General features: G+C 36.4%; 1 protein-coding gene across 1 annotated transcript; it reads right to left on the bottom strand.

Annotated features, from left to right (window-relative positions):
- Positions 1 to 17,419: 17,419 nt before the first annotated feature.
- On the bottom strand, positions 17,420 to 55,671 carry LOC149570348 (F-box protein SKIP8-like). The gene is made up of 3 exons (XM_089822990.1): positions 55,039 to 55,671; positions 18,478 to 18,674; positions 17,420 to 18,285 (listed from the first exon to the last, which is right to left on the bottom strand). The coding sequence occupies exons 1-3, from the start codon at positions 55,483 to 55,485 to the stop codon at positions 18,027 to 18,029; spliced, it is 903 nt and encodes a 300-aa protein (XP_089679116.1). The 5' UTR covers positions 55,486 to 55,671; the 3' UTR covers positions 17,420 to 18,026.
- Positions 55,672 to 72,089: the final 16,418 nt, after the last annotated feature.

The following is a 72,089-nucleotide window of genomic DNA, read 5'->3' as shown; positions in this document are numbered from 1 at the left end:
GGTCGCCAAGGAAGGAAGTATGCGAAATGATATTGCAGACGTTCTGCGGAAGTATGAGCAGAAACAGAAAGCAAACAAGGAAGCTACGACTAAAAAACAGAAAAATTTTTACTCTTTTTTTTTTTTTTTTTCTGAACAGTCGACTTAGAAAAATTCACTCACAGACAGAACAACTGAAATGAATTATTGCAATAACAAGAGATATTAGAAGTGAGAGGAACCTGAAGGCCACGACAGAAAAAAAAATTTGATGTAATTTCCACCCAGCGAGCCCAAGAGAGTGCTCTGATACCAGATGAGAAGAACCTCCTTATAGCAATATCGTGAGAATGCTCGAAATAACAGAATACAAAGTGATAGCAGAACTCAGAATAAATCTACTGATCGCAGGCCACTTCGAGGGGGTAACCTCCTTTGAGCAAGCTCAATACAATAAATTCGTCCGTGCCCATCAAGGGCCTCAACCTATTCTTATATACTGGGTACGATCTAGAAAAGTAATACTACCTATGCATGTGGGATAATAAAATAAACTCACGGGACGACTTACAAAGCATATGCGTCCAACAACTCTACTGTAACAAAATAAACAGAAGGAACACACAGGTTCCTAACAAGTTTAACCTATATATGTCCTAACTCACTCCTTATATAGTTATGTTTAAAAGCTTGTGACAATACTCGTGGCCATGCTACCTATTGAGTGAGTTTTATTGTTTTTATATTGTGTCAAGATCTCTTTGTTTATATACATACATACATGCATATACACATATATACATACATAGATATCACAAGGGCACAGCAACGAGATGCAGAGATCATAAGGGCACAACAACAAAATGCAGCAATCACAAGGGTATGGCAATAAAATCCTAGATCACCATTGATCTTCATAATCCACAAGATCTCTCTCTCTCTCTCTCTCTCTCTCTCTCTCTCTCTCTCTCTCTATATATATATATATATATATATATATACACATACATACATTCATGCATCTGCATATGCAATTTTATCACCTTGGAAAACTATATTTGATCTTGTTAGCTGGGAACAGCTAATTGTTCATTTTATTGTACCTAACCTAATGACAGTTCTACATGAATTTGTAATCAACCCAGCTAATCAGCAACTAGACCAATTTAACTAGGTTATGGCTTGTTTCTTGCCAAAAATATCTACTATGGTATGTTTTTCTAAAATTTCTTGCCCATTTTTCCTAGTCTACATTATTTTTGAGTAGCATCTTGAGCTAAGTCAGCTAGCATGGGTTGAGTGATTTTTATTGTTTTATTATTTGGATTCTAGAATATGGGCTTTGTTTTATCATTGGCTTTGTTCAAGTCCTAATTTTCATGAAGTAACAAAGTGGTTTTTCGGGTGGAAAGGACTATATAATGATGAAACTTGAATGTTGAAATGCTGAAATGAAAGCTATCAAGGATCAAATACCTATGGAAAAGTTACAACACAATGTGAAGTTGATTTTAGAATTTTTAAATTCAAAAAAATGACATAAATCATTCCCCATTTGATTTGATTGTGGAGAGTTGCGTGTGAAAGAGGGTGGATAGCTCCGAACAAGGGTGGAGAGCTTTGAACATTGGTGGAGATTTCACTGTCGTGCCCTTGTGATCGCTTCATTTTGTTGTCGTGCCCTTATGATCTCTACATTTCATTTTCATGTCCTTGGTGGAGATTAATGAATATCTAGATTTTCGTTGGCGTGCCCTTGTGATCTCTACATTTCGTTGTTGTGTCACTATGATCTTCGTGTCCTTGCTCTAGGATTTTGTTGTCATGTCATACCCTTGTGATTTTTGTGTCCTTTACAGCACTACAACATTTGGGGTCAAATTGTGACGACGGTGTTATTTGTGATGTTTGGGCCCAAATGTAATAGTGCTTGCCCTATGATTTTCTTCAAGGGAAAAAGAGGTACCTATGTAAATGTTATTTTCTTTTCCTTCTAAACATGTATCTCTTTATATTTTCCCCAAAAAGTGATTAGAGAAGCTTCTCTTTATGTATATGTATGTGTATAAATACATACATATACACAAATCTATGCGTGTCTATGTATGCATGTATATATATATATATATATATATATAGAGAGAGAGAGAGAGAGAGAAGCTTCTCTTTATGTATATGTATGTGTATATATACATACACACACACGTGTCTATCTATGTATGTATGTATGTATATAAACACATACATACAATCATACATATATAGACACACATATGTGTGTGTATGTATATATACACATATATATACATATGTATATATATGTATATACATATGTATATATATGTATATACATATGTATATATATGTATATACATACATACAAACATACATATATAGAGATCACAAGGGCACGACAATGAGATGTAGAGATACATACATACATACATATACACATACATACATACATCTTCATGTGCAATTTTATCACCTTGGAAAATTGTTTTTGATCTTTACTCGATCACCAAGAGATAATATAATTTGTAAGTACAGATTTATGCATACTTAGTTTGGTATGAATAGTTTCAATTGAATTCATTTGAGAAGAGTAAGTCTACTCATGATGATAATGGCTCCATGTATTGGATCTTTAGAAGAGAGAGACTTACAGAAGATTAGATTTTGTTTATGGATATGGAATGATTCATTTGTGATGCCAATATATCCTCCTCCATATTGAATTTCTATATCATCAATTTTCTAGATACAAATCACTGGACTTAGTCTTCTGAAATGGTGGGACTAAGATATAAACCTCAAACAAGGGTTGCATGCTATGGTGGGGTAGGAGGAAGATGGTTGTGTGAATGGTTGATCAGACAAATTGCAGAAAATTGGGGTGTCAATTTTTATGTTGTTCAGTAGAGATGTAATAAGCACTTTTTAAAAGATCTCTAAATATACATGTTCAAAAGGAGATATAATGAGATACATATCTAGAAGGAAAAGAATCCAACATTTACATACCTTTGAAGAAAATCATAGAGCTAGGGCATGTTAACAAAATCACAAAGCAAGGGCACAACATGGCAATGAAATCGCAAAGCAAGGGCATGGCACTGAAATCACAGAGAAAGGGTATGATAACAAAACATAGAGATCACAAGGGCATGGTAACCAAATCCCAGAGCAAGGGTACGAAAATGAAACATAGAGATATATCACAGGAACGAAATGCACCAAGCACATATGCATAATCACAAGACTCGTTCCCTTGTAGAAGCCATAACCCAGTTAAATATATGTATATATCAACCCAACTAATCAAGATTTAGACCCATTTAACTGGTTATGGCTTGTTTCTTTCCAAAAATATATGCTATGATATGTTTTTGTAAAATTTCTTGCGAACTCTACCTATTTTTCCTAGTCTGCATTATTTTTGTGGAGGATCTTGAGGTAAGTCATTTAGCATAGGTTGAGTGAGGTTTTTTTTTGGAATTTGGAATATGTATGCAGTTGGATCATTTTTTTTGTTTTGTAGCTAAGATGTAATAAGCACCTTAAAAAAGATCTCTAAATATGCATGTTCAGAAGGAGATATAAAGAGATACATGTTTAGAAGGAAAAGGAACCAACATTTACATACCCTTGAAGAAAATCGTAGAGCTAGGGCATGGCAACAAAATTGCAAAGCAATGGCACAACACGGTAACAAAATCATAGAGCAAGGGCACAACATGGCAACAAAGTCGCAAAGCAAGGGCACAACACCAAAATTGTAGAGCAAGGGCACAGAAACAAAACGTGGAGGTCACAAGGGCACGACAACCAAATCATAGAGCAAAGGCACGATAACGAAATGCAAAGATCACAGCAACAAAATGCAAAGATCATAGCAACAAAATCGTAGAGCAAGGGCATGGCAATGAAATGTAGAGATATATCAAAGGAATGAAATGCACCAAGCACAAGGGTGTGACGACATTCAAATCTCTCCACCCTCATTCAAAGCTCTCCACCTTCTTTCACATGTAGCTCTCCACAACCAAAACAAATGGGGAATGATTTATGTCTTCTTCTTTTTTAAAAATACATATGTGGGCATCGCAATTATGATGCTCACGTCGGTATAGAGACAATGTCGAGAAAAACTGCAAAAAAAAAACACCACAAATTAAATTTTTGTCGTAAATTGTTGTTTCAATTTGACCCCAAATGTTGTAGTGCCAAGTGTCAAGGAGATAGACAAAGTAACTGATGCAATGAAGGCTTATAAAGCTAAGACAATTACTCCTAAGAAGGCATGATGTTGTGACATTCTTCCAAACATCTAGCATTCCCTCTTCTCTCTTTTTGTAACCATTTATGGTATTCTGTCAGTTAGCTTAGTCTTTGTAACGGACAATGATTCAACCATGTCCTGTTTTTAGTTTAGTTCATTCAAAGATGTTATGCATTGCAAATATCTAATGTAATTGGCCATTTTGAGAAGGCATATATATATATATATATATATATATATATATATATATATATATATATATATATATATATATATATATATATATATATATATATATATATATATATATATATATATATATATATATATATATTTTTTTTTTTTTTTTTTTTTTTTTTTTTTTTTTTTTTTGTGAAGTTAATAGAGATCAACAAAATTATTTGTGGGCAAACCCCTACGGCTAGGACTATTGTGTGTGACTCTGAGTCTACTTTTAATTTTGTTGTTCATTTAGTTGTTGTATGATATTTGGAATGAATCTGTTGTGTTGAAAATTAAATGATTGCAAGTAAATAAGGTTTTATTTCTTTCTTTCAGTGGATTGTAAACTTTACTCTCTTCAACATAAGTATTATTTTGTTCTTTGTGTTATACATTGTAGTTCATATGTGTAGTTTAGTTCATTGTATGAGAGGACCGGAATTTGGTTAATGAAGTAGTTGAAAAGGGGACAATCTGGGTATTGTCTAATATCAATTAATTTAGCAAATCCAGAATTGCTCATTTTGTCATTCCTTATACTCTCTTCTTGTCATAGCTAGTCTTGCATGTTTCCATCCTTACATTTAAGTTAGGTTAGACTGCATTCATGAGTTGGTTCCTTTTTCTAAAATTGCCTGGGTTGTTTGAATTGTTGAACAATATGGTTATTGACCTCTTCTGCTCTTTATTTAAGAGCATACCCCCGAAAACTTAAAAACAAAATTCATTGCAAATTTTGCACCTAAAGGGAGTTGTACGTTTCAATTCAGGGGTATTTGATAAATTACCACATTGACTCATTCTATTTTTAACTTCTTTTTTTCTCCACTAGCCATTGGGCATTTAAGAGTCAAGGTATAAACCAAAGAATTAAGGGAGACAAACCGTTAACTAGAAAAAGTGTATTTAGAAATATAGTGAGATCACAATCTTATGAAATTATTTATTTAAATGAAGCATATTTATTCTATCTTTTTCTTCTATGTATCTCTCTTACTCATAAATTATTATTTTAAGGTTAGGTTTAACATTAATATTTCTTATGTACTATAGGTGAAGTTAATTGTACTCTTACATTTTAATTATATGGGCATTTCCTCTTATTATTCACTTCATTAGGAACTATTAGCTTTGGAACCCACTAGGCCCTAGCTTGACAAAGGATGCCTGAATCATGTAGGCAAAAATTTATATGGGGATGCACATATAAGGAGTTCCATCATACTCTAAAAATGAAACATGAATAGTTGCATGACTTTAGATAGATTCTTGAATTTTTTTTCATTTTTTCCATGTATTACCTCCAATTATTCTCTTCTGGAACTATTTTCTTGAAAATCCCTTTGGCCCTAGCTTGAAAAATTATGCACAATTCATGTAGGGTGGTCAAATAAAGCCCTATATGAGAAAAGGCTCATTAAGAAAGAGAATGTGTAGATGGATGAAGAGATAAAACAAGAAAGATATGTGAGGCAGTTTATTGATAGATAGATAGACATATAGGTAAAGGAAATGAGATATGAGATATTGATAAAGAGAGGTAAATGATAAAAATAAGGGTAAGTTAAGATAGAGATAGAGATTAAAACAGATATATAAGTCTATGGGGAGAGAGAGAGAGAGAGTTGAAAATAGATGAAGAAAGGTAGAAGGATAGGTTAAGATAGAGAGGATAGGTTAAGATAGAGAGATATAACAATCAAAAAGGGGAAATGAAGATATAGAGATGTGGGGTGAGATGGAGAGGAAGCAATAGATATGATAAGATTCAACCAATTTTGAATGATTGATTTCAAAAAGCTTGTTTTTCCATTTTACATAGAAAATTATAGTTCGATAAGGAGATCTGGGGAAAGGGGGGAGAAAAGTAAGATTTATAATAGAAAGACGGATAATGAGAGATAGAAAGGTGTAAATATTAATAGAGATAAAAATAAGAGAGAGGAAGAGAGAAATAAATAGGGTGTGTGTGTTTTTGTTTGAGCGAGAGAGATGTGAAGGGAGCGAAAGAGGAAGATAAGATAAGAGGAGAGATGAGAGGGAAAAGATGAAGAGGTAGAATAATAGTTATATATGAAGTGATAGATAAATAGACAGATGGCTAGATATATATCTAGATAGAACATATCAAATATAAATATAGAAATTAGAATATATGTAGAGGTTTAAGATAAAGAGAGGGGATAATATATATATAGTGAGAGAGAACTAGAAGTGAGTGTCTATGTATGTGAGTAAACAAGATATAAAGGTTGGGGTAAGTCAATTTTGGATTGGGGTTTTATTGTTTGCATGGCAGGGCCTTGGATTTTTTCTCCATTGGTGAGAACAGATGGTTCTTCTCCAACTATGCATGCAATGCGATCTGAATCGTTTTATTCAGGGGAGAGCTCCAAGCTGAAAAAAGTTAATGGTTGTTTTTCGCGTAGACATGATCACCCTGTTCTGGTTATTCCTCCAACGGTTGTAATGGAGGACATTGATTATTGGACCAAGCATGCTTTGATATGCAAATTTCTTGGAATCCGGATTTCCCTATCCGCTCTTGAGGCATGGATCCGCCGCTCATGGCAGGTGGAAGGCGATATGGAGATTATGTTGGCAGGGAATAGTTATTTTTTTCTTGTATTCTCTTGCATGTCTGATCGTGATCGTGTTTTTGAAGGAGGCCCTTATTTCTACAATCATGTGGGGTTATTTGTCAAACCTTGGCATTCAAGTTTTAATTCTGCTGAGGATCTCCCTTCAACAGTGCCAGTTTGGGTTCGCTTGCCTCGTCTTCCCTTGGAATTTTGGTGTGAAGACATCCTTCGACAAATTGCTGCTTTGTTGGGGAAGCCGGCTGCGATCGCACATCAATCCCTCGATAAAAAGGTTATTTCTTATGCTAGAATTTGTGTTGAAATTAATTTGAATAACCCATTACCAGATTCTTTGGAAATTTGTCTGGGAGATTCTTCTTGGGTGCAGTAGTTAGATTATGAATCCCTCCCTTTCCGTTGCCGGATTTGTCATGAGTATGGTCATTTACAGCGTCAATGCTCCCATAACTCGAGTTTCAAGGGAGTGGATGGTTCTATAGCTGGCAATGCTGGTGGTTTGGCAAATACTATAGGGAAAGGACACTCTCAAATGGCTAATACTACCAAGGGGATGAATCCGCAAGATGCTACAGGTAAGGGTAAGGCTCAAATGCAGGATAAGGATGGATTTACCCCTGTTCGCCCTCGAGCTAAGGGACATGGTCAAAAGAGGCCTTTGAAAGAAAGATTATCTGATTCAGGTTTTAACCAATTTGAGGTGCTGGATAGTATGGTTCTAGAGGAGGGTATTCCTCCTCCTATCTCTTCTGATCTAGTTTTCCCAGATGAGAGATCTGTTCCTAATGATGCTTATAGGGCATCCCAAGTTGTAGTATATCAGAACTGTGAGGTCCCTGTAGCTCCTGTGACAGAGGCTCTGGTGACTCCTGCAGTGTTGGAGGATAATGATGTTGTTTTGGCTGACTTGGTTAAGGATGTGCTACCCTCAGGTAAGGGCAAGGGATCTCCTCTCCCCTTGGGGTTGCTGCCTCAACCCTTTAAGCGGGCTTCTTCTACTCCCCCTCTAAGGAGTGGGTACAAAACAGACCAAGAGAAGATTAAACTCACAGGAGATATATTGATTGAGTCTGGTTCAGTGAAACCTTTGGATTCTCATTTTCCCAATTCTACCCAATGATGATTATTCTCTCATGGAATGTAAGGGGGTTGAATAGCATCCCTAGACAAAAGGCTATTCATAACTTGGTGGTTGATCATAGTCCTGACGTTTTTTGTATCCAAGAGACTAAGCTCTCTGTGGAGTCTATGGTCCAACATGCCTCTAGTATTTGGTCTCGTGGCCAATGCCAGTGTGTTGGGGCAACAGGTGGTGCTGGTGGTTTAGCTATATTTTGGGATCCTCAAAAAATTTCTCCTCTTGGTTGGATGTCTTCTCGCTCAGCTCTCTCTATGGTAGCTTCTACTCTAGACTCAGGAGAGGTAATCATGGTTACTAATGTGTATGCACCTGTTGATCTTTTGGGAAAGGAGGAACTTTGGGAACATATTCAATATGTTAGAAATTGTCATCCTTATCATCCTTGGGTGTTAGCAGGGGACTTCAATTCAGTTTTACGTCTGGAGGAGAAGCATGGTGGTTTGGCTAGATTGGGGCCTTCTTCTGCTCTTCTTCGGCAACACATATCTCTTTTGCATCTCTCTGATGTTAAGCCTTCTAATGGTCTCTATACTTGAAATAATCGCAGGACTGGTGTTGCTGCTATCTCAGAACGTCTGGATAGATTTCTTGTTTCTTGCTTCTAGGTTAGTGGCACCCTTACTATCTCTTCAAAAATCCTTGATTGGAGGGGTTCAGATCATTGGCCAATCAAATTTTCCACTATAGGGGCCTATGTTCCGAAGCATCCTCCTTTTAAGTTCCAGTTGATGTGGCTTCGTGACTCCTCTCCTCATGATTTTGTTTTTTGTTGGTGGAAAGATGGTGCTCCTACATATGGTACTGCAATGTTCTCATTTTCTAAAAGGCTTCAATATGTTAAAAGGCAGCTCAAGATATGGAATAGGGAATGCTTTGGGAACCTTCACTTTATGAAGAGGCTTGCTCAAGAAGATCTTGATGTCATCACAAGGGAGATTAGAGATCGAGGTTTCTCAAAGGATCTTGGCAAGGCTGAATCCCTTGCTTCTAGAGCTCCAGAAGAATGGGAACTTCGAGAGGAATTTTTTTGGAAGCAAAAGGCTAGAGTTGATTGGCTCCAGGAAGGTGATCGTAACACTGCCTTTTTTCATAGAACAGTGCAATCTCGCCGGAATCAGAGCACTATCTCTTCTTTGGTTAATTCTCAAGGTATCCAACTGAATTCCTTGCCAGCTTTGTTCCAGGATGCTATTTGGTACTTCTCTACCCTCTTCTCTGAGGACTCTCCTCCTGCTGATAATGAAGAAAATATTATTTTGTCCTGTATTCCTTCCCTTATCACTCAGGAAATGAATGATTATCTCATGCGTCCTATCTCTTTGGAAGAGCTAGAGGAGGTGGTCTTTGGCATGCCTAAGGGGAAGGCTCCTGGTCCTGATAGCTTTCCAGTTGAATTCTTTCAGGAATTTTGGGACATCATTAATCATGATCTGTTGGAGGTGGTTAAGGAATCCTATGCTAGCAAGCAGATGCTTCGAGCTTTGAACTCTACATTCTTGACTCTTATTCCTAAGAGAGAGGGTGCTAATCAATTGGAGTTTTTTAGACCAATTGCCTTATGTAATGTGGTTTACAAATTTATTACTAAGTTGATTGCTGAGAGACTGAAAAGGTGGCTTCCCATTATTATCTCAGAAGAACAAGGTGGTTTTGTTGCTGGCAGACAAATTTTGGATGGGGTGGTTATTGCTACTAAGGCTATTCACTCTATGGCTACTTCAAGGGAGAGAGCCATGTTTGTTAAGTTGGATATGGCTAAGGCCTATGATAGAGTTAAATGGAGCTTCCTAAGGAGTATTCTTCTTTCTTTTGGATTTAGCTCTGACTGGGTGAGTTGGATTATGAGTTGTGTTACTTCTGCCTCTTTTTCTGTTCTTATTAATGGTCAACCTTCTTAACTATTTGGTGCTTCTAGAGGCCTCCGCCAGGGTGACCCTCTCTCCCCATATCTATTCATCATCATGGTTGAAGGCTTGGGCAGATTCATTAAGCATCAGGTGTCCCAGAATTCTATTCAAGGCTGGCGGTGGGGTAATGGCTTACCTTCTCTTTCCCATCTTCAATTTGTTGATGATTCTGCTCTTGCCGGTCTTGCTAGGATCACGGAAGCTAAAGCCTTTCGACATGCTTTGGACATTTATTTGGCAGCTTCAGGCCAGAAATTTAATGAGCACAAATCTTCCATTTACTTTTTTAACACTCCTGATTCTATTCAGCACAGGATTGTTGGTATCCTATGGTTTCAGATAGGATCACTTCCTTTGACTTATCTTGGCATTCCTATTGCTGTTTCCAGGCAGCCACATCTCTTCTGGAAAAATTTGATTACCAAGCTTCAGGATAAGGTAAATCATTGGACTCATAGATGGCTTTCTACTGCTGCTCGGGTTACTCTTCTTCAAGCTGTTATCCAAGCTCTTCCTACTTATAGAAGCATGGTTCACGCTGCACCTATTTACTTTCTCAAGGAGTCTGATGCTCTTTCTCGACAATTCCTTTGGAGTGGTAATTTGCGTAGTACTAAATGGAGCTTCGTTAATTGGGCAACTGTTTGTAGGCCTAAAAAGGAGGGTGGTCTTGGTCTTCGATCTGCTCTATTGAGTAGTCAAGCTTTGGCTGCTAAACTTTATTGGCGATGGTGCTCTGGACAACATCAACTTTGGGCTCGTATTATCACTCATAAATATTTTCATGGTGCTGATCCTTGCTTTGTTTCTGCACTTCCTCTTGAAGGTCGTGGCTCAATGGTTTGGCATACTTTGAAGACAGGTGCGATGTTGGTGAAGAGAGGTTTGTTCTGGATATGTAAAGGAGGTTCTCAAGCTTTGTTTTGGTCTGATGCTTGGGATGGATTCCCTTCCATTTTATCCATATACCCTCATCTTCAGCCTCTTTGTGACTCTTTTCTTGCAGCTGGATGGGATAAAGTGGCTCATTACAAGACTCCTTATCAATTGGGACCTTTTGTTGGTTACAGATGGAAGCATTCTTCTGATTGGCCTCCTGGAGGTAGAGACATGGATCGTTAGGAGCTTTCTCAAATTCTGGCCTCTAGAGAGTGTTCTTCTTTGCTTGGTCTAGATGTTTTGGCTTGGGGCGGTACCTTGTCTGGTAAATATCATGTCTCTGCTGGGTATCAGGAGATAACTAGACAATTATTTGGGGATGTTGAGGTCCCTTGGTGGAAGCAAGTTTGGAATAAAGTTTCTTGGTCCAAGTGCAATGTTTTCATGTGGCTTGTGGCTCACAACCGTTGTGTTACCTGGGATAATCTTTGTAAACGTGTATTTCAGGGCCCCTATTATTGTGTTTTGTGTGGTAATGGAGAGTCTGTCTCCCATCTGTTCTTCCATTGCTCCTATTCTTCTCAGATATGGCACCTTTGGTGGAGCACTTGGGGTTGCTCTTGTCGGCATGCTTCCTCTTTGCCTGAGTTCTGGGCCCGCTTGGGTAGTGCTCCCTCCAAGTCTTCTTCTCTCCATGCTGCTTGGATTGCTGGCCCATCTTTCATGCTTTGGCATATTTGGTTGGAGAGGAATCGTCGCATATTCCAAGATGTTCGGCTTGGTGTTTGGCATCTTTGGTGGAAAATATCACATTCTCTTCAGGAAACTATTCTTGTGAAGTGTGAGCTTGATGGGGGTATGGATCTGGTTGATCTTTCTATTTGTAATCGCCTCAATTTTCATCTGCAGGATGGGGCTGCAGCTCATAGGTTTCCTTCTATGTCCAGGCAGCTTCACCATCAGAGGAAGGGTCGAGTTAACCGAGATGGGCACTGGACTCCTCCTCCCTGTGGAGTTCTGAAAATTAACACTGATGGTTCTTCCCGTGGGAATCCTGGTCCGGCTAGTATTGGCGGAGTGGCTCGTTGTAGTTCTGGGGATGTTAAATTTTTCTTCTCAGTTCATAAGGGTGATTATACTAACAATCTCATGGAAGCTCAGGCTATTTTATATGTTGTGGAACAGTGTTGCTTGCGGGGATGGAGTAAGATTATCTGTGAGTCTGATTCCCAGGTGGTGGTGAACATGCTTTCTTCGCAAGAGCTTGAGGATGTTAGTTGGCAGCTGGCCACTGTTGTTAAGCATATTCTTTTCTTCTCTTCCTCTTTTCAGTTCATTAGGTTCACATATATTCCTCGTGAATGGAATAGAACTGCTGATTGTTTAGCCAAATGGGCTTCTAGTCATGATCCAGGTTGGAATATTAGGGATAGGAGGCAACTGTCCTTTGAGATGGTGCAAGAATTTGATGATCTTGTTGCTCAGGATCGAGCTCCTTGTTGAGCTCTCCTTGTTGTATTCCTTTCTGTCTTAATAAATTTTTACCCCTCTTTTTGCAAAAGGAGTTAAATAGAAAGTCTTCGAATTAGAAAGAAACATATTGATGTAGAAATAGAGAGAGACAGAGATCCATAAATATAGTATAGTGTCAACATTTTATATCTATTTCACTAAATGCACTCCTCAATAAAGATGGAAATATCTTATGGGGCATTTTACTTTAAATACAAAACTTAATTATAACTAGCAACAAAATATCAACTATTTAAGAATATTATAAAGATATGCAAGACTATCGGCTTAACCCTTGCACCCTTTAAATTATAAAGTATTCTTACCAAACATTAAATAAATGGGCTTTGCATTCGACATGCTTTGTCTTTTGAAAGATACTCCAAAATGAAAAGTAACTCGTATACAAAAGGAAGATGATCATCTAGATCAAATTAATCTTCAATGTTTATATTCTAAGCTTGAAAAGCAATAAAAAAATGCTAAATAAATCAACTTGCTCAAACTAAAAAATTGAATTAGAAATATTAACAAAACAAATATACTCAAAAAAATTATCAAGAATATATAAGACTATCGGCATAACCCTTGCACCCTTCAAAGGTGCAAGTGCTAGTAATTTTGGATGGTGCAGCGGCATTCAAATGATTTTGTTTGTGCGGTGGTCGAAGGTTTCACTCCCACAAAGGATGCATGGCTAGTTTGTTTAAAACCAAACTCACATCTTATGGGTTCTAAATATGTTCAAACATGAATCTCATAGTAAAACTCATGACGAAAATTTTTAGCTATGTCATTCAAGTGCCACATCATCAAGATGACTGGATGTTTTGAATAAGTAAAAACAGGTTTTGAAAGGACCCGAAACCTTGTACAAAGAGAAAAGAAAGATATAGCAATGAAGGATCTTAAAACAACTGTGGAACACTACCCAAAAAACTAGAGGAACTCACCATAGTTCCCATCAAGAGGGCTAAAAACCCACCCAATAAAACACAACAAAGGACCATCGAGATTTTCATTTTGGCCCAATCTTATGAGAACGTAAAGACATATCAAACAAAGGTTTGGAGGATTTGACTTTTTTTCCTTTAACTAATGTCCATGCATCCTCCACCTTTTCAGCAACCATTTGCTAATCTAGAGATAAACCTAAAGAACCCACTAAAGGGAAAACCGCATTAGTATCCACATAAGGGAAAGGGGTTAGCACTATAGCTAACCCCCAAAATCCTCCCAGAAGAAACATGAGCATCAATACCCATAGGAACAAGAGATAAGATAGTTGAACTAGCACCAACATCAATGTCCTAGATAGAGACAATGGCAAAAGAAGGGACAGCCGTAAACATTTTCAACCAAAGCCGCCTTAGAGATAGCATCTGTAGCATCAAAGACAACAGTAATAGCAACTGCCAAAGAATGATCAATCTAAGGTGAGCAATCCACCACACCCCCTTCCTTGGAAACTTTTTGAAACGTATAATGATGGTTTGAAACCCCCAACCACCAAGAAGGTGATTTCTTCTATCTAACCTTATTAGAGGAACACCGCGCAGCGAGATGGCCAGTCTTATAACATTTCCTGCATATGAATGGAATACCCTCATAATCAAGATTATGGGTCCAAGAACCATTTGGAGAAGCCAAAGTAATCTGTTCAGGGAGGCCCTTAGAAACATCAACCTCCACAAGAATACAAGCATATGTTGTCTTAAAAACCTCAAAAAAAATCGTATCAACCATCTAGAAATCCCCAGTGACCTCCCTTATGGACTCCAAGATTGAATCCAGCCAAAGATGAAGGGGAAGATTCGACAATCTTACCCATAAAGGTATTTTATTAAAGGATTCAGTGAGAGGATCAAACCTCTGATACCAGGGTTTGGCCATCAGAGGAAACCGCTCCTCCCAAGAGAAACAATTGTTACACAAAATGGTTTTCCTATCTGTAGCATTATCAAATTTCACAATAAAAAATCCCTTGCACAGGATAAATATGAACTGTATCAGTTATGATTGGTTCCCAACGTTTGGAAAAAATCCAGAAGAGAGGGCCAGAAACCCCTCAAACAAAAAATAGCAGTAGTAGAAGAGAAATCCTCTACAGTTTTGAAGATCCCATCCATAGTATTTGAATCAAGATTAACTACAATGGGGCTACTTACAAATACAGGCAACACCGAAGGATGGGATTCCCCTCTCCTAGCAAAGGCAAGACCATAGATACCTACCTCAAAAGCGATCACATCTTCATAAGAAATCGTTGACCTCTCCTTAGCTACCCGAGATCCTAAGAGGTTCGTCTAGGAAGACCCTGGCAATGTCTGAGACAACCTAGTCTAAGACCCACCACCAGATGCAGTAGCAAGGGAAGAAGACTTCCTAAGAGCAACGACTGCTAGCAAACCCCCAAATGCGACAGCTAAATCAGGAAGGACAACTTCAGATACATAACGATGGGCGGGAACAACATCGTTTTGAAATGCAGCTAGAGCGGGAGTGTGAGCCAGAGTCGTCATTCGTTCCCAACACAAGATTTTTGAACCTTCAGAGGAATACGTCTAATACCTTGTTGAGCCAATGATAGGATGATTAGATGTTGATGTCATCAAAACTGTGCTTTTCCCTCCAACTTCAAATGAACATAACTTTCACATATGAACTTCATTTTTGATGAAACGAATGTCATTGGAAAGTTCTTGACCAACTCTTCAATTTAAAACATATTTTGACCATTTTCGAGATGGTCAAAATTTCACCTCTTTTTAATAAGTCAAGCTCCGCTCTCCAGTTTGATATGAACTTTGACCATGCATAGCTTTTTTATCGTGACCTCCTTTCAACGAAATCCAAGTTGCATCACGATCATTGTTGATTGTGTGAGATTTTGAGACTATAAAGTTTTCAAGTCCTCTGGATCCACCTAGATCAACCATAAATCAAATGATTTCCATGAGAGAGATATGAGATCTTTTGCACTCATCCTTCCCCTCTTTGACTTGTTCATTGTGTTCTTGGTTACTAAATGAGTCTTAAATATGGAATAACAAATGCATCTTCTATATTGAGTTTTGTCCTCTCTTTTTAATCAAAATGATATGAAAGATAAACTTGATATATTTGGAATATTCTCATTATTATTATTTTCTATATATTGAACAAATGAATTGTGTACTTCGTTTTCCCATCTCTTTTGAATCAAAATGAGTACAAAGATAACCTTGTTATATATTAAATGTTTTAACTTCCTAAATTTCTCATTATTTCAATTTTTCAAGAGGAATAGTTGGTCATATTAGAAGTTTACATATCGATGGGTTATTTTTTCAAGCATAGGTTCTCCTTTAACCCTTAATAGCTTGGAATAATTAAAAGGGCCATCCATTGAATTTCAATTTATTTATATAGCCATCTCAGGTATCAACTTTGGCATTAACCATAAGTTAATACTTTCCACCAATAAAATAGATGCAAAATATAAGATATATTATGGGAGAAAAAAATCCGGTACCAACAAACCAATTATTCAAACACCAACTTCGAATCAAACTCGAACAAGTAACTAAGAGTAAATGAATAAAGTAACATATTTAGTCTTTTAAAAAGAAGGATAAAGACAGAGGAGAGATAGAGGGTGCTAAAGAAGTGACGAGAGACCCCAGAAAAGACAGAAATTAATAAACAAAGATAGAAAAGAGTAAATTGAACCAATAAAATATGCAAGAACAAAACTCAACTAGGAAGCACTGAAACTAAAAAAAAAGAAAACATAAGAATCTTACAACGAAGAAAGTAAAATGAAAATGAATGGAACTAATATGTAAGAGAAATATTAAAGCAACTAAAATGAAAACAAGACAGTTCAAAACCAAAACAAATCCCACAAGAGGAAAGGAAGATAAGAATTGGACACTAAGCAAGAGGACCCAATAGTCAAGTACCCTAACTCTGCGTTTCTCAAAATCGTATCACTCCCACTATTTTCTAGTAATTTACTTGCCAAGTCCCCTATTTATAACTAACGTTTCAAAGCCACATCATCAAATATGATACCAAATCAGCATGTTTTTTAACAAAGTGTCCAAAACAAACACCCCCCTCTCTCCCCCACCACCACAAACCAATCATAGGGCACTAGGGACCCCCATACTTCTGCAGCCGATGTGGCATCACACAATTGGTTGCTTTTTAGAAAAAGAACATTTCATTCAATTATGGATAGTTATCATTAGCAAAAGCAACTTTAAAGTTGCAACTATTGGTACAATGCAGTAAAAAATGTGGGAAATCAAATCAGCAAGTGTGGGTATTAAGTCAACAGCTGCTATCACAACCAAGTATCGGGTCCTCTCTTCTGCTGACTGATATATAAGTCAATCTGTGGCAAAGAGGTGGTGCAAATTATATTGATATATATCTAGCAACAAATATTTCTATAAACTATATTGGGCTAGAAATTTGTGACTCAATGATCAGAATGGAACTTCAAGGGTGACAAAATGATGTTTCTATCACCAGCATGTAACCTCATCTCTTGTCTTAGAAAACATAAATGGCTATTATCAAAAACATTTGTGATCAAACTCTTAAAGAGTTCAACGTGCCTAGAATTTCCATGGATTATATTTTTTGTAAGAGCATATACTAAGGATTGCTATCCCTCAACTATCCTGGAGTTATGAAAATGAAATTACCGAATTTATAAGAGTACTTCAGCAACTGTGAATACAACAAATTGTTTGTTATGCTTCACATGAACATTAAGATTATTGATAAAAAACACTATAATGAGAACATTCCATGAAACAAACACAAAACAATATAGTAACTTTCGTTTCAGAGTATCAAACTTTAAAAATAAGACAAGAATCCTGTAATGAGAGCACCAAATGAGTGAGGGATAAAAAGATAGATTTATCATTATATTTCAATCAAAAACTATTATTTTCTGCGACAGTCTGTTTAGATCTCTTCAGAACATCAATTTTCTCAACTTGGCTGCAACATATGTTAAGTTTCTTCAACTGTTTAACTTGCCCAACTGCATCACATCAGCAATAAAGTAACCAAATAGACGTATAAAAAATGTAGACTTGTAAATAAACCATGACAAAACTAGGTCATTTAGTTGACCTTGAGAGCTTTAATAGCAAAATGATTCGGAGCTGCAAACTTATTCCTAAGTTACAGAATCTATACACATCACTTGCATATGCTATGTCGGTAGAGCTTGCAGAAGATAGCCCACCTTCATATACCCGTTCCAGAAGGGAAAATGTGCTTACATTGACCTCTACATACAAGCATCTAGATGTCCAAACAACCTCCCAAACGCTTCCCAAAGCTAAACAAATTCATTTTCCAAAGACGGGGAAAAGAGAGGTCAAGCCAAAGAATGAGACCTACTGTAAAGTAGGAAGAAAAAGGATTTATCAGTAGGATAATAATTGACTCTCAGTGATCTATAGTAACTCAATCCAGCCATGCTATGTATAATGTAGTTAACCTCCAAATATCCCAGGATCAACTGCACCAGCTATGGTGGTTGCTGAACTATGATGATGAACCATGAACCATTGTCCATTATGAAATTCATATATATTTGTTACTAGAAAGGGTTCCACTACAGCATTTACGTACTCCTTCAATGTTACCCATGCCATGCCACCAAGGATTCTCATCCGTACATCATGTACCTGACAATCATATCGCTCATTCCAGTTCAAAGCTAGTTCCCAGCTCTCCATCACAGCATCATACCTGTAAAACTAATAGCTTTTCATAAATGTATCAAAGTTCATATGTAGAAACATTCTAGTCCATATTTCTTCTATCCTTGTAACTGAATGAAAAATGATAGAACTCATATTTACTCAGACACCAAAGATAATCAACTTGCAGGGAGGAAATGGTATTAGTTAGAAGGATAGAAAGACAAATGCCATGATTTACCCAGTTAAAATAGGACCACCTGGGTGAACACACTTTACATAATCTGCTCTTAGCCAAAGCTGGCTCATGTCCTGTACATTTTTTGCTCTCAGTATTCTGTAGTAGAATGCATTCACATCCTGAACAGCCTTTGTTGCTGCATAGTATGATTTCCACCCATTAGGTGGGGAAACACCATCCTGCTCAGTTGTAAAGTCCTGCACAGGAACTAAAATTTCAACCCATGGCATTTTGTTCGTTTGTCATCCAAGTAATCATTATTAGAACAAAAATTATTCATATCTGGGATGCATCCCAAGTTCCAACAGATTCTGAATTCAAGATAAATTACGACACAATTTTAGGTGCCAAACCCTTTTATTACACTGAGGCAATATACAGTTGCGGCAAGGCACAAAGTGTCATGTCAAGACCATGTAAATATAAATCAACCTCCAACATTAATTAATTATAAAAACAATGATAGTTTAAATGAAAACATATAGAAGTTAACATTAAAAGGAAATAAAATTTACTATATTTCTCAAACTAAAAGAAAAAACACAAGAAATACGAAAATAATGATGGGTGACTTTTTCAAATGTACAGGTAAAGTTTACATACAAAAGAGACAAAGCTCTTCAAATTAGAATAATTAAGTAAAATAATTCTTGAGTAAAACTTAAAATTTGCATCCATCTAGTAAATAAGAAAATTATCAAGTAAAATAAAATAACTCTCAAGTAAATGAAATAACTCCAGACTGATATCTCTCAGTGATTTTTTAATAGGATGTAAGTAAGATGTATATCCTGATCTTCAATATCCAGAATTTTGTATAATATAGCACCAAGTAATTTAGATATTTGAATCAATGCTCTACACACTTTTAGCATAGCCTGAGAAGTTGAAGTGTACAGGAAATTAAAACAAAACAGAACTAGGGGATAGGGAATGTGGAATATGTACCAGTGCAGTTTAGAGTCTAGACACGTCCTGTCTTTTGTAAGCTAAAACTGAAATCTTCTTTAAAGAAGTAATTAGGGGAAGGGGTCTATGGTGTTAGGATTTACCCATAACGTCATGTTAGTAAGGGGTCTAATAGGATGTGATGATTAGTATATAATCATCATATTGTGCATTTCCTTCTTATAGAAGACATTTAACAAGTGTTCCCTTTGAAGTAGCTTATTATTATCGAGCATTTACAGTTATTCTTTTCTAGTGCAAAACTTAACACATAACAAGTTGTTCTAGACTATGATTTCGGTGTTTATAAGGCAAGAAACAAGGCATTTTTTTCAGTTTAAGACGTCATGTTGTCAAACACACCTCTCTGAATTTGAAAAAAGAGAAATCATTTTTTAGGATTGATTAAGGTAAGTTGAAGCAATTACAATCCAGATTTGATGTCGTTTGTAACATTTTCCAAGAAAATATGATAAAATTAAGTTTTGCAGCAATATTCCTTGCCAGCTACAAATATGGGCCCTTGGTACCCCCTATGCTCTTGTTTCAAACTCTTTGAAAATATAACTAAACCCTAATTAAAGGGCAAGAGCAAAGAATGGGCTAGTTTTATGGTGAATGATACATAGAATAATATAAAATCGTGCATAGAACAAGATACAAAACCTGAACCAGTGAAGGCAGAAACATATGTTAGTGATGTGGTAAAAAACTTACAATGTGTTAAGAAGAAAACCATTCACCAATTTAATAAATTTAATTCAACAACAAATAACTTGCTGTAGGACTATCCACGCATTGCCATTGTTGACACATGGTGTGGTGGTGAAAAGGGTAAAAAAATCTTCCTATAGACTAATAAAAAAAAAATTATAAACATATGCCACTTAACCCTATTTCAGTGAATATAGAATCATATTGTCCATACAGATGAGAACAAGAAGTAGACAAATATTATTTAAGAGGAAGAACCAAGAGGAAACCCAATAAAATAATTGCAGATAACTGTCCAATAATCAAATGAATAGTGAAGTTAATAAACATGTAGAGATAAACACTAATTAAGAGTGGACAAAAAAAGTGAAAAATAAATAACCACTGACAAAAAACAGTACATGAGCAGATTAGATTATAGTAGCAGGATACAGTTCAAAGATTCAAAATTGAAACTCGCAGTACTACATAATATCTTCCAAACATAACATGAAAGACTTCTCCCTTTTCAAAAATTAAAATATGAACAGAGATTCCACTAAATCCTACTTGAGCAGAAAAAATGAAAAATAATGCACAAATAATCAAAACTACTTGAATAGTTGAATGTATAAAAATTTAGACTCCAAATAAAATCTCACGAGGAAAAACAATATATAAATGAAAAATAAATGTAAGTTCAAATCAAATTTGTGATTTGAAAGGCCATAACACAAAAACAGCTAAAAAGAAAAAATCTTCTTATGGTCTATCCAAGTTGTAAAAATGTGCCACTATACCCTAACTATGAGAAAAATGCGAAATAGGGTATCGACTGATGAATATGACCTGTAGAAAAATTGGCATCATAGGTTTCAATTCTTGAACCTCACAATAATATGTGCTATCTTCCAACCATAGTATATTTGCCTTTTCAGAGTCAGAAAAAGAGGCAATGTGAAGATACGTGTACATATATTAGTTAAGAGGAAATTTCATTTGGAAAAAAATTGAAATTGGAGAGCAGTTTGGTAACAATGGAGAAATTACAACATATTCCAAAAGAAAGAAAGAAAATTTGAAATTTATTTAAAATAAAGGGAACAAAGAGGACTTTTGCTAGCAGGTGCCCTGAGCACATAGATGGAACAATCACAGAAAACTTGCCAAGTCTTTTAGCTCGGTGAGTTTTTCCAGGAAGAACTCACAGAAAATTGCTGCTGAGTTTTTGCAAAAGAACTCGCCAATTAATTGGCAAGATTTAAAACAAAACTTGCTCATGCGGCATTATCAGGCTTAAAATGCTAAAAAAGGGCATTTTTAATGCCATTTGTTAGTTAGAGTTAATGTAGTGGAGGAAAAAGGCTTACAAGCCCTTGCTAGCTGATTGCAAGCTACCGAAGGCAGATTCAAGTGGATTTAAGGCAGATTTCAGCCAGTTCTGCAAGAAAAATCTCAATCCCAGGTAGGTTTGCTGAGTTTGTAAATATAATTTTTAAAAACATTTTTTTTGTTGCATGTAACTGAATTCAAATTCAATTTAAAATAGTTAGAAATGATTTTGAATCATTTGAAAACAATTCAACACTATTTTTGACAAGCTTTTTTGAATCTGTCATTCTTTTTTCAAGAACAGGTAGTTTTTAAAAACTAAAAATATTCAAACTAATTTACACAGTTTTTATTTCTAACTTTGTTTAATTCTTTTTCTAAAAATGTTAATTTGTGTTTTAAATTTCTGTGTAGGGCAGCAATTAACCATTAAATAAACATGGTAAATTCAGAGGATGTGTGGCCACTAACACCATGGCCTTCTGGATAATATAGACACCCCGCCTAAAAATGCAGAAGATAAGGCATGGAGGTATGTCTATGAAGCTCCAAATGAACCTAGAAGGTGACATGCATAAGATGTGAAAGAGTAGCTTATAGAGGCATAAAACACCTCAAATACAACCTATCAAGCATTACGAAACACGATTTAAATCCATGTGACAAAGCAACAGAAGAAATAAAAAGATTTAGTTAATCCCCTACTTGCAAACAATGAAGAGAAAAAATTGAATAGCGAGAGGCAAAGATTAGCTATGAGGGCAGCCAAAGCTGAAACCCTACGTGCTCCTATTGACTCATATTGATGTTAAAGAAGAAGTGCCATTTGAGAACATACTGGGCTCCTCTTTGTGGCCCACAGATCCACAAACAAAGTGCCTCCTCTTTTACCGCTATCACTTTATTAGAGTACCTAGGTCTTTACCATCATCAGCATCAAGGATAGACACTTATTTTGTGCCTACGAACACACCTAGAGCACAACCATCATTAGAGGCCACTGGACGAAATAAAGAGGTGCATGAGAAAATTGATATTGCATGTGCAAATTTTTGGTATTTCAACAATATCCCAATGAGTGTGGTTGAGAGTCCCTAATAGTTGAGTTTGGTGACCACAACGATAGTCTCGCGAAAAGGGTAGAAGGCCCCTTCTCACAAGGATTTGAGTGGCAAATTAGTAAAAAATTGGAATCCACTTGAATTCATTTTTATATTTAGTTGTTATGTCTTGTTTGTTAAATCAAAATTGTGTACTACGACTTTAGTTCACTTTGATTTCGTAGGTTGCTTGTAAATGCAGTTGATAGGGCAAGAGCAGTGGTGGAAGAATAAAAAAAAAAGTGGAGAAAATATGGCTGCACCATTCTATCTAATGGGTAGACAGATGGGAAGAATAGAAAAAAATTTTAAAAAATTGATTGCTTGCAAAGACGATGCAGTTTTGGAAATCTGTTGAGGCCTCCAATAAGGTGAAAAATGCATGCACACTAGCATTAATGTCAAAGAATGTTGTCATGGAGGTAGGAATAGAGAATGTGGTGCAAATCATCACAGATAATGCGGCAGCATATGTGGCAGCAAGCAATTTTAATTTTTTATGTTACAAATTATTATCATTAAATATTCATTAGAGATGAATATTATTTAATTTAGCTTTGACGTAAAATATGGAAAGTTCAAAACTAATTGTTGAATTTTTTTGATGTAAAATATGGAAAGTCCAATACTAATTGTTCAATTTTTACTAATATGCCATGTGGAATTCTCCAAGAGACGCACCCCACTCTTTTTTGGACACCTTGTGTAGCACATCTTTAACCTTCTTTTGAAGGACATGGGAAAGTTTGATTGGGTGACTCTAATTGTGGAAGATGCAAGGCGAATCATCAAGAATATCTATAATCAATTTGATGAGACACTTCACTAAAGGGAAAGATTTGGTGAGACTCGTTGTCACAAGGTTTACAATGGTTTTCTTGACATTGCAAAGTACTATCATAACAATGTCTCCTTTAAATCAAATGTTTGTGTCCACCATGGCTTGACTCACCTTATTCAAAGAAATTTGGAGGAGAGGTTGAGCCGTGTATAGTCTTTGACCAAAAAATTTTGGATAGGGCTGCTGAGATTGTGAAGGTAACTTCAAAAAATTAATTTTTTAATTATTCTCAATTCTCTCATTATTAGTTAGTAATTTGTAACTTACTATGTTAGTAACTACATTAATTAATCTTTTCTGTAAACTAATTTGTATTTTTCAAATTTCAATTATAGATGTTTTGAGCCCCTAGTTGAAGTTTTGCGCTTAGTTGATGGGGAACAAACCCAAATGGGATGTCTTTATGAGGCCATGGATAGGGCCAAAGAGTCTATTAGAAATTACTTAAAGGGGGCTAGACTCAAATTTGATCCCATTTGGGAAATTATTGATACGAGGTGGAACAATCAGCTCCACCAACCCCATTCATGCAGCAGGCTACTTCCTCAACCCTCATTTCAGGTACTATGATTCTTCTTCAAATTTTACTAAGACTTCATTTCACTTTGTTTTCTTAGGTTGTGTACTAAGATTTGCTTTCAATTTCTATGTGTTTTAGGCATGATAATTCCTTTTTAGATCCAAATGGAGAAGTCATGGAGGGTCTCTCTGTATACATTCAAAGGATGATATCTAATGTTGCGCCGAGAGACCTTGTTGTGACCAAACAACAAATCTATGTGGAATCAAAGAATAATTTGTTCTATTATGAGCTAACAAAGAGAGCAAGAGGCACTCAAACCCTATTACAAAGTAATTGAAAAATATTTGCTTGTTATTAACCGAGACCGAGAGGTCTATGTATACAAAAAAATAAAGTGATGTTTCCTTAGGAAACTATCAAAAAGAATAGAAATATTCTATTCTAATAGATAAAGCTAAAAAAATGAAAGTTAACTAAAGCAAACTAGATATTTACAATGGATTACCATTAACTAATAATAGACAATTACCTATTATTAATACCCTACCTTAATGGTTAATCTATCTAGAACACCAAGCTATCCTCTGAATTTGACAAACTTATCAAGACCAAGAGGCTTGGTGATAATGTCTGCAGTCTAATTTGTGTTAGGAACATACTGCAAATCTATAGTCTCGTCTTCAACCAGCTATTGTATGTAATGACAGTGAACATCCACATGCTTGGTTTGTTCATGGAAGAGAGGATTTCATGCTAACTTGATAACGCCTTCATTATCAACAAACAAAATAGTCGGTCCTGTTGGTGACATTTGCATATCCCCAAGCATCTGACAAAGCCAAACAACTTCACATCCTACCTTAACAGTCCCTCTATATTCGACCTCTGTAGAGGAGAGAGAAACTGCCTGTTGCTTCTTATTGGTCCATGTGACTGCACCGGATCCCAAACTGAACACATATCCATAAGTTGATTTTTTATCATCAACAGAGCTTGCCCAATTTGAATCTGTGAACCCACTGAGTTTAGGATTAGAACTTCGAGAGTACAAAAGTCCATAATCTGACGTGTCCTTCACATAACGAAGCACACACTTTTCTGCCATCCAATGATCAGCCTTGAGAGTTATTATAAAGCGTGAAATATGGCTAACTACGAAGCTGATATCAGGCCTAGTAGCAAAGAGGTAGATGAGGTTGTCTACTAGTTGCCTGTATGTAGTATCATCAATGGAAGGAGAATCAGACTTTGTTGATAACTTGAGACCTTTCTCCATAGGTGTAGATGCAGGCTTGCAATCCTGCATACGGAATTTGTCTAATAGGGCCCTAGCATATTTGGACTGAGAGATGAATATACCAGAAGACTATTGCCAAACTTCAACACCTAAGCAATAATACACGAGCCCAAGGTCAGTCATATCAAAAGACTGGCAAAAATTCTGTTTGATTCCCTGAACTAAAGATGTTGAACTACCAGTAATGATTAGATCATCCACATAAATAACCAGAAGGATGATGTCATTGTCAGTAGTCTTATGTACAGATTTGAGTCTAAAGAACTCCTCTTGAAGCCTTGATCATTGAGGTACTTATCAATTTTTATGTACCATGCCCAAGGGGCCTGCTTCAAGCCATAGAGGCCTTTTACCAATCTGAGAACCTGATGGTCTTTACCAGCAACCTTGAAACTAGGAGGTTGCATTATGTAGACCTCTTCATGGAGATCACCATTCAAGAAAGCACTCTTGACATCCATCCAATGAACCTTCCAGCCAAATTGTGCTGCTATGGCTAGGACTAATCTGATGGTGCTCATCTTTGCAGTAGGAGAAAAGTTCTCCTCATAATCAATACTTTGACACTGAGAAAAGCCCTTCGCCACAAAATGAGCTTTGTACTTGTCCAAAGTACCATCCGATTTGTATTTGATTTTGTAAACCCATTTGCAACCAATGGGTTTCTTCCCTAGTGGAAGATCAGAAAGGACCCAGGTGTTGTTCTTCAGTAGGCTCTGGTGTTTAGATTGCATGGCCTGTTCCCACTCTGGAAAAACTCACTGTGAATGTTGGCCATGAGAGCAAAGTTAACCGAATCTATAGTTTTGCTCTTTTCCCAAGTAGTTCTCCTATCAATGAGCTCATCATCACGAAGATCAACAAGAGTCTTAGCCCACCACTTAGGCAGGATAGGAGAATGACCAACATGAGTATTAGAAGATGCATGATGATCAAGTTCCTCATCAGAAGAATCTGGATCAAACTCAGGTGAAGCATCTACAAAACGAGGTGGTCCTGAAAAAGAAGCCGGAGGTGTCTGTACAGGCATCACTAGTATAACTGAAGCTACAGGAGCTACTAGAACCCTCCCATCAAGTGGACCTAATGGAAGCCAAACTCCCAAATCATGAGCCTACATAGGTTGGTCTGATGGATCACAAACAGGAGAAACAGGCATGAATGGTCCTTGCTACTCATCAAAGACTACATCACGAGTGTAGATGAGACGAGATGTCTCAACATCGATCAAGCGGTAGGCTTTGTTAAGTGTAATGTCCCCACTAATGGGACAAGTAATACCTGCAAAAATAAGTGTTAGAATCATAATAATAATAAAACTAACTATATTATTCTACCCTCTAAGTTAAATCCCAATCTTAAGGACGTCTCCAGATTGGGCTTCATAGCTCATATCTATTTTGCCGTCATCCCGGGAGCGCACCCCTTAAGATTCTTCTTGGTCGAGCATCCTCTATCCAAAGCTATTCACATATGCATATGTTGACAACTTCAAAATATTCTAGATGTCAATCATCAACCATAGCAGCTATGAAGATCTTAAATATCTCGCATGCTCTATGCTACGATATCGACACTCGGCCATGGCAGAAATGGAGATCTTAAATACCTCTCATCCTCCATGCTATGAGTATCAAATGGTGTTCATAGATTTACACCCAAATCTTTAATTTCTCATATATTTTCCAATTAATAATTTAATTAATTTTCATTTTGATTAGCAACATGACTTATGTATGAAAGACCTTTTTTAGAAGTATTTATTTCTTTTTTAAAAAACAATATATTATAATTGTTATCATCCAACCATCATAACATATAACAATATAAACTATTATAATGATTATAATAATAACCATATTTTATTATGCATTATAAACATTATTAATTCCTACTCGCAAGGCTCGAGGTCAACTGCTTAACCCGACCTTAGTCCCCGCAATGGGTATTGCCCTATGCCACTGCGTCGAAGTGGTAACCCGGTGAACGAAGCACAGCTACCTAGTTGGCAGATTATCCTTGTGTTAGATCGGTCACTGCCCGAGAGCATTGTACCTTGCCTATTCTTCTCCGTACCTTCTGCCATCATGTACGCCTATTTATAAGGCATGAAAAGCCATGCTCGAGGGTTGGATAACGTCGGTTCGCTTTAGCATGGACTCAATCCTCTTTTTGTTTAACAATTGAGTTTGTTATTACAATTAAATGAATATTTGTTTTTTCCCATCTTTTGTTAATTTAAATTTAAATGAATATTTGTTATTAATAATGAATGAATATCTCAATGTAATTCATAATTAATTTTAATAATTTAATAATTGAATAACTCAACTCATTTAATTTTATTGCTATGTGATAAGAAAAACCTTTTATAAATAAATAAATAATTTTATTATTGTGTGATATGACATAATATTTTAGCTTAGATCCATTATACTCCTTCCCTCCCGAATTTGGTTGTCCTCAAGCAATTTTAAAACCTCTTCTTTTTCCCATGTGGCATCTATATCTGGTAGATTTCTCCATTTAATCAGGAACTTGATAATAGTTCTATTCTTTAGTTTTCGTTCTCGAGTTTCAAGGATGCATTCTGGTATTAATATAAGTTGTCCTTCATCATCTAGGGGAGGTAGCTCTGTGCAAGGAGTTATGTGCTGACCCAAAACCTTCGTCAATCATGAAACATGGAATACATTAAGAATTTTACTGTCTTTAGGAAGCTCAAGTTCGTAGGCTACTTCTCCCACTCTTTTTGTAACTTTGTAAGGTCCGTAAAATCGAGGTTTGAGTTTATTGATGATTGCTTGTATGGCTGTAGTCGCAAGAACGCTAAGTCTCCAACTGTAAAGGATCTTTTAGTACGTCTTTTATCTGCATACAATTTTTGTTGATTCTGAGCTTGCTGTAAATTTTCTTTAAGATTTTTTATAATGTTGGCACTCTGCTTGATAAAATCTTGCGCACCAGGAACTCGACTCTCTTGAGATATCAGTTCTCCAAATGATGTAGCGTTGTAGCCATATAACACTTTAAAGAGGCTCATTCCAATAGACATATGGTAAGTTGTGTTGTAGCAATATTCGCCTAGGTGCAACCACTTGATCCATGTGTTTTGTTGTTCTGTAACATAGTTTCTTAGGTATCCTTCTAACCATTTGTTCACAATCTCGGTCTATCCATCAGTTTGGGGATAATAACTAGTGCCCGGGGTTAGTGTCCTCGTGCCCGGGGTTAGTGTCCTCCTTGCCAAACGAAAGAATTCTTGCCAAAATTTATTGAGGAATTTGTTGTCTCTATCACTAATTATGTTTTTAGAAAGTCCATGGAGCCTGCAAATTTTTTTGAAAAATAGTTCAGCTACTTGAAGTGCTTTGTATTCTATGGAAATAACGAAAAAGTGAGCATATTTGGTAAGTCTATCCACCACCACAAAAATGCTATCTTTCCCATACACCTTGGGAAATCCTATAATAAAATCCATGGACATACTCTTCCCATTTCTGAGCTAGAATAGGTAAAGGTTGTAGTAATCCCATGGGAGATATTAATTTTGCTTTGTTCCTCTGGCATGTCATGCATTCTTGTACATCTTTTCTTACATCTTTTTTTAACCCTTTACAAGAGTATTTTTCTCTAATATGTTTGTATGTTTTGTAGTATCCTTGATGACCTGCTAGTGGACTGTCATGATATTCTTTAAGAATTTTTTCCTTCATCTTTGATTGAGGACTTATGTATACCCGTTCTTTGTAAAAAGTAAAGTCATTACAAACTTTGAAGTCTTTGTTGGGTAGGTTTCTGTCTAATATTTCTTTTGTTTGAGGATTCTTGGCGTATTCTGATAAAATTTCCCATTTCCAATCTTGTGATATACTAGTAAGGCTATTGATATGAGGTTGTCGGGAGAGTGCATCAGCGACTCCATTATTGATACCTTTTACATATTCAATATCAAAGTTATAGGCTTGAATTTTGCTCACCCATTTTTGTTGCTTGTCATTTAGATCTTTTTGACTTAAAAAGAAACACAAGCTGATGTGATCTGTCTTAACAATGAATCTTCCACAAACTAAGTATTGTCGGAATTTAGCCAAAGCATGCATTATTGCCAACATTTCTTTATCGTATATAGGATAGAGCTTTTCTGAGTTAGTGAGTTTCCCACTTTCGAAAGCTACTAGTCTTTTCTTTTGCATGAAGATTGCTCCTATTCCTTCTCCTAAGGCATCACATTGTAATTCAAATGATTTAGCAAAATCTGGGATGGCTAATATTGGACATGAACTCATGATTTCTTTAAGTTTATCGAAGGCTTGTTGTGCTTCCTCGTTCCATGTAAAGGCTCCTTTTTTTGTTAAATCTGTAAGGGGGGATGCTAGTTTGGAAAAACCCTTTACAAACCTTTTGTAGTAGCTGCATAACCCTACAAATCCTCGGAGATGCATTAGGGTTTTTGGCTTTGGCCAATCTCTAATAGCACAAATTTTTTCTTCATCTACACTGACACCTTTAACATTGATTTTATGTCCCAAATATAAAATTTCTTCTAGTCCAAATTTGCATTTTGAAAATTTAGCATATAGAGATTCTTCCTCCAAAATCTTTAAAACTTCATCGATATGGTGAAGATGTTCCTCCCAAGTCTTACTGTATATATCATCAAAATATGAGTAAGAATTTTCTCAACTGTTGTCTAAAAATGTGGTTCATACATGATTGGAAGGTTACTAGAGCATTAGTGAGTCCAAAAGGGAGGACGGGGAATTCAAAGTGTCCATAGTGGCATTTGAAAGCTCTCTTTGATATGTCTTCTTTTCTCATTCTTATTTGATGGTAGCCGGAGCGTAGATCAATTTTGAAAAATAACATGCGACATGTAATTCATCCATTAATTCATCAATTCTGGGGATGGGATACTTGTACCTGTTTTTAATTGTCTTCTTATTTAAAGCACGATAATCAATGCACATTCTCATAGTTTCGTCCTCCTTTTATACTAATACCACTAAAGATGCAAATGGGCTACTACTTGGTTGAATATATCCCATGTTTAGAAGTTCCTTAATTGTCTTTTCTATTTCCTCTTTGTATTTTCGAGGGTGTCTGTAAGGAGTGATTATCACTAGTTTAGCTCCTTCTTCTAATTCTATGGGATGTTCAAAACCCCTTTTGGGTGGTAGTCCTGGAGGGATTTCTTCAAAGACCTTTTGATGTTTATTCAATATAGGTTGGATATCTATGTGAATACTCTTCCCTTGTGTTACCGACTTATCCAAAATCATGCACTGCGCTATCCATTCACCCTGGTTGTGGCTGAGTATTTTTTCCATTTTTTTATAAGTGACTACCTTTGGGGACCCATCAAGTAATCCTTTAAGTGTGATTTCATGCCCTTCATGAGTAAAACAAATTTCTGAGTTAGGACCATCCATGATGAATCGTCCTAATGAGTTTATCCAAGGCATTCCTAGGATAATATCATTATGAATATCGGCCACATAAAAGTTCCTTTTAATGGTGTGGCCTCCAAGGGTGACCTCTAGATTAGGTACAATCCTAGTGCAACGTTCGATAGCTCCATTCCCGAAAGCTACTTTAAATCCATTGAATTTTTTTGTCCACAACTTCCTTCTGACTGCAAGGTGTTTACTAATGAAGTCATGTGAGGCCCCTGTATCTACCAAGGCAATTATTCTTTGCCCTTTAATTTCGCCTTTGATCTGAAATGTTCCATTCTCATTGCCTTATGAAATAACAGCTAATATTCCTTGTCCATCTTCATCAATCTTTATTCTCTTGTTTGCCTTCTCATCTTCACATACTTCATCTATTTGGTTCAATCTTCCTCTTTTGCAATGATGACCTCGATCCCAGGGTTCTTTACACTTAAAGCAAATACCCTTCTAACGCAATTCTTCGTTTTTTGGACAATGGTGTTCTTTGTTCCATCGTTTGTTGCAAGCAAAACATTATTTTTCTCTATTATCTCTCTTAGATCCATAATTCTGATAGGGTGATTTTGGAGGGATATTCTTGGGTCTTTCCTTGGGTGTATTTGATTCAATTTTCTTGGCTTTTGGAATAGCTTCCTCAAGGGTTTGGGGTTCAAAAGGTTTGACTAGGGCTTTAATGGAGTTCTTTAGTCCTATGAATATATATGCGAGATGTCCTTGAGATAAGTTAGGGATCATTATGTTTAGATCCTGAAATTTATTGGTGAATTCTTCTATTGTTCCGGTTTGTTTGAGATGGGTAAGTTCTTGGTAATACCATTCAAGGTCTCTTAAATCAAATCTATTCATTAATTTTTGTGTAAATTCGCTATAGGAGGTGATCTTTTCGAGTCCTAAAGAGTTTTGGCCACAGTGCCACCATTTGTGGGCTGATCCCTTTAAATGTAGTATAGCAAATTTAATGGCATCTTTTTTTGTCATTGGACTATAAGATAGGTATGTGTCTAATTTTTGGACATAGGCTTGAGCAGTTTCTTCCCCTGAACCATCGAAGCATGGTAGTTTAACCTTATTTATCTTCCCTTGAAAGTTTTTATCTATATGATGTTTCTTACTCGTTTCCAAAAGTTTAGATTCGTAGTATTCCTTAAAAGAAATTAGTTATTGTAGGTTGGGATCCAAGTTAGCATACATTTGTCCAATTTCTTCTACGCTATGTGGGGTGGGCTCTTCTTCCCTACTAGTTTCTTCTCTGGCAATAAATGATGGGAAGTTTTCTCATGGTGCTTAACTCTGTGATGAAGGCTCGTATTCCTCATGGGAAGAATGGTGATCTCTATGTAGGTTGGGCCTTTCATTATTATTGTTGCTCAATTTTTGTATTGTTTCAAGAATAATTCTATTAGAGTTTTCAGTTCTTTGAAATCTTTCGTCAGTTTGTTCTATGAAGTTTCTTAGTTCTTGAGCTATTTGCTTGGCCATTGCTTCTGTAATCGCTTCTCACAGGTAGCAGGACTATGCTCTAATACCACTGTAATGTCCCCACTAATGGGACAAGTAATACCTGCGAAAATAAGTGTCAGAATCATAATAATAATAAAACTAACTATATTATAATTTATTCTACCCTCTAAGTTAAATCCCAATCTTAAGGACGTCTCTAGATCGGGCTTCATAGCTCATATCTATTTTGTCATCTCGGGAGCGCACCCCTTAAGATTCGTCTTGGACGGGCATCCTCTATCCAAGGCTATTCACATATGCATATGTTGACAACTTCAAAATATTCTAGATGTCAATTATCAGCCATAGCAGCTATGGAGATCTTAAATATCTCACATGCTCTATGCTACGATATCGACACTCAGCCATGGCAGAAATGGAGATCTTAAATACCTCTCATCCTCCATGCTACGAGTATAAAATGGTGTTCATAGATTAACACCCAAATCTTTAACTTCCCATATATTTTCCAATTAATAATTTAATTAATTTTCATTTCAATTAGCAATATGACTTATGTATAAAAGACTTTTTTAAAAAAAGTATTTATATCTTTTAAAAAAAACAATATTATAATTGTTATCATCTAACCATCATAACATATAACAATATAACCTATTATAACCATTATATTAATAACCATATTTTATTATGCATTATAAACATTATTAATTCCTACTCACAAGGCTCGGGGTCAACTGCTTAACCCGACCTTACTCCCCGCAGTGGGTATTGCCCTATGCCGCTGCGTCGAAGTGTTAACCCAATGGAGGAAGCACGACTACCCAGTTGGCGGATTATCCTTGTGTCAGATTGGTCACTGCCCAAGAGCACTGTACCTTGCTTGTTCTTCTTCGTACCTTTTGCCATCTTCTGCCATCATGTACGCCTATTTATAAGGCATGAAAAGCCGTGCTTGAGGGTTGGATAACATCGGTTCGCTTTAGCACGAACTCAATCCTCTTTTTGTTTAACAATTGAGTTTGTTATTACAATTAAATGAATATTTGTTTTTTTCCCATCTTTTGTTATTTTAAATTTAAATGAATATTTGTTATTAATAATGAATGATTATCTCAATTTAATTCATAATTAATTTAAATAATTAAATAATTGAATAACTCAACTCATATTTAATTTTATTGCTATGTGATAAGAAAAACCTTTTATAAATAAATAAATAATTTTATTATTGTGTGATATGACATAATATTTAGATTAGATCCATTGCATGAAGACTGCTATATCCAATAAGCATAAGTTTCTGACTCTTGGCATCCAACTTAGTGAGTGACACATCAAGGATCCAATCAAAAGCAAGGAAGCCAAAAACCTTCTGGTGACTAATTCTGGGCTTGCAACCTGACCAGGCCTCGTCCAAAGTTTTACCTTCGACCGCTACTGTGGGTGATCGGTTCAACAAATAAACTACAGTGTTAACTGCTTCGGAACATGTCTATGTTCAAGCATGGATCGAGCCATCTCAGTGATTGTCCTGTTCCAACATTCAACTACATTGTTCTGTTGTAGCGTGTGGGGTGTGAAAAACTGGCATTTAATGCCATGTGTATCCAAGAAGCTGGAGAAAACATTAGAACAAAATTCCTCCCATTGTCTAATCTAAGAGTAATAATAGATTTCCCAGACTCTTTTTCAACTAAAGGTTTAAACTTCTGAAATACAGGAAATGCATCTGATTTCTTTTTAAGGAAATACACCCACATTTTTCTACTAAAATCATCAACAAACAACAGAAAATACCTGGACCCAAGAATAGGAAGAGTGGCCATAGGGCCGCAGATATCGGCATGTACAAGTTGAAGTACCTAAGAAGATTGCCATGAGTCGCTACTGGTGAAAGGTGTGCGATGTTACTTCGCAACCTAGCATTCGTCACAAACTCCAAGCTGTTGAGTCTGAATCTTTGGCAATCCAAGAACAAGCTCATAGCGAGCAAGCTGTGAGAGATAATGCACATTTAAGTCCCCATATCACTGATGCCAAAGTGTGCTGATAGAAGACCGCCGAGCAGCCATTGCTAAGTCCTGAGAATCACCAAAATCAGTAAGTTTGAAAAGACACCCTCAAGACCCACTGCAACAATAGACTTAGTCGCCCAATTAGTGATGGTACATTAATGTGAATTGAAGGTGACCGCCAAGTGTGGAGAATGTCACAGCAACTGACTGACTGAGAGAAGACTTAGTTCCATCCCTGGAATGTAATACACATCAAGGAATATGAGATTCCTCCCAACAGACTAAATCTGAATATTGCCTTTGTCGACAACCGTGTACTCTTCTCGGCCACCAAAAATAACAGTCTACATAAGGTTGGTAGTCAGTAAACTAGTCTCTTTGGTGAGTTAAATGACGAGAGGCACCTGAATCAATGTACCACGCAAATGACTTGACATGATCTATTTTAGCCATGAAGGCGTAAAAGGCAGATTCTACCTACTCAATGTGCTCTACATTGTTCGCTTTGGGCTACGAACCTGATTGCTTAGACTGTGCAGCTAAGCATTTCCGACATTCAACCTTCATGTGTCCAAACTTGTGGCAGTAGTTGCATTGAATGTTCTTCTTTTGAGAACCATCTGATGCTGGAGCAAAAGACTTCTGTTGAGATGGCTGTTGAAACTTGTCTTTATCCTTCTAAAAGGATTTTGCAACAAAGGCTTGCTCTGTGGAGGTGGAACTGGAGCTACTACCAAACTATTGTTTCCACCGATCTTGCTGAAGCGACAATGTACAAAGATCAATGAAATTCAAATCAACACCAGAAGATGTGATGTTAAGGATCTCGATAAAATGCTCATAGGACTTTGGTAAACTTCGAAGACTGATAACCACAATATCCTTTTCCTCCATCTTACGACCAATGGCAAGTAACTGATCACAAATTTTTTGAATCATATTCAGGTGTGCCTAGAGCGAAGTGCGCTCATCCATGACAATAGAAAACATAGTATTTTTCATAAAGAAGGCTCTGCTTTTGTTAGAAATCTCATGAAGACCTTTAAGATGTGTCCAAATCTTGGCAATTGTCGTCGGATGGAATTTGAGAAACCTGATCATCAACCATGGATAATTTGAGAAGCATCACCACCTCTCGATTATTCAGATCCCATGTATCCTGATCAGAACTAGGAGCAGTCGAATGTTTCATAATACCCAGAACAAGTTGATCAGTGTTCTGATATTCAAAAATTGCAATGATCTGCTGCTTCCAAGTGCCATAATTTCAACCATTGAATTTGGAGTTGTGCTCGAGCAAAATGTTTGTCAAAGATGTCATGGCACGTTTTTCAATAAACAATGTGAACATCTGTGAAGGCACGTTCTTTGAGGCAAAAAAATGGAAGACCCAAAAAATGGAGAGTGACCCAAAAGGGAGCTAGAAAAACCCACAAGAAATATGTTGTCGTTTTTTGGATCCACTGGCTCAAAAATCAAGGCACAAAAATTGAAGTACCCAGAAAAATGGATGACAACTCAATTGTACTCTCAAAAAACTCACCAAGAATCTGGATTCTGAAATCAAACTATTTTTTCAAGCTCAGAAATTAGGGTTTCGAAAAAACCCTAGTCATCAGCAATGGAGGCAAAAAATAGCAAAAAAAGGTTTTCAGGCAAAAGAAGGCCGATTTCTTCTATAAAGATTGGTTTCCTGCCAAAATGCCATAGATTATGAGAAACAAACACCTAAAAATGGTGTTTCAAGCACGTTTCTTTAGAAAAACGATAGAAAAACGTGGCTATTAAAAACCTCTAAAAAATGCAAGAGTTTGCTTCAAATCACAACCATGGAAAAACGGCAACCTTTGCTATGTATAGGTGATATTTGTTCTTCGAAAACAAAACCAAACAAACCCTAGTTCGAAGCAAATATTCCGACAAATAATTTCAAAAATAGCTTCTGATAGTTTCAAAAAGGAAATTATTATTTTTGCAAAATTTAAAAACCCTTGTTTTGATACCATATTACAAAGCAATTGGAAAATATTTGTTTCTTATTAACAAAGACCGAGAGTTCTATATATACAAAAGAATAAAACGATGTTTCCTTAGGAAACTATCAAAAAGTATAGTAATATTCTATTCTAATAGATAAAGCTAAAAAAGCGAAAGCTAACTAAAGCTAACTAGATATTTACAATAGATTACCATTAACTAATAATAGACAATTATCTATTATTGTAATAAACCCCAGGTAAGATGTATAAGTTTAAAACATTTGCAATTTTTCCATTTGATAGGTCATGTTTTTGATTTTCTCATTTGCTTTATAACTTCTTAATATTTTATTTTGCAAATGCCTAGTAGCAAAGTCGAGGAGGCAATGCCCCTAATCTAAAGCAATTTGCTCTCAGAATATTGAGCCAACCTTGTACTCATCCCACTATGAGCCCAATTAGAGCTTTTTTTTATTCCATCCACACAGAGAAGAGAAACAAAATAGCCCAATAACACCTCAAAGACCTTGTTCATGTGCAATATAAACTTAAATTGTTCATAAAAAAAGGCACAAGAAGTAGTACCTAGTCCAATTGATTTGAACGGTATAGATCCTTAATTTGATTGGGGAACACAGGAGCAGCCTCCATTGTTTACAGAGGATAACATCGCTGAATTGGAGAGGTGGGCCAAGGAGGAGAAGCAAAGTGGATTGGATTTCACATTGGATGACATTGAGGAGGAAGATGAGGAGTTAGACGAGGAGTCAATGCCAATGCCAAAGGAAAAAGGAGATACATCCAAGATGAAAAGCAAGTCAGCAAAGATACCAGGCGAGGAGGCAGAATCATGATGAAAAGTGAGTCAACAAAGATACCAGGCGAGGAGGCAAAATCATACCCTATACAAGGTTCCTCTTGTTGAAGTTTATAGCTGTGATAGAGATCTTTAACTCTAGAAGTATGAATGTTATTATTGTTATGGTCACCTTCAGTTGAAGAGGATACTTATGTTTTAATTGTAATATTAAAATATACAGTCATATGTCGTTTATCTTGCATTATTGCATAGAAATATGAAGACTTATATTTGTAATAAAGAGTTATATTGTTGGAAATTTCAAGAGACCTTCCATTGTGAAGTGAAGAGTCTCCCTTCAATTATATATCTCATCTAGCGAACAACAATGTACTTGCGAACATTTTATTATCAATAAAGAAGATCTTATGTTGGTGTGGCTAGGTATTTCCCTTCGTTCTAGAAGGGTTATCCTAGGATATTTTGTGTGTCCCTTGCATCTGTTCTAGTGTATTTTGTTTCTGCTTTAGGTTTTTCGTAATGTTGTCTATCTAATTTCTGGGCTAAAACTTAACATGGTATAAGAGCCTAGTTCAGATAATAGCAGCAAATTAGGGAGTACTTGTGTCCTTTCTACCTTGTATGCATATTAACTTGTTGCATCCGGTGTTATCTTTCATTGTGTTTCGAAGTGTTGTATTCTGGAGTATGGGTTGGCAATAGTTTGTCTAAGTGAATACAATGCAAAACAACTTTTATCTCTATCTACTATTTCTTCGAGGTAAGTTTTTTTTTTCCATCGCTAAATTGGTGTCGTTCGAACTTGTATTTGTTGATATCAGTTTTGTACCACTACATAACATATAGTGTTGAATACTTGACATGGAATATCAAACACTCAATCCCTCTCTCGAAAAGTAATACTCATGAAGACATGAGAAAAACTCCAATGTTCATTACACCTGTGGATATTAACTCAATTATATCTATGTGATTTGCTAGTAATCACGTAGGCAGCCTTACGTTGTTCATTCAAGGATAATCTTGGACTTTTGGTGTGATGGTGATGATGATAGTTTTGTAAAATATGAGAGTGCCAAATGGTGTTGATGGTGGTGATGATGGACTATTTTGGGACAATCCTCTATTCCCAAATTTACCTTTTCACATTCATCACCCCCTGTGGGTTGATATGGCACTTTGTTGAATTGGTCCATGTTGAATATTCTTTCTAACTCAATCATTCCCTTTTGAATAGTATTTGTCTTCAAGCTCATAATTCCTTCTAAATCGATCTCTGCTTCTTCATCCACTTTACCCTCGATGATTTGTGTTGTAAAGACATCTGAATTGGTCAAGAACTTGAGGATATGTCTATCATCTTCAAACACTTGGAAGTTCTTGACATTGTCTGGTACTGATGGGACCGATGCTAACTCAACTCTAAATTTCTTTAAGCCGTCCAACTTAATTGGTGCTAGTGAGCTTGCAGCTTGTGCGAGGGCATTAGCCACCTGATTATTTGCTCTATAGCTAAACTTGATATTGAAAGCATCAAAGTCCTCTATCAAATCCCAAACTCTGTTTATATATCTCTTCAATCTCTTGTCATGGCAAGCGAACTTTTGCTTTACCTGCTCAATTACTAAATATGAATCTCCCAGTACATGAAATACCTTGGCACCTTTCTTGATAGTGCACAACAAGCCTAAAACAAAGCTTCATATTCTGCCATATTTTTGGTGCATGGGAATTGCAATCTATGTGCCTCCAAATACATTGCCCCTGTCGGGCTGACTAACTCAAATCTAGCTCAGCTCCTTGCTTAGTCTTGGAACCATCGAACCTTAGAGTCCATACTCCATCACTTTCTTGATAATCCTTTTGGGAACCTCTGGACTTGTCTGATTCGTCATTTTCTTCACTTCCTAGTTAGGTGGCGTAATTTGGTTCTTTGTTTCACCCATCGTGCTACTTTCTGCTTCATCAGTGTGTAAACTTTCAATCCTCTGTTCGCCATGTTGATCATCTTGTTTTAGTGCCCCTAGGATTCTCTTCTTTACTTGTTCTAAGGCAACTATGCACAAGGAGCAAGATAATTCTGAATGGAAAGCATTGTGAATTCTGCACCAATTGGGCAATAATAAGTCTCTTACTGATGTTTGGTTACCCAACTCCACTCCTTGATGTACAGTTCTAATCACAAAGTTCTTACAATTCTCAAACATGCCTTCACCATCGTCGGATGAAGTATCTAGATTCCAATTAATCAAGATCTCAGTGGAATCCCTCCCTTCACTTATGATATTCATTGTCAACACTTCTGTCTTCTTAGGTCTATAGGTGTTCATACTTGTTTCCGCAAACAAAATTTCATTTTATTCCCCATACTCAATAACTGTCAATCTCAACCTTGGGGTGCTATTGATTTTGATTTGGTTGGCCAATCCTTTCCATGGGAGCCACATGTGAGAAAAGTCAGTTGTCATGTATCCATTCAATCTTCTGGCCCAATCTCTACCTAGGATCAATCCATAGGTATCGGCCACATCTACCACTAAAATATCTACCATGTGTTCCATCCTTGGATCAGATGTCAATTGCATGTGTATGTTGTGTAGCTCACCTACCACTGGCACTTCTGTCTTATCTAATTGGGTAACCCTTTTGTTTGATCCTAAAGGTGTGATTCCCAAATTTCTACAAATTGTCAGAGGCATGACATTACTAGATGCTTCTGAATCTATCAAACAATTATGAAGAAGCTTCCCAAATATCCTCACTGAGAGCAAAAATTCGGCTGGTTCATCTTTCCCTTGATAATATACCACCGACGTCTTATGTACTTGCTTCGGCTTCACTCTGAAATCTGTTGGTTGAACTACTTCTTTCTTCACAGTTTCCTTATTGTTTGTCGCGTCTTGACTTCTTTAAGTTTGTTGTTCCGCTAGTGTTGATCCTTGAGCCACATAAACTGATAGAGGCCCTGGCTATCTGTTGAAATTACTAATGTCGCCATATGCAATCTCTCGTGTAGAGTTCTCTATCTCACCCTATGAAATCTCTTGAGATGAATTTGTCATGTTTCCTCCTGAAATGTCTTGGATTACATGCATTGAGTTAGGAGGAGGTCTCCCTTGAGTGTGAGTTGTTGCGCTTTGAGTTTGAGACCCTTGCAATTTGTTATCTTTCAAACTATTAAGAAATGTATCTCTAAACTCCGTTATCTTCAGCAATTAAAACAAAAGGAGATTGATTTTGATCTTCTTCATCTCCTTTGTTACACTCTATCCTAATCTTTTCAACTCATCATTATTCACAACATTGTTTCATGTTCTTCCTCTATTTGCTTCTTGTGTTGATTGGACACTCTGTGATCCTTGAACATCTTGATTGTTCTGTTGCGTACTTCGTTGGGAACTCTGTGTTCCACCTCCATTGTTATGGTTACCATGTCTGTACTCGGGTGCATCCCTTGAAGAATTTGGTACATTACTTGCATTGGGGTGTGGAGGCGTATTGAAATTGTTTGGTGGTATGGAGGACACGAAGGGTCCATTATTCCTCTTATTGCTTCTCTAATAAAACCTCGCATTGCTAGCTAGTTGCTGAAATATTTGGTTCCCACCTGTCCCTTGAACTAGAACAGCGTCGCTCAAAGGTGGGAGAAATCAGACCCATTGATGTATCCATTTTGATCCATTACCTCGCTAACTGGCCCGTTTGCTGACTCGAGAGGAAATCTCCCTTGGTGTTCTTCATATGCTTCAAATTCTGGTGGAAATATAATCTCCTCAAAAGTCAAGCATTGATCATATGCCGAGGATGGGACAATTTCATACCCTATGACCTTAATATCTTCTTGGTTGTTTGACTGATCTATTATGTTCTGAAATAGGTTAGATGCCCTCTTGAACCCAGCACATCCTAACTTCAAATGTTGATCAATCTCATGGAATCTACAATATTTAGACATGGTGGACTCTGCTAGAAATATTTTGTCCACCGGCCTACTATCCGCTGAGGCTTGATTATCCAATGGCGACACCACATTTCCATTGTTTGGGCCTGTGTTCCACGTCCTCTTTTGGTTAGACTGATTGTTATATCCTTGATCTTATGGCTGGCCATTACCTTGATGGTTATTATTTTGATGGTTATTTTGATAACCACCACCTTGGTTGTTTCTTTGGTAGTCTCTATCCTGATAGTTCCTTTGGTATCCACCTTCTTGATGATTTCTCTGATACCCTTCTTGATAGCTTTCGCCATGATTTTGATAATTATTTCCTTGATTACCTCCTTGATTGTTCCTCTAGAAAGATTGGAGTTGATTGTTTTGATTTCTCAAATAAGTAACTTCTGTAGATAGCTTCTTAACTTGCTCGATCAATTCCTTCATTTCATCCTTTTCTTCTTGCGTTCTTGTGGATGAACTTGCACTTTGCAAATAAACTGGTATTGATGGTGGGGCCTGAGACAACAGAGGTCCTAGATGTACCACAAGCTGATTTGTAGGTGCCTGGTATGTAAGTTGTGGAACTGGATTGTTCGGATACCAAGCACTTGGGGGTTCCATTCCTTGTTGGCCCAATTGCTTCCCTATTCAATTGCTTTAGTGTAAGCCTCATTCAACATTGTGGGAGCAGGATTCACCATCCTTGTGAACATAGTTGTCTGACTATCTAAGGCACTGTAATATGCTTCCAAAGCACCCGCCTCCGGCATTGTGTAAGGGGCTTGCAATCTCGTGTAGGCCTTATGGAACGATTGTTGAAGGAACTTATTGACTCTTTATCGTGTCTCCTAATGTCCACAAACATCCTATATAACTCCAATGGTGTGGTGGGCATGCCAAATTTTGCAATAAAAGCTTCTCTGAGCTAAACCCATCCTTTTATAGATGACACTGGCAAATTGACGAACCAGTAATAAGGTTCTTCCCCCAATGAGTAAGGAAAAAGCTTGCACGCTACATCCTCGTGTTGAATCCTTTTGTTGCACAGTGCATCCTCAAACACTTTGATATGCTCCTCTGTTGTACGATTAGGGTCATTAACAAAGAACTTGGAGCAAAATCTCGTCGGATTCTTTGGTAAGTCATGATATTGTTGAAATGAAATAGGTGAGCCACTGTTTTGAATCCATGGTGGTTGAGCCATCGTTGTTTGATTGACTTGAGCATGAACTGGCTGACTTGAAGAGCTAGCCAAATTTGAACTATTAGCTACCCAATGATTCCTTGATTTCTTATGAAATTGTAACTCAGCTAAATCTTCTTCCTAGTGTGGTGTAGATCTCAGTACCCTTTGCCTCTTATCCAATCGTAATTTCTCATTCAAGGGAGAAAGACCCGATTCTTCTATCCAGCTTGACTATAGTTCAGACCCGATTGATTTTTCTAATTTGAATTTTCCTCAAGAGTGGTCTGGGCTTGTCCTCGTGCTTTCCTTTCTCTTTCAAGCTTCCTTTCTAGTTCTCTTTGACATTACAACCTTCTCTGAATTCTCCTTTCAATAGCTCGTGTTTTTCTTTCCTCTTGATTCAATACATTAACGATGTCCAAATACTCTCTAGTACTCTCACTTTCCTCCCAAGCAGTTGAGCACAAACTGATCTTGAAGCGTTCCCCAAGTTGCTCTAGGTTGATTCGATCTAGGGAGCACCATTCTTCTTCATAATTGAATACCAACAAATCATCAAAAGAAACCCGTTCAATATGATTTTCCAAGAATGGATTCCAATCCAACCCTTCAATGAACTTCAATTTCAGCCCCTCCCTCTAGCGCCTAATAATGTTGATGTCAGTTTTGTACCACTACATAACATATAGCAATCGAATACTTGACAGGGAATGTCAAACACTCAACCCCTCTCTTGAAAAGTAATACTCATGAAGACATGAGAAAAACTCCAATGTTCCTTACACCTGTGGATACTAACTCAGTTATATCGATAAGATTTGTTGGTAATCACGTAGGCGGCCTTATGTTGTTCATTCAAGGATAATCTTGGACTTTTGGTGTGATGGTGATGATGATAGTTTTGTAAAATATGTGAGCACCAAATGGTGTTGATGGTGGTGATGATGGAGGGTATAGTGCCAAATCATATTGAGGGTCGCGACAACGAAGGCAATAATGCTCCAATGACTTTACCTTCCTTTATTACAATGAAATCCGACTACTCAACTACTTGCTATTTTACTCCTACTCCTATGAATGGAAAGATTAGCAAATGGACGGGGACCGAATCTAATGAAAGCTAACCAGTGGCTCTACCTCCATAGATGCAATGATTCAAAGGGAAAACACTAGATTACCACACAAGGCTTACTAACAAGCCGCTAGGATGCTAGTGGCCTAGTTTATAGATCCCTATCAAACATCTACTAATATCACCATGCAACTATCCATCTACTCTTACTCTTACTTAGCAACTTTCTTGAAATGAAATCTACTTTAACAGTTTCAAAGGAAATCTAATTCTAACTATTGGAAGTAGAAACCATGCAATAAGACCAAATATTCTTAATCACCATGCGAGTCACAACAATGATAAAGAGAGGTAATTTTGGTATTATCTTAACAACAATTTTCTTCAACCCTTTACAAATGAGAGCAAATGGCCTTATATAGAGGCCAAAATTACAACCAACAGTAGAGATTAAGAGGCAAAATCAACGATCCAAATTGGATCCTAAAAACCCTAATTAGGGTTGCCACCCCATCGGCTAATGAGAAAGTGCCACCTCATCAATGGACCAATGAAAAAAAGTAAAAGTGGCAACCAATGAGAAGGCACCAAAACGGTCACCAATCAGAATCAGACACCTATCCTACCCAAGAAGAAGGAGAAATTGCCACTTGGGCTTACATCAAATGATCTTCTAATATAGTTCTACCCTATGTCACAAGGTTCGGCAAATATCAACTTTGATATTCGAATTTTGCCGAATGTGAAACTTGCCCAAAAAAATTGTTAAAATCCGTTGTTGATTCCGCTGCTTCAAACGGACTTTCTAATCACAATTGAATGCATTTAGAAATTTCCGTTTGCAGGGTTTGTAGGGTTTTGGTGTGCAGAAAAAACTATAAAACGCCGTTCAAACCTCAAACAAAACACGCTGCAATTGATTTTTTCTGAGCGGCGAATGAAATAAAACACCCTCTCTCGGCAGTCGGCCCTTTGTTGTGCGCAACGCGTTCTTTGTTCTCCGCAGTCAGCAGTCGGCAACGCATGTGCCTTTCACGTGCTCGGTAGTCAGCAAGGCTGTGTGAAAGCTGTGCACACGATTTTTTTTGCCATTTGTATAGTTTAAAACTTTCAATTTCAACTTTATATTACATGTTATAAAATGTAAACTGCGATTTCATTTTGTAATTCTTTTTTTCCACTTGTAAAGTTTATAACTCCCAATTTTATATTACATATTATAAAGGTTAAACTGCGATTCATTTTATAATAAACTTTTGACGCAATTCAATTTTTTTTGCCATTCATTTTGTAATATGTAAAAACTTTTAAACTAGTTTTGTAATATGTAAAAACCTTTAAACTAGTTTGTATTTTAATATGTATAGAGTTTTAACTTTTTAATATGTATTAATTTTATATTTAGTTTTGTTTTTTAATGTAATTTTTACATATAATTTGTATATAGTTTTTTACATGATATAATTTGTATAAAAAATTTATTTCAATTTATATAGTTTTACTTTTTGTAATCAATTTAATTTTTTAATAATTCTTTGTAATCTATTTTCTAATAGTTGATCTAATATTTGATTTATTTTTTAAAATTGATTTAAAATAGTGATATATTAATTTTTAATTCACATAGTTCAGAAAACTTTCAAAACTTTATTAATAGTGAAATATTAATTTTTAATCAACATAGTTCGAAAACCTTTAACATGTTTAATTTTAAATTAACATTTTTAAATTATTTTGTTTTAAAGTTTGAAATAATAAAATATTATTTTGTTTTTAATTCTACAGATTCTAATATGGCTCCCAACAAATCAACTTCGGAGGCGTGGAAACATGTGACTAAAAATGGTCCTAATAAAGCTCAGTATAACTTGTGTCCAAAAGTTATTACTGGAAGTTTAACAAGGGTCATGGATCACCTGCTTGGTATTACGACAGGTAAAGGTGGAGGTGTTACTGTATGTCCAGGTGTGACCCAAGAGCTTAGAGCGATTTTAGAGAAAGAGCATTCATCTTCTATTGCTCAAAAGATAAAGAATGCACAAAAGAAACAAAGAATTGAAGACGTCCCTAGATTCACATCCACTATACCTTCATCTTCATGTCTACCTCAGATTGTAAAGCCAACAAAAGAGAGCGGAACTCTAAATAGCTTTTGGAAACCATGTGAGAAACAAGTAGTTGATGATTTACTAGCTGATTTATTCTATACTAGTGCAATTCCATTCAATGTAGCTAGAAATCCAATTTATCGTGTTGTATTTCAAAAGGCTGGAGAGTTTGGCAAAGGGTACATACCTCCTCCTTCTGAGGCTTTGAGAACAACTCTCTTAGAGAGGTCAAAAGATAGAGTGACTGATAAATTAGCTGTGGTCAACACCTCTTGGAAGGCAACAGGGTGCACTATATTGAGTGATGGATGGTCAGATATCTGTCAAAGACCATTGATTAATGTTTTAGTGGCTTGTCCTAAAGGTGTTGTATTCTTAAAGGTTATTGACACTATGAATCATAAAAAAACTTCTGAATATATATTTCAGATATTAGAGGAAGCAATTTTTGAAGTAGGGGTTGCAAATGTGGTTCAAGTGGTTACTAATAGTGCAGCAAATTGTGTGGGCGCTGGCAAGCTGATTGTAGAGAAGTACCCAAAAATTTATTGGAGTCCATGTGTAGCTCATTGTTTGGATTTGTTGCTACATGATTTGGCAAAATTCCCTTGGATACATGAAGTAATTCAGAGGAAGAGAAGTTGCGAATTTCACACGAAACCATCGTCTCACATTGAGCCTTTACAGGCAACATGCATCTAGAGCGTTGTTGAGGCCTTGCGATACAAGATTTGCTTCATTTTATACCACTTTGAGAAGAGTGGTTGAAGAGAAAGCAGCTTTAAGATCTGTAATTTGTTCCAATGAGTGGGAAAATTCAACTCTCTCAAAAAGTGGTAAGGGGAAGATCATAGAGCAAATTGGTTTAAATAGTGAGAAAGTGGGGCAAAGGTTTTAAATATATGCGGTCCAATTGTCGACGTGCTCCGCATGGTTGATGGTGACACTCCTTGCCTTGGAATGCTTTATGAAAGCATGGACCATTGCAAGGAAGCAATTCAAAGAGCACTAAATAATGTGGAAGCAAAGTACATAGAGATATGGGAGACTGTTGATTCAAGATGGAAAATGATGCACACTCCTTTACATGCAGCAGCTTGCTATTTGGAGCCTAAACTGTGAAAACATTGATAGACAAGGTGATGCTGAAATTATGGCAGGGTTTTATGAAGCCATAAGTAGATTTGAACCAGATCCAACAATTGCATCTCTAATTAGAGAACAATGTTGGAAATACAGAAAAACGGAAGGGATGTTTGGAATAGGAGCAGCCAAATATGATATGACACGAGATGAGGTACCTAGTTATAGATGGTGGATGAGCTATGGGGCAGAAACTCCTGAACTTCAGCGATTTGCCATTCTAATTTTGAGTCAAGGAGCAAGTTCATCAGCTTGTGAGAGAAATTGGAGTTGCTTTGACCACATCCATTCCAAAAAGAGGAACAAGTTGTTGTCTGGAAAGTTGGAAGATCTTGTCTATGTTCACAGCAATTTAAAATTGCTTATGAACAAATCAACAAATGAGTCATCTTCACAACAACAGACTTTAGAAGACACAGCAGTACTAGACACAGATGAGCCTGACTTTTTTGAGGAAGAATTGGGTAGTGATACTGATGATGATGCTACACCATCTGAGCCAAGTGCTCTTGATGACTTCGAGCTTTCTTGAAGCTATGAAGTCTTGACTTTTGATTGTACCTTTGCAACAAAATAATATCTTTGCTATTGTGATTTTCACATGTTTCTTATGTTTTGTACTCAATAAATGTCTCATCAAGCTTATGAAGTTGTGAGATCTATTTAGCAATTTTTACTATTTTGATAATTGATAAGATATATTACATACATCTAGAAAATAATTAAAATTGTATAAGGCGAATTTAATTCAAATTTTTACTCTTTCCCAAACTTCATTCGAATTTTATAGTTGTCGAACTTGAATTCGAATTCGAACCTTGTGACTTAGGTTCTACCCTTTTCTTTCATCTTTTTAGCCAAAGCAATGAACTTGGCTAGCTTATCGTTGACTTCCTTAACAGGAGGACAAAGTGTATTCTTCATCTTAAGCTCAACTGAATTCATCATGTTGCTTGCTGCTTGCAACATTTTCTCATGATCCTTCTCATATTCTTTCCCACATCCAATAAAGGCATTGAGAGAGGCAAGGGTGCCCAAATGTTTCTTCTTAATGGCACCCTTCCCCAACTCATCCAATCTTGATCCAAATTCTGTCTCATTGACTTTCTCCTCCTGTCCACTTGAATTATCCCTTTGGTCTCCAGCCTTAATTATGCTCTCCCTTGACGGTGCTGCATTTTGTTTCTTTGCTGGAGGTTCCTTATGTTCTTTAATTTTCTCAACCTCCAAACTTTTCTTCTTGCTCTTAACTGTTCTTTGTTGTTGGCTATTACCCCCATCTTTCTGTCCGACTGACTCCACTGGACCTTCTTCCTCTAGTTTCATCTTCTCATAAGTAAGGTGTACCTTCCAACTTTGTAATTGCCTTAACTTCTCACTGTACCACGACTTGGTGTGTAAATCAACTGCCTCTAAGGAAGGATCCTGATGATCATCCCAATTTAATGGACTCAATTTCGTTCCATCCGTTGTATCATAATCTCCTCTTAGCACATTTTCATCATCTTCCAGTTGATCGGGAATATCAAGGCCTCTCCATCTGATTGCCCTCATCATGCTCACTGACAATCTTGAGAAAGCTAGCTTTCTCACATGAAAGTCATCCTGTGCATTGGCCCAAAAATCTTCTATAGTAGGAATATGTTTGAATGTATTTCCGTGAGATGCCTTGATAAGACCATTAGGATCAAATCCTTGTCTTGCTCTATACCATCCTAGAGGATACCATTCCAACTCTTTCTCCACAACTACAAAGGCAACAGGATTGGGGCAACTATAATTGCCTATTCCAAATGAGAAGGTAATCCCTGTCTCACCTTTAAGTTTCATCATCTTATCATAATGCTCAAGTTGCCTAGCCAATTTCATCAAAACTACCTTGTCGGGTGGGTACACTGGAAGCATTTTGGGACAAACTGTACTTCCTGCTACTCTAATATAAGTGAATTGTGAAAATTGGATGAACCAACTCCCATACTTCTTAACTTCTGCTTCTGCTTCTGATGAGAGCCTCTTAGCAGGTGTCCCTTGCAATATCCTTACTGTCTTCATGGCAAAGGCATCATAAAACATCTTATAATCTTTGTTGTTGTGCAAATGAAGCTGTGGATAGCACTCATGCACCAAACATTGCCTCGGCCCATTGCCAATTACTCCTAAGGCCTCAAGTCCAGGATTCTCGTATAGTCTCGCAATCAAATAGAAAAGATAGGACCCCACATAGAACTGCTTTTGATTTTGTACGATCCTAAATTGCAACTCTAAATTTTCGCTTGTAATCCTAGCCCAATCAAATCTTCTCTTTCCATTTTCAATTTCATCAATAAAAAAATACATCTAGTTCTCGGATTGCATACCTTGAGCTAAGCCCATGATCTGACTAAGAAGTACAATGAGATCGTCGTATTCTAATTCAAAATCTGACCTAGTGAGCTTTGACAACCTGGTAACTCCTTTCTTGCCTTCGTGTAACCAATTTTGCTTTAGGTGAATGAAGCAAGCCTCCTGATTATTCTGAAATAACTTAGCTGCCTGATCCATCATTACCACTGTCATGCTTTTATACTGGGGAATATTAAATGCTTCTTCGACCACTTGTCCGTCGATGTTGGCTAACACTCTTTTCCTTTCATCAAAAATGATGAACTTAGTAACAATATCAAATCGGGATGCACACTCCATTACCAATTTTGGACAAGGCAAGGTAGGAGGGAAAGTCGCTGCGTGCACAATTTCGCTCTTGTAGATCTTCTTCACAATGGAGGATTGTCCTTCCTTTAATCTGTCCTTCAACTGTACCATGTTCATTGCACCGATATTGGTATCACTTATTCACCTCACTTTCGAGAAGAAGGTGGTCTTAGCATTTTTTGTCTTTTTTGATATTTGTTCTTTTTGGGTTCTTGCTTGCACTAACATCAACCATCCTAAACACTTATTTTTGCCCCTTTGTTCTAAATGATATGGACTACACTTATCAATCTCCAACCTTCTTTCTATCGATGGAATCTAGCTTATTTTTGTCTCTCTGAGTCCTATCTCTACACTTATCAATCTCCAACCTTCAACCTAGGGGTGGGACTATCACTTATTTCTGTCTCTTCATTACCTTAGGATGAACTAAACTTATATCTCTCAACTTCAATCCTAGGGTGGTATAGCTTATTTCTACCTCTCCAAGTGTCCTATCATGAAATCTACAATTATCTTTCCGAACTTCAACCTATCAATGGAATGATGAAGTGGTGGATGATGAATGCAAGAAGAATATAAGGGAAACGAACCAAGCAAGAACAAGAAATATAATCTGCCTTTAAACCAATCTTCACCTCAAAAAATGAGTAGAATTTTACCTTAAATCTGCCTTTACCAATAATCGAGCCCTCTTCAAGTTTGGATCAAATCTCGGAAATTTCAATCCTCCCTGCAAATAATGATGCCCTAGCAAAAATCAGAACTTTGACTTCCTTGAAATTGCCCACATTTGCCAAAGAAATCGGACCTTGGACCACATAGCCTCCTCACCAAGCAAAATCGCCTAAATCTGGAAGTAGAAATCACAGCCTTTGGAAAGAAAATCAGATCTCAAAAAAATTGTCTAAGCTGGAGGAAATTCAGATCTGCTCCAAAATCTGACCTAGGGCATAAATTCGCCCAAGATAGAAGAAGAAAATACCGCCAAGCAAGGAGAAAATCTGCCCAAAAATCGCCCAAGTCTACAAGTTGCTCCTCTAGAAGAAAATCGCTCACCAAAGGAGGAGAAGCGAAAAGGGATGAGGAAACAAGAGGAGGGGAGCCCCCTCTTATACCAAATTTTCTTGCCTCTCCAAGTGTGCCGACTTGCAATGGAGGAAAACAAAATTAAATTAGCCTCTTTATTAATAGCCCAAATTTAAATGCCATGCTAAAATTACTTGGCTCAAAGTGAAATTAGCCCATTTAATTGTCGATTTTGATCAAAAATTGCAAAATAGAAACAAGGTTAGCCTAGGAGATGTCAAAGTCTTCATTTAACAACATTTTAGCAATTAAAATATCATTAAAATTGAATTTAGCAAGCTAAAATCAATTTTCAATTCTAAATTACCAATTTCTTTCCACATTTAAAAATCTTCTAGGCAATGTTTCAACCAAATTAATGCAATTTTGCAATTTAATCCAATTCTAACCTTGCAATACCATTTCAATTTTTAACCAAAATAAATCATTTCCCTCGCACTCAAAATCGATTTTCCAATTTAATTTCATTGTTAAAAATTTCTCTTCACCAAAAAAAATCAAGATTTTCCAAAATGATTAAATCTAACAAAATTAATTTTGAAAATGCTCAAGCTTATACAATTATTTCAAATTTTCAAAAAAAATCATCTAAGTTCAAAAATTTGCAATTTTATCCTACCCAATATCCGTTTCACTCATCAAACAAATGTTGTCTTTGAAATTGGTTTGGCCTAAGGATAAAATTACACGCTCCGAAAAATCAAGTTAACACCAAGTGAGAAAACAAATCACATCAAATCCCTCCTATGCCCGAAGGCGTCAAAGGTGCAAAATTTTCAAATCAAATACCTCTGGACAACTCCAAAAAATTTGCCAAGACAACCAAAAAAAAAGGGGTCCCCAAAAGTTTTTGGGGTGATGGTGTGAAAACCTCACAACAGTATTCATGTGCTAATGCAAGTTAAATCTTCATTGGCATCGTTTATATCCTTTATGTTTTGGATCCTCCATGATTTGAAGTTTTTATGGTAGGGTATTTGTCTTTCTGTGGCTTTGTCGCTTCCTATAGCACTTTCTGTAAAGATTGTTGTGGATAGTTTTTTCATTGCTTTGGAGATCATTCTATGATTTGTTATGTTCCATGTCTCTCTCCTAGAAAAATTTTCTTTGAGATCTACATAGGAATCTATCCTAAAGCCAAGTCTTTTTTTTTCAATGATGATGCACACTTATCTTCTGGATTGGCATATGGATTTTCTAGTTTTATTTGCAAGCATGGCTATTGGCATCGCTGGTGTTGCTGGAGCAAGAGAGTCGAACATCTTCATGAAAGGAATAAACAAGAACGCAGGTGTAAAGATTTTTTGGAATGGTGAATGGAGTCAATATCTTCAAGATAGGTGTAAGTTTGATATCCGCCTACACTGCTATACTGGCTTATTCCTCAACATCGGTTTCCCCAGGTAAGAATGTTAGTGTGGCAGTTATTATCACCGTTGTGTAAGAGTCAACATGGATTTAGTATCATCAAGTCAAAGAAGTTATGCGAGCATGCCCATGGGTTGTCGAGAACCAAAGGAATTTGCCAATGTTCGCATCTTAAATGCTCAAACAATAGGATATTGGCATCAATTATTTTGAAGGGCATCTGGAGTTCTGCTAAAACTTATGATTGTTCTTGTTCTGCCTTTAGATTTCGTTCAAGAGTCGCCTCTCTATTCACGGTAGTGCTCTTGTTCAGGAGTTATCGACCCAAGTTTTGGTTATCATCATCGTGTCTAAATGACTCCTTGTCTGTTATGAAGGTCTCTTTATTCTTTAGTGGCAGTTGGAATCATGTGGTTTTATTTCTCTTGCGTATTTTGTTTTGATATCACTTAAATCTACGTGGACTCTAAAGTGCACTTCCTCGTCAAGGCTCATTTGATATGAATCGCTCATGCCTCCCTTATATTTCTCATGATTAAAGGCATCATGTCACATCCGTGACTCTTCCTGCAGTGTCTATATCTTTCATTCTGCACTGCCAAATAAGTTTCTTGCACGTTTTTTCTTTTATCGTAGCTGGCATAATTTCTTTTCTTTTTTCATATAGTTCTCTTCCTCTTCTTCCAAATTTTATTAAAACGGATTTTTGGCAATGATCATTTCGAGCACAAGCAAGAAGCGTTGTCTTCTTCATGGTCAATTCTCTTTAACTTCATTTCTTTAGTGCAGTCGAAGGATATCAGTTTGTCTTTTGTGTGTCTATTTCAGTGTGGAGACGTGGTTGACGAAAGTTTTTCTGTTGTGTTCACTTGCAGCAACTTCAGAGGTTTACAGGGATATCTTGAAAGGCATCATAGTATCGAGAATTTCGTTCAGCGACTCTTGGACAGATTCAAGATGGTTAATATTAGCATAACCGTTATTGGGAATACATGCAGCATTTTGATTTGTCTCTCTCAAGAATAGTCGTGTGTGAAGATATTGCAAAATATATGTATTGATGGTTCTTGCAAAGAGGAACAAGACTCATATATGAAGTTGGCTTGCAATCCAATGGTGGAAATCTTGGCTCTTGTACTTGAAATGGGACCTAGAGATTCTTGGTTTCACTCCTATTGCACAATTGTTTTTGATGATTGATTTGAAAAGTCAAACATGAGGATGCAACAAGAAAGGCAATAAGTTGCTTTGGGAGATGTTGAGCTTTAGAGGGAGATTTTAGCTTCAGAGGAAGGCTTCATAATTAAGAGGAAGAGCTTATGGAATCCCCTTCATTGTAATATATGCTTTCGATGCTTGTGGCATTTGCAAAATTTGGCATTTGCAAAACTAAGTCTTATTTTGATATGTCTATTTCTATTCTTGTGTGAATAAATGAGATTGTAAGATCAGCTATAAAAACTCTTTTCACTATGCGATAGTGAACATCATGTTGAGGGAGTCCATAATGTCATCACGTTGAGAGATTCCATGATGGGAGTTGAATGTCATGTTGAGAGATTCCATGACAATTAACATTGAGAGAGTTTGTGATTAAAGGCTTAGTTGTGAGTCTTCCAAATTTGTTATGTTGAGAGATTCCATGACAATATCACATTAAGAGAATCTGTGACGAAAACTAGTTATGTTTCTTACAAATCTTTCATGTCGAGTAATTCCATGAATTATGTTTTGAATCTATATGATCATAATTTATCATTGACATTTTGATTGCAGCATTTTGTGATTGTTTAGCTAAAGATCTCTCTCTAGCTAAGTGGGAGTGTTGAAGTTTATAGCTGCGATAGAGATCTTTAACTCTAGAATTATGAATGTTATTATTGTTATGGTCACCTTTAGTTGAAGAGGATACTTATGTTTTAATTGTAATATTAAAATATAAAGTCATATGTCGTTTATCTTGCATTAATGCATGGAAATATGAAGACTTATATTTGTAATAAAGAGTTATATTGTTGGAAATTTCAAGAGACCTTCCATTGTGAAGTGAAGAGTCTCCCTTCAATTATATATGTCTCATCTACCGAAGGACAATGTACTCTCGAACATTTTATTATCAATAAAGAAGATCTTGAGTTGGTATGGCTGGGTTTTGCCCTTCATTCTAGAAGGGTTTTCCCAGGATATTTTGTGTCTCTTGCATCTATTCTGGTGTATTTTGTTTCTGCTTTAGGTTTTTCTTAATGTTATTTATCTGATTTCTGAGCTAAAACTTAACACGTCTTCTAGAACTAGACCCTCTCCTATATATGCTAGTAGAGCTGGGAAGAGGAAGATGTGATTGTAATGGTGTAATTACTTCTATTTTTGTAGAAACTACTTACTATTTTGCTTCTAGCCATCAACATTCTACAGGAGAATGTGATGTTGTACCCACTTTGCATTTATATATATCTAAACTCTACTTGTTTCTTTTGTGGTCTCATTGATTAACTCATTGGATGCATCTTTTCAATGAGTTTTATTAATAAATGTATTTTTGTTTAAATTTAAGCTGATTTTGAGGTTCCCAAGTGTTTCCCCAAGTTTTATTTTAAAATGGCCAAATTTTCCCTAAGTGTTTTTCTTTGGGGCTTGGTGAGTTTTTGCCGAATGAGAGTTTTCCATCTATGCCTGAGAGAATGCCCCAGTAGAAAAATATGTATTAGACATGTTGCTATTAATTTAAAACATAATAATTGTGAAACTAAGATGATATAAAGAAATCCTAACCAATAGGGAGAAATGAGAAAGAGTGACTGTGGATGAAAGTATACACAGACAGGCAAGAGCATTGCCAGGCAGAGACCAGTACTCTGAACCCTGGTATTCGCATCCCATAGCAGAAACATGTCTCACCCTTCGAGACACATATTAGGACATCTGCAGATGCCAGGAGACTTAAAATGAGGTTTTCTAGCATGACATATTTGAAAAATGATAAACTTGCCCCTGTCCCCATCTCATATATCAGTACCAGTCCCGATCTCCCGGCATCCGTAGACAAGAACTGAGTGCAGAATATAATTCAAAGCTTAAAACTACCAAGATTCAAATTGCATGTACCTTGAATAACTATGTTATAAGCCCAATTCGAAACTACACTTATCTTAAGGCCATGCACAAACTACCCAGTTTATACAGCAAGTTTCTTCTCTCGCTGTAATACATTATGAACAATCACTCAACACAGCGCGTGCATTACTTAGGACAATAATTCGAAGGGAGAAGGCCTTACACCCTAATCAAGAGACAAGATATGACAATATAGGGCAGATACCCATGAAAAGAATCGCTAAGCCCTAATTAAGAAGAGATTAAAAAACATACTGATGTAAATTGCGCATGATGCCCAATAATTCATTGCGAGAAACAAAAATCAAGTTACTTCTTAAATAAATAAAATCATTAAAAATCGTTATTAATATTAAAAAAGTGTGTGATAGTACGGAGGAAACACCTTGTGATACAGGGCTTTCCAGGCATTGTCGTCATTCGCCGCCCTGCGCATGGTAGAGTTGGTCATGGAGAGGCGACACAAGCTTGGATAATCCAAATAACTCAGAGCATGCGTTCTTATTTCAGGTACAAGCTGCTCCATCATCGAAGCGCCCGACTGATTCTGCGCACAAGAACTACAGCAGCCATTGTTATTAGCATTACTCGTAGCGCTGTTCTTATCGTTTTTGCTCCATTGCCATGTTTTCTTGTACATGCGAGAGGGGCCCTGTGTGAGCCTATTGTAGAGGCAACATAATGCGGCGATGGCGACAGCGCAGTAAATGCCGCATGAAATTTTACTCCAGAAAGGAGCGGAACACTGGGCTGCATCTGCGGCTGCTGCTTTTTGTTCGCTATCTTGGACTCGAACCCCTGACCCCCAGCTACACAATTGCCTATTTTCCATGGCAAAGTGAGCTTTTTTTTCCCGGTCGCCAATTCAATTCACGCCCCTCATGGTTTTTGTGTAGTGAATCAAATTGAATGGGACAGTCCAAATCTATAACGCAACGAGCTCGCTCTCCTCTCCCATTGGAGGGAAATCGCCTCTTCTTTAGCGTCTTTTGCTACTTTCTTACTTGTTTGTCGATATGCTTTCAACAAAGAGATTTAATGATCTATGATGACCATAACAAGGATGGTTTTGAGATTTCCAAAAAATATAAAATAACATCAAGGAGTTCTAATGGCATGAATATGCAATGACATAAGTTCTTTTACTATTACATAAATTTTCCAAGGCATAAAGAGATTGGTAAGGGAAAGCTTAAGATATTGATGGGCTATAAGTTGAACATTTGAAATGAGGTGTTGATCATATCATTTTTATATTCAATTATGTCAATTAAGAAGACTTTCTTGAATTTATTGTGCGACTGGTGTTTCGATTCCTCTCCACAAAAGCAGTGACATAAATAATCCATGAGATTATCGCACTATTGTGGATAACCCCTCTATGGGAAGCTCTTTGGTAGCATGGTTGAGTGCAAAATTAGCAAGAGGGCATAAATAAAAGGTAAAAGAGCTAAGAGGTGGGCTAGTTTTAGATGAAAACATTTGACTATTAATCATAGTGTTACACTTAGATTCTTGGTTGAAAAAATATGGAATACTTAGGATGATGAGGCCTTTTGCTACTTTAACAACTTTAAAAAGGCCTTTAACGTGGTACCACGTGAAAAATATTGGGATAGAATGGGAGAACTTAAAATTTCTATTAAGCTCAAGGTTGTTGTACATAGACTACATGAGTAGTTCAAGGCTGAAATCAAAACTATTGATGGGATGTCAAAGTGCTTTGATGCTGATATAGGTGTCAAACATGGATGCTCCCTCTTGCCAGCCTTATATGGTTTATATATTGATAAGTTAGAATAATAGTTAAACAAGACTAATAGTAATGGGGTTCAACTAGCAAAGTATATGATAAAGCTACTTCTCTTTGTGAATGGTCTCATTTAAATAACTAAAATGGTATGGTTGATTGACTAAGGAGAGAGTTGAAGGTGCTTGATACCTTTTGTCATGAGATTGGGATGCAAGTGAACAATAGAAAAATCAAAGTAATGATCTTCTTTTTTTAAAGAAACAAGAAGATGTTATTATTGTGGAGTCTAATCAGTCTTGTTGAGCTGTCATTTTGCACAATACTTAACGGCAGGAATCCTTTCGAACTCCTTTCTTGAAAAGCTAATCTGGGATCAACTCCAAGGTTCCAGGTGATCTTGCGACTTACTGGAATCTACTCAATTGAAGATAAATGTATTTGTTCACAAGGAGGCCTTTGCTGGTTCTAACCAATTTTGGATAAGATGTTGAATCTACTTGTTGTCTCAAAAAGTAACCACAAAAAGAGATTTTTTTTGGTATTTTATGTTTTATAATGAATGCAATATAACTATGCAACTATATGAATTCCTAATTTAACCAAGGGTTAGCAAAGTAAATAACAAAGATAAGGTAATGAGAGATTAAAGAAAATAAGTTGGAAGTGAAATTCTTAACAGACATAAACCATATTAACAACATGCCTGCGAGTTAAATCTTTGAAAAGATCGGGTATGAAACCAATGAAAATAGGAGCAGCACTTCCTCAAATCCATTGATGCAATCGTCAATGGGAACTTAGTAAAAATTGAAAGATGTTTCACTTCTCATCAAATCGCAAGGCCATGGAAAGTGTGTTCATGCAAGACAAAAAGCTATGTAGGAACAATAGGGTGATCTCCTCTCCAACTCGATATGTCAGCACAATTCGTCAACATCCAATAAACACCAAAACTAAAAGATCGTACAATCAAATCAACACAACAAAAACATTGGCTCCATTATTATCATGAATAAGAACTCACAAAAATAATACACTCTAACAAGAATAACTACACTTAGAACGAGAGCACCAATAGCATATATTATTACATCAAAATAACAACATGGAATACATGTTACATTCCTGAATTTATAAGAATCGTCTCCTCAATTTGTGTTGAGAGTGAGAGATCTCTTAATGCAAACATATGCTTTTAAACTAATAAAACAAATCTAATTATATACAAACTAACTCTCTAAATGGTGCTAAGTAGGACTCCAACCTTGTTTATATCAATTGATGGGTGCATGAGCCTTTACATGACTTTAAGACAAAGAAAGAAGAAGTAGATAAGAAGAAGGAAGTTGTAAGAGGATCTAAGAGTCACTAGAAGTAATAAAAATGGAAGCTTGACCTTCTCAAAACATTTGTAGGAGTTAAATTGTTGTTAGAATGTGCTTCCGGCTCTAAATTAGCAACTAGCAATTAACTGTCGGTGCACTATCACTCTTCAAAATTGTTGGTGCACCTCTAGAATAACACACCTTAGTGGCAAGTTCAAAAAATCCAAAATTTTCCCCCAAGTGTCAAAATTGAAATTCTAGCTTCTGAATTTTCTTCCCCTTTATGTCAAAGCTATGTCTGGATATTTGCTCTTGAATTTATCTATAATCTTAGCTACTTGGGAAGCTTTCAAAAAATATAAAGCCTCATATTTATGCTAGACTATTTGCTGATAATTACTTATATCCATTTGAGTCTCTGCAAAATCATCAAGTCTAGTGTTTAGTTCCAACAATACCTCTTTAGTCTTAAATGCTTGCCTAATATCTTCATCAGATGAAGCATCCTCAAAAGTTCTTTGGAATTGTTCGACTACTGATTGCACTAACTTGAGCTTTATTTTTGACTCATCTTCAAAAATCTCAAGGGAAATAACATCATAATACCTCTTTGCTTCCAAAATTTTCTCTTGAGTCTGGTTATATCTTCATGAAGTCCTTGCATGACCTTATTCCCTACATCTATCTTCTCAATCCAATCATCCAATTTACCAAGTTCTTTTGTCGTGTATACATCCACGAGAGTGTAATATCTTTGACCCTTTATTGTTGTCAAAACTTTAAGGTTCTTAGCCTAGGTCTGCACTTCATCCATCAAACCAAAATCTTGATTCACTGTAGATACCAACTTCTTTGTACTAGACTAAATGTAATGTAACAAGTTCATATTACCTTGTATTATCTATACACCTTTCTGCTCAAAATTGTCATGTCATTGCTGACATGCTCCCAAAAATGAATCAACTTGTACATTCACTTTATCTTTCTTCTCCAAGGTCGTAGCGAGAGTAATCTCTAGGTGATCTTGGTCCAAAGGGCCTGCAATTTCATGCAAATAGCCTCTTAGAAGCTCATTATGTTTGCACAACATCACCAATTTAGACTCGTTTTCATCTAATTGCTTGAACACCTTCTTATTCCCATAGTGATCATTACTCTAGTCATATCTGTTATGGGCTTTTCTAATAGAACTTCTTTTATCTAATAGTCCTTAGGAGTCAAATCTTTGGTATCAACATGTGGAGGAGGGATGGCTATATGGGCAAGTAAGTCTTGGTCTTTATTCTTCATTATGAAGGCCAATTGTTGTGCATCACCCATAGGTGGCTTGGGCTTCTTGATTGCTTTTACCAGCTCATCCATACTCTCCTTGATAGTCATGTCCAACTGCATCTTTTGTCAAATCATAACCTCCCTCTTCAGCCATACTGGTGTAGTGCCCATGGGAGACATATATTTGGTTGAAGAGGAGGTTTGTACTGCAATTAGATGGAAATGGATCTGAATTGGTGATGATGTGCAAATAGAATGAGCTTTGAAGGGGCTATCTGCATGAAATTGTAGGCCCTTTGAATGAAGATCACCCAAAGATTAATCTTGTTGTAGCATTGGAGAAGAAAGATAAGGAGAATGTATAAGTTAATTCACTTTTGGGAGCATGTCAGCAATGGCGTGACAATTTACACCTTTCTACTCAAAATTGTCACACCATTGCTAACATGCTCCCAAAAATGAGTCAACTTGTACATTCTCTTTATTTTTCTTCTCCAATGCCATAGTGAGAGTAATATATGGGTGATCTTCATCCAAAGGGCCTACAATTTCATGCAGATGGCCTCTTAGAAGCTCATTTAATTTGTGCATCATCGCCAATTTAGACTTATCTCCATCTAACTACCTGAACACCTCCTTGATGCCTATAGTGATCATTATTCTAGTTGTGTCTACCGTGGGCTATTCTAACAATATTTCTTTTATCTGATAGTTCCTAGGAGTCAAATCTTCGATATTAGCATGTGGAGGAGGGATGGCTTTATTGGCAAGTAAGTCTTGTTCTTTATTCTTTGTTATGAAGGTCAATTGTTGTCCATCACCTATAGGTGGCTAAGGCTTCTTGATCACTTTTACCAACTCATCCATACTCTCCTCAACAGTCATGTCCATTTGCCTCTTTTGCCGAATCATAACCTCCCTCTTTAGCCATGCTAGTGTAGTGCCCATGGGAGACATGTATTTGGCTGAAGAGGAGGTTTGCACTGCTAGCCCTTTACCCTTATCACTCCTTTCTGGAGTCATCTCCTTCTGAGAGAGATCTACATTGGGAGTCCCTATATCTATTGTAGCCAAAGACCTTGCCTTTGTATCTTGAGAAGTTTGCCGAGGTTCTTTGGGTATCTATCCCTCCTTTAATACTTCATTGGTTGGCATTTGTTCTGGCTCTTCTTCATGTGTTGCTTGCTCTTGTTCTTCAGTGATAGGAGGGAGAGGAGTAACTGAGCCTTTGTCTAGGAAAGACAAGTCTTGAAATGGTGGTGGTGGTGTACCCAGAGATCCTTGTGGTAGAGGTGGCATTTGGTTCCAATCCTCTCCCAAAGGTTGGTTTGTGGGTGTATCTCATATCTTATCGCCCACCATTTCAATGTCCATGGGCATAAAATCAAAAGTAGAAATGTTGAAAGTATTTGTTTCTTGCCCTTCCTGATCATCAATCCACTATTGTTTCTTATCTTCAGAAGTGGTAACCTAAATAGGTTCCTTAAGAAGAAATGGTGATGTCACAGTGGAGCTTCTTCGTCTTATTTCTTGAGCAACCCTAGCCCTATGAGTCCTCTGACTCAAGGGGAGATTATCTTCTTCATCGCCTGCCTCAAGGATGGTTTTAGGCACCTAAGGGATGGGAATAACTTTCTTCTATAACTTTCCCCTTCGTCTCCTTCTCATAGTAGGCCCAACCTTAGCCTTCTTAGTAGCTGAAGGAGTAGCTTCTTCCTCTTGACCAGGTGGTGACACCTCTTGTGCTTCATGCTCTGGTTCTTGTTCCTATTCAGGTGAGGGCACTTATTCAGTCTCTTGATCTTGAGCTACTTGCTCATCTTAAGGCTCTAATTCTATTGGATCTTGCTACAGTTGCTAAGATGGCTAGGTTTGATCAATTTGTTTGCTCCCCTTTGTTTCCCTCTTTATTTTATTCTTTCCTTTATACACCCTAAAGTACTCAACTTCCCACTCATGTCAATGCACCATTTCCAGTCTAACTAGAGATTGAGTAGGGAAAGTTAGTATTATAACTTTTGCACCTTTACCCTTAATTGGGCGTGTTGTGGCTTGAAAGATAACTGCTTGGGGAACTAAGTCAAGTTTAAAGGTTTTCTTAATTCATTATCTTATCAACTAGATTACATGCCTAGTCTTGTGGTTAATATTTGCATTCTCATCCCTATCAATCTATGCATTCATAATTGGCTTGTCGTATATCTTATCATGATTATGCAAGGGATCCAAGACATCTTGAGTGTCTTGCTAAACAACCTTGAGCGAGACCTTTATTTTTAAGGCACTTCCTACCAAATATAGAGTTATCCTACAATAATCCCTTATTCCAATACCATAATCATCTATTGCATTCATCCAATGGTCTTCTATAGAATCTTCATGCACAAATTGTTTTCCTACCAAATGTTGAACTCTTCCAATATTGTCAAAATAAGGATGAGGGGGGTTGTAATCCTCTAAGGGATATTGATCCCATTCTAAATCAAAGGTCATGATATCCTATTTTTGTTTGACCTCAAATGCACCTATGGTGATTGGTCATACCCATGTTTTCTTATGTTGTTTCCTCGCTCTATCATACACAAATATGAGTTGTCTAGCAATCTCCAATAGAATGAGTCTATCTGACGAATATCTCAGGAGCTTCTTTGGGTTGACCTATGTGTAGGCTACCCTTAGATAAGTGAATGTTTTAAACTGTATGTAATAGGCATCGATCTCTATGATCCTTGTTGTTTCCTCTACCAACATCCTATTGATATAATCAGCCTCTATGAATCAGATGATCAAATATGAAAGCACCATTCACTATCTGGTATTCCTTGCTCTAATATGAGAGATTTTCCTTCACCAATTGGGGGTATACTGCATAAGACCATGCATTAGCATCTTGCATGCTCCCCTTCTTATAAAGACCTGGGTAATCCGTCATTCTAGCCGCTAGTAAATACATGATGTATGATGTCATGTAGAATCTTGGATTGGATTTTACTCCTATGAGTTGCTCATACAAATTATCACTGAGGATAGTAGCCCAATCTATTGGAATTTTGGTCATTTTGATTGTATCAATGAAATGGACCATCCAGATATTAAGATGTCCAATTATTGGTAAGCCCATGACTCAACTCAAAGGCATAATAGCGTATCTAATGTCATTCTTCATATATCCTCGAGTCATGCCTACCTTTCTAGCTCTACATCTCATAGGTATTTTATCAATAAAAAATTAAGATTGTATCATTTTTTAAGCTGCCTTTTCATTCTTCCTATACCATCTTTCTACTCGGTCATAGGTTATCTTAACATACTAATAAGCTATTGGGAGATGGAAAACTTTCTCAATCTTCCTAGGTCTAATGTATAAGACGATCTCCCCTATAATGCTCTTTACCACCTTCTCTTCAGATACATAGTTCTCTGCTAATGCCATGATAAGTTTAGAGGGTTGCACGGATGTGGGATGTGATATTACATTTATTAATCCTGATATGATCATTACTAATACCATGGTGGACCTCTTTTTTGGTTTGTTACATATCGTGAGGAAAGCATTCCAATTGATGTTGTCAATATCAATGTCTCTAATCTCCGAATGTCCATCCTAAAAACATGATTTCTTTGGTGCATCTTGGAATTTGAATACTACGAGATTTGGAGCCATCTTTCCTACAAGCAAAGATGATGAGGATGTCATTTTATCTTAACACAAAAGAAAAACATTAGTTCAGAGAGGTAAAAATTTAACCCTAAACAAACCCTAATTGCCAAAAAATCAAACCCAGAACACCAAAACCTAGTAAAACCACTTAACCCCCCCCCCCTCTTAATAGCTCTAGCATGAAATTTAGTGCACCTCTTAATAACCTTTAAATGATCATTTTGTGCGAAGTTGTGCACCTGCGTAGGTGCGCAGTGCCCTTATACTCATAAGGTTGTTTACTGTTCAAAAATGGTGTGCAAATGCACACCTTAACAAGGTGCACATTTGTACACCTTAACAAGGTGCACATTTGCACACCATTACCTCTAGGTGTTATAGGTTTTGTGATTCAAAGGTGCTCATATGCACACCTTGGATAGGTGGGCAACTACGCACCTATGACTTAGGAGTTTTAAGCTTATTTTTAGGTTTTAAGTTGCAAATAAAGGTACGCATGTGTGAACCTTTGCGAGGTGTGCATGTGCACACCTTTTTAGTGTCTTTAACCCTTGTTTGTGTGTTCTTGCAGGTGGGAGCACACCTTGAGATGTGTGGATGTGCAATATCAAGCAACACGAAGAAAACAATGAAGAGAGGGGGGGTCCTCAACTTTTATACGCTCGAGGTAGTGCACACCTTTTGGAGATGCATAGGGGCACATCTCCAAAGGAGAAGAGTGCACATATAGCACACTTTTGGCACCTTGGATAGGTGCACATGTGTGCTAGCGTGCCTTTTAGCACAAAAATCACCCTTTTCTTCAAAAATTCTTAGTTTTGGCACTAGATTTTCTCAATTAGGGGACTAGAGCTTGAACCGGACTCTAGGTGGAGTTCCAAAAAAGATCCCAGGCCCTGGACTAGGGATCTGGGAGACAAAAAAAAATTACTAGGGGGTCCCATTTCTAAGAGAAATGGGGCATGCATTGTGAAACCACAACAAGTCTCCAAGTGGGAGATTGTTGTGATGTGGAGCCTAATCAGACTCCAAGGTTTTTTTGACGTAGTTTCTCCTAGATTATTTCTACGAGGGTTGGGTGTAGCACCCCTTATGGGTCCTAAAGCAGTGCCCCAAGTGCACTCCCTATTGTAGTACAGGGTGGGGTTGAGGGGCAATGCCCCCATATGGGTTTTTGGGAGCAGCATCCCCAAAGCCAAAAATGACCCTACTATTGTAAAAGGTGTTGGCTACTATTTTTCTATTGGACTACTTATTCTGGCCCTAAATTTGTAAGCGGCAAAAGCTTTTATAAAATGGCTTAGGATTAGGGATTTCATAATGAATGATTATATTGTAGCTTCTTGCAATGGTATTGAGTTGTAAGGGATTGTAGATTGCAATCACTGGATAATAATAATATTAGACATGCTATTGGTGGATGTAGCCCAAGGCTTGGATGAACCACATTAAATCCTTTTGTCTTTTGTTCTCTTTTGTGCAATTTATTAATTTATGTTATTGGTTATATTTGCATGTAACTGTTATTTTTGTTCGTGGTTAATCCTAATAGAAGACACAAAACACTTCTCTTTTCAAAGGTAATCCTTTACCAATAGTAGATGAGTACATATATCTTGGGATAAACTTTCACAACAAACTCAATTAGGAAATGTGTAGAGAAAAAAAAATCAAGGAGGTTGGAAAGTGTCATATTACTTACAAAATAGATCCAAGAATCCAAAGTTATGAAATTGAAAAACCACGAATATGTTTTTTGGTTTGTTGTTTACCCCGATGATCCTTTACAAATGTGAGATTTGGGGTGGTAGCATGTCAAATCAAAATTAGACACAAGTAAAGAGAATGCAAAATAATTGATCATCAACAACCTCAAAATTAAATCAATGTTCCCAATGAGATCTTACTGGTAGAAATAGGCACATTTCCTGTTAGAATCTTTAATAATGGTTTTGTTATTGAGCCATCTAAAGAAATCTCAAGGTATGGAAATAATTCCTTCGCCAGAATTCATCCTAGAGGAGATACTAGACAAAAGAAAGAACAAGTGGATGAAGGCAAATGTTAAACAAATGATAAAATTGAATGTTAATATGCATGAATGTCACAACAATAATAAAGAAATAAGAAATTTTGAGAGGAAAAAATTGTGGGGTAGCATTTGGTCAAAATAAAATTGGTGCAAAAATGCATATTATATCAAATAATTTTACCCCATAGGAGATCATGAGGAGAAAGTGTGCATATGATAAAACAGTATATCAAGAGAAAAAATGCTTATAACACAACTTAGGACAAGGCCTCACCATTTAAGGTGTGAAACAAGTAGATGGGCGATATCCAAGGAAGAAAGTGGAGAGAAAATATGTGTCTATTGCAACATGAGAGTGGTACATATAGTGATATATTATCATGGTGTGTGTAGCATATGATGAAATTCACTCCAAATATGAGGATATTTTAGAAGTGGACAATTTAGGCACCTTATTTAAAGAAACATAGATAGACAAGACAAAATACCTATTTATCCAAACTCATTGTCAAAGAGTTTCAAATGGCTTAAGGTTGCACTTGTATAGTCTTAGAAAGATAGAATTTATTGTTTGTGGATTTTGTGACCATTTTTAGCCCATATTAGTGTGTTTCTTATGCTAGTATCTCACATTGCACCTAATTGCACATACATAATTTAAATCACGGTCTTAACTTCTCCTTCAATCTTGTTCAAAACTCTAAGTTGGCTCTAATTTCTATACACAGTTTCTCATTTATCCATCCATTCACATAATGTATTTTCTTATTGGTTCCATTTTAGCATTTATGCTTATTTTTCCTACTTATATTTGGGTTTTTCCCTGAATCATTTAATGCTTTCTCAAATCTTGCAACTTAACCTTGAAATTAATACCTTCCACATATGGGTCGAACCTATTTTGACTTGTAACAAGTATTGGTCAAATTTATTTTGACATATACATCAAGGGTTGCAATTTGGTGAGTTTTAGTCCTAATGCAAGGTGTTTTTATCTTCTCACCCAATGTAGCCAACCTTCACAATTTTGGACCTTGAAGTCACTATAAAAGGAGGCTTCTTCCCCTCATTTTCACACATCTTTCATTGTACAAGCTGCCTACATGCAAGAAATTTATTGTGCATTCAAGAAGCTCAAGCAAGCAACCAAATAGTCATTGAAGGGATCCATCCATCATCTACCAAGCATTCATGCATTCCCTTCCATAGGTCTAGCTTCTTTATTCATAGGAAGCAAAGGAGTTGGTCATCAAGGGAGGAGATCTACATTCATCCATTTAAGTCTTCCTCTTCTCCTTTTCAATTCAACATTGAGGCAAATTACAAGGATCTACTACATGAGGTCTTATCTTGCATGATTTCCTTTGGTTTTTGTGTTGAATCAGTTGTTGCATCAAGATCCTTGATTGCGTACTAAGATGATTTCATCTATATGGTATGATATATTACATTATTAAACTTAATATCTACTATGTATGCTAGCATTTACCCTATTTTGATTCGAGGTTAATTATTAAACAAGGTCTTGACAAGGAAAGCATCTTCCCCTAATAATTTTCCCTTCTCTCTGATGCATAGGTGCAAATTTTTGGAGCTATGGATTTGGATTTTTCAGATATGAAGATACAGTAATAGTCAGAGCCCCAAGACGTTCAATTTTATCACTTTTAGGTATAATTCAAACATGTTTTGACCTGTACCTACTATAGGTTGAACCTTTTATGATATGTTCCTACAAGTTTTAGATTTCGACAACATATAGATATGATCTTCAAGTTTTCATATCTCAATTTATTTCTAGTTCCAACATAGTTTGACAAGGTTTTTATAGATCTAAAGTTGCTTCCTCTACTACCCATAAAAGTGAGTGCATTATCACCCTTGTTTTTTTATAACACTTACTCTAGTACACTAGATACAATTTCTTTTATTTGTCATTGCATCAGTGTTTACTTTGTTTACTTTCCATTCCATGTAAATCACATTTCTAACCTTGCATAAATATAAGGGACTCTAGAATCAAACATCCATCAATACCAGATCTTGCATTAGTGCCCTCTTCATCTACTTTCATTGTGCTAGTCAAATTTAGTTTCGAAGGCATTACACTTTAGGTCCCCTTCCAATGTATAAGTGTGAACTAGGGATCCACCATTAATAACTATTTCCTATGACACATTTTGGTGAACCTGACTCATTATCATTCCATGTGGATTTTGGTGTTAGATTTCCTACTATATCTAGATTTACTTTCTTACATTGCGTGCATCTAGTTGTTGATGTTTGGTAGCTTTTTTCGGATAAACCTATATATAAATATATATGAGATATAATATGTATGTGTGTGTGTGTGTGTGTGTGTGTGTGTGTGTGTGTGTGTGTGTGTGTGTGTGTGTGTGTGTGTGTGTGTGTGTGTGTGTGTGTGTGTGTGTGTGTGTGTGTGTGTATGATTAAATGTTTATTATATTAATTATTTAATTTATGAATAGACATGTCCCATTCATGGGACATGTCTCTTCATGGCTTATTCATAATTTAAATAAAAGGTCATTGTCATTTGGAAAATACATACCAAATGCAATGGCATTGCTTAGTACATTTGTAGTGATCCTCAGAAAACATCATGGTATTAGAGCCGCTTGCAAATGTAAGAAGGTGTTTATAACATTGAGACAAATGAAACAGACAAATCAACTGATGAATGAAAGGTGTGAGAAGACAATATTAAATAATATGCATCCCTTATAAATGCCTACTAATTGGAACACACGATAGACTTAGCAATTTGCCAAATTGGTGAAGGTGTTTATTTGATAACAAGACCAAATTCAATTAATCCATTATTTCAAACATCTGATAATCAATAGAGATAAAATAAAATAAAATAAAGAATAAGAGGAAGATTACAAGACAATGATTTTGACACGACAATCTTTGGAGGATTATAATTAGAAGTTAATATGATCCAATCAACATCAAGTTGGAAACATGTTTTAACCCAGTCAGCAATAAATGGAGAAAATATAATAACTTTGGATAGAGTATTGGTCACCATATACTGAGTGACAATAAGTGCATACATAAACAGAGAAAACCACTTGAATCTATGGAATATAAAGGAAAAACAAATAAAAAAGCACCAACAATAGAGGTTGGTTAATACAAAGGGCATATAATAAGAATATTGTTTTAGACTATGATACATTCACCATACATGGAAGTATTTTTCTTTGATATAGAAATCCTATTATGCATACAAGCAGCGCATAGGTCTTAGTTTCTGCAGAGTATCACATGATTGAAAGAAGAGAGTATAAATCTTATGAAGGGTACACACTACTCACTATCATTGTGTTTTGACTAATCACAAGCACATAGAAGCCTATATGTTGGACCATATATTGACAATAAGCCTTTCAAATATCTCTAAAAATCTTAAATTAATAGTATCCAAGGAGTGACATGAATGTATCATAAACTTTGAGTATCTCAATATATCCTACAATCTGTAAAGAGAATGGAAATGTTCAATCAAGGATTTATAGCAAAGGAGAGATAAGCTTCTAGTAAATGTGAAATGGAGGCTTTACCAAGATAAATGTTGAAGAAGCATTTAGATGTATATCATTAAATAGGAAATAATTAAGTCTTCCATTCAAGTGTTCTAAAAAGGAAGAGGAATGGGGTAAGGGAGAAATAGATATACCCAATAGAAAACAGTGAGTTGACACATTCACAGTCACCAAAGAGGGATAAACTATGAAGAACAAATAGTGAAAGAGAGTATAGTGAACTAAGAAAACAAGAATAGAGTTATATAAGTAGAATCAAAAGAGGAGTGACATTATTTTAAAGTGATCAAATGACACACTCATCAATGATATTGCATGCAACGAAGATACTAAGTGTTTAGTCAACCATGAGCCCATGTTATTCAACAAGGTAAGATTGTGGGATGTTCGATAAGTATTTTATGTCCCATGAATAAGTAATTAATACAATTTTAGTTTGTATATAATGTATCAAGTCAAGTATCTCTAAGATGGGATTAGTATGGAATTAAAGATTAATAGAAAATTTATATAAATAATATTTATTTAAGAAAAGGCATGAGGAATATTTGACTTCTAGTGAATCTCATATTCTTTGTAGGACCATTCCAAGTTGATCTAGTAGAGGGGGACATTAAAAGTAATAAATAATTAATTTTAAATTACAATATTAATGTCCAATAACATGAAAGATTAAATAAAAGGATATTGATGCACAGTTAAGTATTTATCCTCAAGCATTTTATTTAACTAATTAATGTAGTCTCTCTCTTATTTGTATATACTATAAGAACTATTTGCCTTGATCTTTTCCTTCAAGAATGTTCTTGTAGGAAAAGGAGGATTGATGTCAAGTTTAGAGGGAGCATAACACTCTGTTAGAAGCAGTATTGGATGAGGAGCTCAAGAGATTGAGATTCAAAGGGAGCCTATCATTTCATTAGAGGCAACCTTGAAAGAGAGGGAGTAGATAGAGAATATGATTCAGTCAACCTTTGGTGATCTTGGTCATATTGATTCAAAGGGAGTAAACCATATTGAGATGGATTCTCCAATGATCAATAAATTATAGCAGTTACAAGGATAAAGATTCGTGAATATACTTCTTGACTATGTAATTTTAATGGGCCTACCCCTTGTGTACATCATAATGAAGTGATGACTTCCAAATGATGTCATTTGCATTTTAGAAGTTATTGAAAGGTGAAAATCTTACAATAACTTAATTTTCTATAATGATGGATATCTTATGATGTATATGCAGATCATAATATATTATAATTTGCATGGTGGATGCTTATATGGTTGACGCAAGGAGGGACAAAATAACTAGGGCCAAAGGCACACCCAACTATCCAAACCACCCTGTGAGAGTTAACACAACAAAAAACACAAAACAAGAACAACACTAAGGAGAAAGAGAGCAAAAATTTTATTGATTCATAAGATAATCAACATACATGCCCAGCTATAAGGCCTTTTGGGTTACGACCACTTACAATACACAACTTCTAGATTCATGATCCAACTTCAAGTTTGCACTTCCAGACACATAAAACCTTATTTTGTTCCTTGCCTTCTTAGTAATCTACCTAAAACTCAATCCTAGACTTCTTTAAATATGTGAGCAGCCACAAGTCAACCCATCATAGAATTAAATTTTACATTAAATGCATGAGTGGCCATAAGTCAACTCACATCAAATATTAACTACCTATAATGAAATTAAATACAAGCAAGGTTAGCCCAAACTGGAACTAGATACACACAACTTGGAAAACGAAGGCTCTATGAAATATTGACACTCGACAACCACATGAGCTCGGTATCTAAAGAATTACTCAGTAGCAACTATGAACTCAGCATCCTCCAATGCTTAGCAACCACGGAGGACTCAACAACCAAAGGAGTCACCCAGTAGTAATTAAGAACTCGACAACAACTAAAAACTGGTGCTCGACAGCAACTAAGAACTCAATGACAACTAGTAGAATGAACAAAAGTGCAAGATTACAAGGCAACCCAGGATGCTCTTGCATCAGACAACTAGAGTTAGAAGAAATGATTCTCCTGAATCATTGAGATGTCACAACCTAAGCTAGATTCAACTCAAATTAAGAGATCCATGAGGCATCTTCAATAGGTCTATTCTTCCACTTCACCAAATATTCATAGCAATCTTTTCCTCTTGTGCTCTTACTAACTCTTTGATCCAATATCTATTCAACTTCTTCAATCTACTTCTTAGGATAATCATCTGATACAACAACTTCATCATCTGACTCATGATACTTATATAAATCAGCAACGCTGAATATAGGAGATATATCCATGTCATCAGGTAACTGAACTTCATAAGCATTACCACTGTCAAACTTCTTCAAGATCTTACAAGGTCCAAACTTCTTCATCTTCAGCTTAATGTATGTTCCAACAGGAAATCTTCTTTCTTCAAGTGAACCATCACCTCATCACCAACTTGAAAATCATGATGTCTTCTAGACTTATCAGCATTCTCCTTATACTTCTGATTACTTTTCTCCAACTTCAACTTCACTTCCTTATATAAAGACTCCATAAAATCAGCGAATTCTTCTCCTATAACACTTCTCTTCTCCTCACTAGCAATGTCTCTCAAATCTGATACTCCTCTAGGTTGTATTCCAGTAACAATCTCAAAAAGTGCTTTCCTTATACTCCTATTCACAAAATTATTATATGCAAACTCAGCCTGTGCCAATACCATCTCCCAATTACTTGGCTTATCTCCAACTAAACATCTCAACAAATTACACAAGCTTCTATTCACAACCTTTATCTGTCCATCTATCAATGGATGGAATGTATAACTAAACTTCAACTTATTACCCATCTTCTTCCACAAAGTCTTCCAAAAAAAACCAACAAACTTACTATCTCTGTCAGAAATAATACTTCTTGGTAATCCATGCAATCTCACAATCTCTTTAAAAAAAAATTCAGCAACATGCTCAACATCTGATGTCTTTTTACATGGTATGAAATGAGCCATCTTAGAAAATCTATCCACTACAACAAATATAGAATCATACCCCTTCACTGTCTTAGGTAATCCAAGAACAAAATCCATACTGATGTCACTCCAAGGTTTCTCAGGAATAGTAATAGGTGTATACAAACCAATATTTTGACTTGCTCCTTTTGCAACTTGACAAACTCCACAACTCTTTACAAATTTATGAACATCCTTATACATTTGTGGCCAATAATACTTATCCTTCAACAAACTCAATGTCTTATCAATTCCAAAATGTCTAGCCAATCCAACACTATGCTTTTCCTTGATCAAATTCAACCTCATAGAAATTCTAGGAATACATGACTGAATGCCTTGAAACAACATACCTTCTTGAATGAAATACTCATCATACTTATGTGATCTGTTAAATTTGGTGCTCTGCACACTCTCCATGCCTCAGAGAAATCAGGGTCAGTATCATACAACTCTTTCATTTCATCAAAACCAAGAACTTCAACCTTCATCTCAATCAATAAAGAATGTCTTTTGCTCAATGCATCAACAAGTCTATTAGTAACTCCACTCTTATGCTTAATGACAAATGTAAAACTCTACAAGTACTCAACCCACTTCATATGTCTCTGATTCAATTTATGTTGACTTCCCAAGTATTGTAAAGCTTTATGATCAGTATAGAACACAAACTCCTTAGGAATCAAATAATGTCTCCACTTCTTCAAGGCTTGAACAATAGCATAAAATTCTTGATTATACACAAAATATTTCCTTTTAGCATAATTCAACTTTTTCACTAAAGAAAGCAATAGGTTTACCTTCTTGACTC

The sequence above is a fragment of the Cupressus sempervirens genome, chromosome 3 (assembly GCF_028749045.1).
Source record: "Cupressus sempervirens isolate cs-2001-9-10 chromosome 3, ASM2874904v1, whole genome shotgun sequence".
NCBI lineage: Eukaryota > Viridiplantae > Streptophyta > Pinopsida > Cupressales > Cupressaceae > Cupressus > Cupressus sempervirens.
This window is presented reverse-complemented; position numbering and strand designations above follow the sequence as displayed.

Excerpts from the sequence above, each read along its gene's own strand:
- LOC149570348 (XM_089822990.1), bottom strand. The coding sequence starts at position 55,485 with ATGGAAAATAGGCAATTGTGTAGCTGGGGGTCAGGGGTTCGAGTCCAA. Across the intron at positions 18,675-55,038 it reads GGAAAGCCCTGTATCACAAG|GACTTTACAACTGAGCAGGA; the intron begins GTGTTTCCTCCG and ends GTTCCTGTGCAG. Across the intron at positions 18,286-18,477 it reads GGTGGTCCTATTTTAACTGG|GTATGATGCTGTGATGGAGA; the intron begins GTAAATCATGGC and ends TTAGTTTTACAG.